At 41.9% G+C, this 60,948-nt stretch overlaps 2 protein-coding genes across 8 annotated transcripts; one reads left to right on the plus strand and one right to left on the minus strand.

Annotated features, from left to right (window-relative positions):
• The first annotated feature begins 2,156 nt into the window (after positions 1-2,156).
• Positions 2,157-12,711, plus strand: UCMA (upper zone of growth plate and cartilage matrix associated). 4 transcript variants are annotated; one of them, XM_037143563.2, is made up of 5 exons: positions 2,157-2,298; positions 2,611-2,676; positions 2,779-2,874; positions 7,082-7,180; positions 11,987-12,711. In XM_037143563.2, the coding sequence occupies exons 1-5, from the start codon at positions 2,238-2,240 to the stop codon at positions 12,082-12,084; spliced, it is 420 nt and encodes a 139-aa protein (XP_036999458.2). In that variant the 5' UTR covers positions 2,157-2,237; the 3' UTR covers positions 12,085-12,711. The 4 variants fall into 4 exon arrangements, with proteins under 4 accessions (XP_036999458.2, XP_053521797.1, XP_036999460.2 ...); XM_053665822.1 differs by having other exon boundaries at positions 2,611-2,874; XM_037143565.2 differs by lacking the exon at positions 2,779-2,874.
• Positions 12,712-24,187: 11,476 nt separating this feature from the next.
• MCM10 (minichromosome maintenance 10 replication initiation factor) lies at positions 24,188-60,570 on the minus strand. Of its 4 annotated transcripts, none has more exons than XM_037143535.2 (20): positions 60,484-60,570; positions 58,762-58,845; positions 53,448-53,789; positions 52,558-52,662; positions 52,281-52,418; positions 51,084-51,255; positions 49,131-49,296; positions 46,931-47,098; positions 45,621-45,737; positions 44,224-44,423; positions 40,637-40,737; positions 39,863-39,973; positions 39,659-39,776; positions 37,875-38,103; positions 36,645-36,789; positions 35,912-36,030; positions 33,895-34,008; positions 31,599-31,744; positions 29,032-29,074; positions 24,188-28,941 (listed from the first exon to the last, which is right to left on the minus strand). In XM_037143535.2, the coding sequence occupies exons 2-20, from the start codon at positions 58,766-58,768 to the stop codon at positions 28,858-28,860; spliced, it is 2,625 nt and encodes an 874-aa protein (XP_036999430.2). In that variant the 5' UTR covers positions 58,769-58,845; positions 60,484-60,570; the 3' UTR covers positions 24,188-28,857. The 4 variants fall into 4 exon arrangements, with proteins under 4 accessions (XP_036999430.2, XP_036999431.2, XP_036999432.2 ...); XM_037143536.2 differs by having other exon boundaries at positions 60,424-60,512; XM_037143537.2 differs by lacking the exon at positions 60,484-60,570 and adding an exon at positions 60,424-60,464 and having other exon boundaries at positions 58,762-58,841.
• Positions 60,571-60,948: the final 378 nt, after the last annotated feature.

The following is a 60,948-nucleotide window of genomic DNA, read 5'->3' on the forward strand; positions in this document are numbered from 1 at the left end:
CCAAATGATCTCATCCACTTACCAAACTAGAAACTCGGGAGCCAGCTGAAATTCATGCCTCCCACCCTCTCACTGGCCCTAGCTAATCAGTCATCAAGTCCCATTTATTCTATTTCTTCAATCTTGTTAAATGCTCTGTCCTCTCTATTCCTGCTCTTCCTGCCTTTCGCCGCCATCCTCTTTCATCTGGACTATTACAACAGCCTTCTCTCAGTCTCACCACTCGAGTCTAATCCCTCTCACCGCCTGTATCACTGGGAAGGTGGTGTTTGCACAAGAAACCTTACATCACTTCCTTCCTCAAAAGCATTCGATGCTTCATTACTGTGTCATGATAGCAAACACATATACAATGCTCTGTGCCTGACAGACACCGTTTCATGGAGTTTGGATGCATTAACTCTAACCTTCACATCAATCCAAGTGACAGAGGAAGGAAATGGGTGCAGAGGTAAAATGACTCACCCAAGGCTGTGCAGCTGCTTAAGTCTAGAGCTGGGACTGGACCCGGGAGCCTGGCCCGAGGGCTGTGCTCATAGTCATCACAAAGATGGAGGCCGAACTCTTTTCTGTGACCCAGGCCCTGCCTGCCTCAGCTTCTCCACGTCTCTTATGTGCTGGTATTACAAAACTACCTGCGGTTCCTCAACTGGGCCTCACTCCTCTGGACCTTTGGATAATGCCTTCCCTTCCAACTGGGCTCTGGAAACCCTTGTCCTTCAAGACTTGTCTTTGGAGGTACTGGATAGGTTTACCCAAAGCTGGTTGGCCAGTGATGAGCACAGGGGCCTGCCTTAAAATAGGTGTTCAGTAAATACATGTGATTGAAATAAATGGAACTGAAAGAGGCAGCAAGAGGAATTAGTGCAGCAAGGCTGTCACAGGTGTTTCACATGCCCACTTTCTCACCGAAGATTCCCATCCAAACCACCCTGTCCTGTGGTCCTTCCTTCTCCCACGTGACAGCTAGTTAATCTGACAGACACATGCTTCTTCTGTCCTCTTGCATGTTGCTCCTCCTGGGTCAATCATGCAGAGCCCACCCCTGTTAACTGGGGTCAGCCAGTGTGGAAGGGGAGCCCTGCGTGTGCTCCCAGCCACCAGGAGCAAGGCACTTTCCAGTGGCACTTTCCTCCACTGGAAACCAACTCATTTATTTTGTTTACTCGGCCTCAGTTATGTTCCTGCCATTAACATTCCTTTTCTGGCCGGTGGTCTAAGTACACGAGGATGATGCTGTGCAAACCTCAGGAAAGGGGAGCTCCAGGAGGGTGCGCAGGCTGTGCTCCAGGTCTGGGCATGATCGCCATTAGGGAGATTCTGAGTAATGTCCAAAGTCAACTCTGCAGCCGGTAACAAAGCATTGAAGATGGTTCGTAATAGATGATGGTACCGAGGCATCTCCAAAACACTGCTCTCTGATGACCCCGTGGAGCTCTGATGCTGTTGGTGCCCCCATTTCTGGGACCTATTTTCTCCCTTATGTGGGGTGCCTTTGTCTCTGTCTAGAGGAGTAAGCCTGGCTGGGCACTCTGACCCCAGTGCACACTCTGCCCCCACAGAGGAAGGCTGACTCTGCTCTCTTCCTCAACATCTTGAAGGGGCTCTGAGGCCACAGGCCGATGGATCCATGCTTTGCTTGACAGTGGGTGTCAGCTGGGGACAAAGTGTCAAGGCAAGGGGTACTTTGGTTACCTTCAGAATGTCCCACCTGTCTGTGCAAGCATCACCTTGATGGAGGTCTTCTTGCCTTTCTGGTCCCTCCTTGCTACACTTCTGAGTCGAAGTGCCCCTTGAGCCCCTCTCCCTCCCTCCTGCAGGCTGCAGCCTCTAGGAAGAGAGTCCCCACCTCCTCTGCAGCTGATGCCAGAAATCCTTTGAAACTTGCCCTTGGTCTCTGGAATCCTGACTCAGGCCGGCATTCCGACAGCAACTCCTCGGGTGCGGATCTTGGAAAGGTCACTTCAGAACTGTCTCGGCCCAGGCCCCAAGGACAGGCTCTGCTTCTGTGAGGTTTGCAAGGTGCCAAAAACATCTCTGGTGCTTCAGCAGGAGCAGCCAATGGAAGCCACGACCGGGACCCCTCCCACTCCACCCCTCAATAGCATCCCAGCTCCCTGAATCTCTCCTCCCTCTCTCCTGGCCTGACACTGAAGTGAGGACCCAGAGGCCTCAGGGTCTGCAGAACCCTCTCTGCCTGCCCTGTGGTTCCCAGACAGAGCTCATCCTCTCTAAGGATGGCCTGGAAACACCTGCTGCTTGTCTCCTGTTTCTCAGCTGCTGTGCTCCTCCTGTTCAGTGAGTACGGGGAGGCTCCAGGAGGGACAGGTGTTAGGTGAGGCTGCTCAGGTGGCTGGCCCAGAGACAAAGGGGGGTGTTTATCTGTAAGATGGCTGTGCTTGGGGTGTATGTGCAACATAATACAATGCAGAGAAAACAGCGTGCCTGGTGGCTTCCTGGGGAGGTCAGCTCTGGGCTGGTGTGTATGGGACCCAGGATGCCACACTGGGGCCTGGCAAGTCACAGAGCCTGGGAAGGACTGTCCTAGCCTAGCTGGGGTGAAGGTCCCTTGGGTGTGCTGCAGCCCTCACTCTGTGCTCTTGTTCACAGTGCTGCAGGAGGGGACAGGTGCATCCGTGGGCACCAGGCAGGTGGCTGGACAAGAGGCCCAGGAAGGTCAGTGCAGGGGCTACCCCATGGTGCAGGGTGGGTGGGCCAGCCCCTGTGGTGGCCCTGGTGGGCCTGTGCTGGTTATGGCTGGCCTCTTTCGGGTTTCAGGTGTGGAAGAGAAGATATTCATGCAGGAATCAGATGCCTCGAATTTCCTCAAGAAGCGTGGCAAGCGGTCCTCCAAATCCCGAGACGAGGTCAATGGTAAGGACACAGATGGCCCACCTTCTTCTGGTCCCTCTGGTTCCTTCTCTCTCCCAGTCAACTGGACTGTGGGGACCACTGCAAGGGACTGAGGGCTCAACCTAGGTCCTTAGGTATCAAAGTGGCTGCAGCTCTTAATTAGAAATGCCACATTTCCTTGATGGCAGGCCACAACCTTTTTGAATGACTGCGCCGTCGGGGTAAGGAACAAAAAGGGACAGTGCCACATACACTTCACAGTGATGAGATGCATCCAGGCTTCAGAACGTTAAAAACATGAAAGGGAGAATCTGTGTTCTAGGAGCATGTATGCCAGTGTGTGCTTTTTGGAGTATTATGAAGTGAGCCCGTATATGCAAGAGCAAGAGCATTGTGAGCAGGGAGGGGGGCACAATGAGGCTCGGAGCTGGGATTGTGGATTTGGTGACAGATTTACGGCTAAGTGGCCTGGCCACTTCCTCTCCTGGGGCCCAAGTTTCCTTATTTACAAGCACCTGAAAGTGTGATGTTCAGTCAGCAGTGTTCTTTAAAGTTTTTGTTTTCGATTCGTTTGGGAGGCCTTTGAACTCAGAGGCCTGACTCCTTCTCTGCCTGAAGGATTCCCGGTGTCACCTGCCTAGCAGGGGCCCTCGTTTCCATGACCTGCCAATTTTCAAAGGCTTTTGAGTTTTCCGCCCTTGAACTAGATTCTTCCAAGGACTCTGAGCACTGACTGTCTCCGAGTCTATGGCTTGATTCATTACTTGTGTGTGTGTCTGAATAAACCCTTTGTATCACTCAGCACACTCAGTAAGGTAACTTGTTCCATAAAAATAACAGGACTGTTTTCAAATAATAGGGAAGAAAAGAGTGGAAAATATCAGGAGATAAAATTCCTTTTAAAAAAATGGGTAAATATTAACCACACTGGGAAAATTTCCAGGCCTCACACAATTTGGGATTTAAAAGTTAGCAAATGTCAAGAAACACCGAAAAGACTGATGGAAGTTAGGCAGTTCTTGATAGAAATCTGAGAAGCAAGTTTCTGGCAGACTTTCAGTGGGAAACAGGCATGAATTTTAGAGGCAATTAGTTTCCATCCTTGGAAGCTGAGCCGAACAAAGAGGTGCATGAATAAACCAGAAGTTCCTCACCTTAAATAGAACCTCAGTGAGTCAGTTGGGGGGCGGCCAGGACAGCCTGGAGAATACCTAGGGTGCACCTCAGTGCATCTCTTGTCACCTGGTCAATTTTTATGGATGAGCAGGAGATCAACGCCCACTTATGTCTCAGGCTGAGTAAAAGGCAAGTGATAAACTTGAATTCGAAACCAGAAAACAGGCATCTGATATCCCTAAGCTTCTGAGTGAAGATGTAGGTCACTTTAGGGTGAAAGGAGGAACCAATCCAATGAAACACATGTTTCTGAGAAGAGTTGTGCACAATGCCTGCTGGAAGAATAGCATCTGGTCCCAAGGATTTAAGTTGTTTTTATTCATGGCTAAGTCAAAGGTTCAATTTGTGGCAGCTCCCAAAAGGCATTTAGGGAAGATAGTTGTTTTTCTGGAGTAATGCTTCTTTAGGAGTTGGCAGTGGCTCATGAAGCACCTGCTTAAAGTCTAAACCCCACACCCCCCTTACCCTACCTTCCCCCCACCGCCCGGGCAGCTTACTGGTACCTGGTGCATCACCGGGGCTTGTGGTGGGTTGTAAGAGTGCTCTGCTGTGCACAGTGTGGTCTATCCAGCATCAGAGTGTGAGTGCCTGGAGTTCTGGCCCCAGTCCCAGCTCTGTCTGGACCAGCTGCGTGACCTTGATTAGATCACTGCCCTTCTCTGCCTCTGAATCCCCTCTTAAGAAGTGGATAGTTGTGGAGCAAGAGGTGAGTCATGGGGAACGGCAGGTGTACCAGTCCCTTCTGCTGTACTGAGGATCACTGCAACTATGCAGGTGAAGGGACAAGTGTGGGAAAAGCATGGGATTTACCTAAGGAACCGGCACTGAGACCAATTCAAATAACTTGATTTTTATTTGAGTTAAGTTAAACAATATAAGCCTAATGTAAACAACTAATATTAAGTCAGTTTACTTACTCTTTACTTATTTAATCAACTTCCTCATTTCCAGAAGGATTTGAGATGGTTCACAGTATTATTGTTTCACAAAGAAATACCACTTGCTTCTCCCAGCACACTTATACTGTGCGGTGGGGCAGAAAACCAAAGGCTTTCCTCAGTTTTCTGCTTCCATCATAAACCGCCACTTCCTCTTGCACTTCCAAGCTGGCGGGGGCAATGGGACCTCAGTCTCCCCACTTTCAGGCGATGGGAATCATGCCTCCCGTCATGGGGGCTGGGTTGAGACATACTGAGGAACTGGTTCCCACTGCACCAGACATGACCTTCTTGCTGCCATGGATTTTTTTCAGTTGAAGCTCAGACAAAAGAAATATTTCAAAATAGCTGAGTGTGCTTTAAATGATTTCCACCGGACAACTATAGCTCTCACACTAAAGAGGTCAAGGTGAAGATTTGAGGGCAGAAATGGATGAACTTGGAAACTAATTTATTTTTACATCTAAAAATCTAAAATGTGGGAGGGATTTTTTCCACCAGGCTAAGTTAGAACAGGTGAGAAACAGTTGCACCTGTGATGAGGTGCGATGTGGTTGTTCAGGTGAGATTCTCTTTGGGGTTCAAGGTATTGTTGGTGAGCTTCACTGCTCAGCCACCAAAGAATAGCCACCACACTCAGGGACAGTTTCAGTTTTCACTGGGGGTATTTCTTCCAACCATAGAGGTGTATCTCCAATTTTATAACATGGAACTCAGATTCCTCATAAAAAGGTGGAAAGCCAACTCTACAGGAATAATTGCCTTACAGAGTAAGGCATACCTGTGGTTAGTATTGTTATCAGGAAGTTTGCCTGCCCACCTCAATGTCCTGCACTAGTTATCTGTTGCTGTATAACACCTGACTCCCAACCTGCCAGCTTAAACATATTACCCTCCAAATTTAGCAGCTTAAAACAACAAACATTTATTTTTTCACATTTTCTAGAGTCAGAAATTTAGATCTAATTAACTGGTAGCCTCTGGCTCAGGGTTTCTCAACAGGCTGCAGTCATCTCAAAGCCTGAATGCGAGAAGGTTGGTTTTCAAGCTCATTCACATTGGCTGTCGGCAAACCTCGGGTCCTTGCTATTGATCAAGGACACCAGTCCCTTGCCATGAGTGGACCTCTTCATAAGACATTGTACAACATGGCAGCTGGCATCTCCAAGTGAGGGCAAAACTGAGAGAGAGGCTGACCAACCCAAGGCAGAAGCCAGTCTTGTTTGTAAGCTATCTGGGAAGCCACATTCCATCACTTTTGCCATATTCTGTTCATTAGCAGCAAGTCACTACTAGGCCGGTGCCACATGAGGGGAGGGAATTACCATCCCTAGGGGGATGAGTATCAGGGGTCATCTTAGATCCCCTACCACAGGCCACTGCTGTATAGATTTCTATCACGGCAGCCACAATGCCTCTTAGTAGTGAGACAGAATCTCTCTTGCTTGCTTCTTTTATCCTAATGCATACCATACATTCTGGCCATGATAGGTGCTCAAGGATATTGAATGGACTTGAAGGCATTAATTAATGTCAAATGTACTTTAAGTTGGATGACTTCCTCTTATAATTCATTTCTGATCACTGGACTACTAGTTTCTTTTAATTTAATTTAATTTTATTTATTTATCTTTAGATAGGAAGGGGAGAGAAATATCAATGTATGGTTGCTTCTCCTCTGTCCCTCACTGGGAACTGGCCCGCAACCCAGGCATATGCCCCCGACTGTGAATCAAACCTCGACTTTTGGTTCGCAGGCCCGCGTTCAATCCACTGAGCTACACCAGCCAGGGCTGGACTACTAGTTTCTAAGTGGCCTCGTGTACCTGGACACACCACTAATCTTATGAGTGAAGCTAAATTGCTTCACCTTCTGGGGTTTCGGTCCTTTCATTTGCACAAAGCAATGTTGGCTGAGAAGACCTCCTAGGTCCTTCAAGTTTGAAAGCCTATGTAAGGAATAAACCATTTCGGTGAAGCCCCCTCTTCAGCCCTCTCAAACAACCCCTTCCCAACCAGATTAAGTTTTCTTAGGCAAAATGACTGGTGTTGCCCTAAATATCTGCAGATGCCCCTATTCTTGGGGGCAACTCTCACTTCTTGCCCTTTCACAGCGGAGGACAGACAGAAGCTGCGGGCTGATGAGCTACGAAGAGAATATCATGAGGAACAACGCAATGAGTTTGAAAACTTTGCGGAGGAGCAAAACGATGGTAAGAGCTCTTCAGCCAGCATCTCTGGGGAGTGGGGCTTTGTGGGGGAAATCATGAGGTGCCTCTACTTCTTCTTCCAAACTTTTAATTAGAGTAGAAAGAGAATCTCTACTCTCGTGTCTATAGGAATCTTGAAAATAAGGGGAAAGTCATAAAATGGCCACAGAACTGGAGAAGGGATGGAAGAGAATGGTAACCCCTTGGTTACCATGAGCTTAGAGACTGGGGGATGGGTGCTGACTGCATTTCCCCCACTTGGGTATCACTGTGGTGGCCGGTGTTCTCTGGCTTAGCACTAGTAGAGTGGGGTTGGGAGGATTTCAAATTCAGTTTCAAGTGTCTTGGATTCATATCAGTGTGATGGCTCTAGGAACTACTCATCCTGGAAAACCAAGGCCTTTCTGTACCTAGTCACTATAATCAGCATCTTATCTGACTGGTAGAAACAAACCAGGAAAACTCAGAAAGCACTGGTCACTGGTGTCCTGCCTTGAGCCCCTCCCCACCTTCAACACCAATGTCTACAGGTGATACGGGGGCTCCAACACACCCACAACATTGAGCACCTGCACGTTTCTACATGGCTTGCTTGTGCCCTTACCCCCTGCTGTTAGTGTCTTCCCTGCTAAGTGTCCTCTTTGTCTCAGTGTGTCCTGTCTCACCAGGCAATCGGCACAGCTCATTCCTGCCCTCAACCCTAAAGCAGACAGTGCTCCTGCCTCTTCCAGGAGTGCGGATTCCACTAAGGCCTCAGTGGAGGCAGTGGGGTGTGAGCGTGGGTGGGTGGAAAGGAAGGCTCCATCTTTGAACCACATAGCCTTCCATCAGGTTGAACTTAACTTTGGATCTACCAGGTACCCTCAAGTGTCACTCACAGCAAAAATCCACAGGGACATTTAACAGGGATTAGGCCAGAAAGCCTGTTTGTATGCGTGCATGTGTGTTCCTTCTCTTGATCTTTCTCTTTTTCAAAAAACAGTTTATTTACTTATTTTTAGAGAGAGGTGAAGGGAGGGAGAAAGAGATGGAAAGAAATATTGATGTGTGGGAGAAACATTGATCAGTTGCCTCTCTCACACCCCCTACTGGAGACCTGGTTCACAACCCAGGCATGTGCCCTGATGGGGAATCAAACCTGAAACCTTTCAGTTTACAGGCTGGTGCTCAGTCCACTGAGCCACACCAACCAGAGCCTTTTCTTGGTCTTTCAAGGCTGAAGTGCTCCTGGGTAAGTTCCTGGATGCATATGAGCTTAGACATAGGCCCTAGTTTAGCTAGCTTTTGTTAGAGGTCAGCAATTTCAGTCCTGAAGTTGTCACTTCCTGGCTTGTGTACTGTGCTGGATTTGGGAGGTAACACCCTCTCAGGGCATCTCATAATGAAAGGACATGATACCTGAGTGCTGTGGGCCATGCCCATTGTCTTGCAGTGGCACCTGGCTGAGCCCTGCAACAGTTGTTGGGCTTGAATCCTGGCAAAGCCAACTCTTCTGAGAACAACTCAGGCTGTTGTAGCTCAGAGGCAAACCCTTCTGTTGGAGATTTGCTTACCTTGGTGGACAGCTTGGGGAGAAGTATTTTAAAAATGAGAATGCAGCCTCCAAAATTCCTTCAGTATCTTATTTTTAACTCACAGTATTAATAACAGCATTTTATTTTGTGCCTTTTTAAGTATTTCAAATCCCAACTCGTAGCATCTGGTTGGAAAACAGTCACCGTTTTTCATTTCATGGTGAAATTAGGATGAGAGGTTAGGCACCGCGGAGACAGCAGGTACTACAACTCCAACAAAGCCAGAGAGGCTAAGATCAGGGTCCTCAGGCCTTGCCCACAAGGATGAAGAATGATCAAATGACAGAGGTCCTGGAAAGCCCGTGAGGATGAAGTAAGAAGGGTAAAGCTGAGGGTTCCAGAGGAGGGTCTTCCCACAGCTTCACAAAGGAGGCGGAGAGGTGGAACAGGCAGCAACCTGAGGGTAAATGTTGGCAAAGGGGAACCTCGATCTGATTTTTCTCCTTTTTGCCGGCCTCTGCCAGAGGACATTGCCTGGAGCCCCGCGGCCAGATTGCGGACTCCTGCGCCCCCTCGGGGGCAGTGTTCGTAGCTCTTCCCCAGGGTCCCCACTCCCCAGCCACCCATACCTACCCGTGGGACTCTGGTTTCAGTTAGCTATCTTTGTCTTGACATTGTAATCAATTCTCAGAATTGGGAGCAGTTGGATATTCGTCCTCTCCCCGAGATTCTTGCTTCAAAAAAGCAAATGCTGAGGGATTAGCATGGGTCACCAGAAGGTCTTATATTTCCGAGGAATTATAGGCAGGTAGTCTGGAGAGAGATTTCTGGTCAAAACTGGCCTTCCTGAGGACCTGCAAATCTCCCCGAAGGCTTCTGTATCAACCTACCCAGCACATGGTCCTGGTTTGGGGAAGGTGGGTGGGAAAGGTTAGAGCCTCGCTTGGCTCTGCCGTGGCTGCTCATTGCAACTCTACTCAAAACCACCAGCTTCACAGGGCAAAAATAACTGAGTTCTGCCTCCGAAAGCTTGGGGATAAACAGTGTGCTGAGCTCCCACTTCTAAAGCCTAAGTGGTAGCATACATCTGCTTCCTTCCACCTGCAAAGCCAAAAGCTTGAGTCAGGCCATCTGAGGTTGGCTGCATAACAAAGGATGCCTGGCCACAAGTGGTCCCCTACAGGAAAGCCACACGGTCAAGACCTTCTGGTCTTTACCAGGAGGGCCTTCCCTTTGTCTAATTTAAAATAGTCTAAGAAGAGTCTGGCATGGTCTGGGGATAGAATCACGCTCTCAAGATTGGCAAAGAGTAGCTGGTCTACCCAGCCTGAGGAAGGTCGGCACAGCCAATAGCTTCCCAAAATGCCAGTCTGAGCCCAACTCTGTGAACTCGATCTCTGGGGTATTAAGTCCCTAAGGGGATTGTCAGCCCCAGGAGTAGCACCAATACGAAGCTCCCATAGGAAGGAAACATTCCCAGCAGACACATGGCCTAAACCCCTACCATTAACGAGGGGCCCTTTCTGTTGAGGTCCTCTGGCTCTCACAGGCACTAAGGTGAATTTTCTCCGCATGCTGAAGCCACCAGGCCATGCTCTTAGTTCCATGCACAGAGGGCGCATGTCACTGGCACTAAAGTCAGCTTCACAGGCTTTTTGACCCTTGATCTTAACTTCTTTTATTAGGACTTCCCATCTTCCCAACAACATTTTTCAAACATACTTTAAAAAATTGTGCCAAAATACATAACATTTGCCACCTTAACTAATTTTATGTGTATAATTCAATGGCATTTAGTACATTCACAATGCTGTACAACTATCACTGTTTCCAAAATCCTGTCATCACCTCAGACAGAAACCCTGTACCCAATTATGCAATAACTCTCCATTCTACAGTCTCAGGTAACCTCTAATATATTTCCCATCTCTATGAATCTGCCTAATCTAGATATTTCATAGAAGTGGACTCACAATATGTCTTTTTGTGTCTGGCATATTAAACTTAGCAAGTTTCAAGGTTCATTCCTGTTGTAGTGTGTATCAGAAGGTAATCCCTTTTTATTGCTGAATAATACTTGCATACATATATGTATATATATCTCACTTAAAAATTATTTATTTATTTCTTAGGAAGGGGAAGGGAGGAAGAGAGGGAAACATTAGTGTGTGGTTGCCTGTCCTGCACCCCCTACTGGGGACTTGGCCCACAACCCAGGTATGTGCCCTGACTGGGAATAGAACTGGTGGCACTTTGGTTTGCAGAATGGCACTCAATCCACTGAGCTACACCAGCCAGGGCATATCTCACATTTTATTTATCCACTCATTGGATCTTGCTTTCTTTTAGGTATATTCCTAAGTATATACCTAGTTCTTTTAGGTATATTCTTAGGAGCAGAACTGCTGGTTCACATAGTAATTGTTTAACTTTTTGAGGAGCTACATGCATGGTTTTTAAACATGGAAGGCCTTGTGCTATCGAGCTTTAATGGTACCTAACAAGAGCAGGCAGACTTGAATTGGCTTCAGGAGCCTATTTCTACCATCAAACATAGGTGTTCTTCAGAAATAGGCCTTATAAAATACAGTAAAATCGGGACTTTCTTACTCATTAAAAACTCCCTTCTGATTTTTTTAACCCTTTCTTATAAAAAATGTCAAATATATGTAAAAGTACAAATAGTATAATAAACCTCCATCAAATAACACCCAGAATCAACAATTGTCAAGATTTCTCCACACTTGCTTCATCCTTCCCTTTATTCGATTAGTTTAAAAAACATTTTTAAAACTTAGAAAACAGAACAAGGTAGAGAAAAGTTACTCATAATCCCGTCATTTGAAGTTGACAACTGTTTCCTTCTGTGATTTTTTTCAATGGTATGGCTTACAGTCTATTTTTATTACTATTTTGTTACCTTGGTATTTTATGTCTTAGGTATCATAACTCTGGGCCAGTTTCTGCACAAGGCTCTTCCCCCTTTGCTGGTTGTATAAGGGAAGATCCCTGACCTGGGATGCCAGAGCCTGCTCTCTGCAACCTTGGTAGCTTGCGCTGTGACTATCCTGTCTGGGCCTGATTCTTACAGTACTACTTTTGGATTCTTAGTTCTCTTAGGTCCTGCCAGCTCCAACATTTGATGTTCATCACTGACGCACACAGGAGCAGTTGGTTCATGGCACCATGGCACCATGGCATGGGCAGTTGGGTTGACACGTGCCAAGACAGCTTGGCGACCCTCTTCAGGTCAGAGTGCTTTCCATACTAACACAATGTTCTCTCTCCTCCCCAGAACAGGAAGAGAGAAGCCGAGAGGCTATCGAGCAATGGCGCCAGTGGCATTATGATGGCCTATACCCACCATACCTCTATAACCGCCACCACATCTGACCTCATGTCACAAACCCAGAAGACAGAGCTTGCAGATGCATGTACTCACCCCAGATGTTTCATCCCAGGTGTTTGAGCAACTCTCTCCCACACAGACAAGTCCCTTCAAAGGGTCTCAACTTGGGGTGTGCTGTAGTAAACACGTAAGGTCTTTCTTTCCAATGGATTAAAATGCCCTGGCTGTGGCTTCTTTACAGATGAATTCTGAGGTGAGCAAATGCCCATGGAGCCGCCTGGCACCAAACCTACAGTGGTTTTCCCTTGCTTAGCCATTGTTTCCAAAGTAAGAGTCCCATTTGGTAGAACAATGAAAAGGATCACAGTAAAGAGAGAAGATTCCATATTTGCTTATAGCTTATAAATAAAAATCTTGAGTCAATAATGCATTATCTTCTCCAATCTCAAACTAAAGGGTGCCAACCTACCTCCTCTGAGGTACAATGTCTCTCACACTGACTTGGCCATTTGAAAGCTTGAACTCAGGAGTACTGTTCACTATTTTCTCAGTATGTCTTAGTGATCACATGAAAGAACAACACTAAAAAAATTGTTTTGGTAAAAGCATTCTCTGAGGTGGTTACAGAGCCCAGGTGCTTCTCTAAAGAGGGTTAAGGTTCAACTGTGGTGTTGTGGTTTTTGTGTGTCTGTGTGAAGTCACTTTTTTATTTGATGCAGATGTTATTTTTTTTAAGGTTCTTATTTTTTTATTGTTGTTCAAGTGCAGTTTTCTGCCTTATCCCCCCAGCCCTCCCCACCTCCTTCCTCTGTTTCCACCCCCATCCCTTGCTTTTGTCCATGTGTCCTTTATAATTATTCTTGCAAACTCTTCACCCTTTTCCGCCATTATCTCCTTCCCTCTCACCTCTGGTCACTGTCAGCCTGTTCTCAATTTCAATGTCTTTGGTTATATTTTGCTTGCTTGTTCGTTTTGTTCATTAGGTTCCAGTTAAAGGTAAGATCATATGGTATTTGTCTTTCACCGCCTGGCTTATTTCACTCAGCATAATGCTCTCCAGTTCCATTCATGCTGTTACAAAGGGTAGGAATCCTTTCTTTCTGCTGCATAGAATTCCATTGTGTAAATGTACCATAGTTTTTTGATCCATTCATTCACTGGTGGGCACTTAAGTTGCTTCCAGCACTTGGCTATTATAAGTTGTGCTGCTGTTAACACTGGGGTTCAAAGGTTATTTTGGATTAGTGTTTCCAGGTTCTTAGGATATAATTCTAGCAGTGGAATTGCTGGGTCAAAAGGCAGTTCCATTTTTAGTTTTCTGAGGAAATTCCATGCTGTTTTCCATAGTGGTTGTACCAGTCTGCAATCCCACCAACAGTGAACTAAGGTCCCCTTTTCTCCACAACCTCTCTAACACTTGTTATTTGTTGCTTTGTTTATGATGGCCATTCTCACTGGGGTGAAGCGGTATCTCATTGTGGTTTTAATCTGCATCTCTCTGATGGCTAGCAATACTGAATATCTTTTCATATGTCTCTGGACCCTCTGTATGTCCTCCTTGGAGAAGTGTCTGTTCAATGCCTTTGCCCATTTTTTAATTGGATTGTCTTCTTAGAGTGAAGTCATGTGAATTCTTTATATATTTTGGAGATCAAATCCTTGTCTGAGGTATCATTGGCAAATATGTTTTCCCATGTGGTTGGTTCTCTTTTCATTTTAATGCTGTTTTCTTTAGCTGTGCAGAAGCTTTCTATTTTGATGAGATCCCATTTGTTTATTCTTTCCTTTATGTACCTTGTTCTAGGGGACATATCAGTGAAAATATTGCTCAGTGGAATATTTGAGATTTTGCTGCCTATGTTGTCCTCTAGGACTTTATGGTGTCACAATTTATATTAAACTCCTTTATTCACCTTGAACTTATTTTTGTGTATGGTGGAAGTTGGTGGTCAAGTTTTATTTTTTTGCATGTAGCTGCCCAGCTCTGCCAACACCATTTGTTGAAGAGGCTATTTTTGCTTCAATTTATGATGCTGTCCCCTTTGTCAAATATTAATTGATCATACAGATATGGGTTTATTTCTAGGCTCTCTATTCTGTTCCATTGGCCTATGTGTCTGTTTTTGTGCCAGTACCAGGCTGTTTTGATCACAGTGGCCTTGTAATATAGTTTGGTATCAGGTATTGCGATCCTTCCTACTTTGGTCTTTTTTCTCAAAATTGCTATAGCTATTTGGGCTCATTTATGGTTCCATATAAATTTTTGAAGTGTTTGTTCTTTATCTGTGAAATATGCCACTGGTACTTTAATAGGTATTGCATTGAATCTATAAATTGCTTTGGGTAGTATGGACATTTTGATAATGTTAATTATTCTGATCCATGAACACAGTATATATTTCCATTTGTTTGTGTCTTCCTTGATTTTTCTTCAGTGTTTTGTAGTTTTCTGAGTACAAGTCTTTGATCTAGTTGGTTAGGTTTATTCCTAGGTATTTTATTTTTCTTGTAGCTATGTCAAATGGCATTTTTCCCTGATTTCTGTTTCTGATATTTTATTATTGGTGTACAAAAATCCCTTCAATTTCTGAATATTGACTTTGTATCCTGCTGTTTTGCCAAATTCACTTATTAGGTCAAGCAGTTTTTTTGGTGGAATGTATAGGACTTTCTATGTATACTATCATGTTATCTGCAAATAATGACAGTTTTGTTCCCTCTTTTCCAATTTGGATGTCTTTTATTTCCTTTTATTGTCTGATTGCTGTGGCTAGAACTTCCAATACTATGTTGAATAAAAGTGGTGAAAGTGGACAACCTTATCTTGTTCCTGATCTTAGTGGGAAAGCTTTTATTTTTTGCCCATTGAGTATGATGTTGGCTGTAGGCCTCTTGTATATGGCCTATATTATGTTGAGGAATGCTCCCTCTATTCCCACTTTGCTGAGTGATTTTATTATAAGTGGGTGCTGTATCTTATCAAATGCTTTTTCTGCATCTAGTGATATGATCATGTGATTTTTGTTTTTCCTTTTGTTTAGGTGATGTATTATGTTTATTGATTTGCGAATATTGTACCATCCTTCATCCCTGGGATGAATCCCACTTGGTCATGGTGTATGATCTTTTTAATGTATTGCTGGATGCAGTTTGCCAATATTTTGTTGAGGATTGTAGCATCTATGTTCATCAGTAATATTGGCCTCAGGTTTTCTTTCTTTGTTGTGTCTTTATCTGGTTTTGGAATTAGGATGATGCTGGATTCATAAAAAAAATTTGGGAATCTTCATTCTGGATTTTTTGGAACAGTCTGTGAAGACAGGGGTTAGCTCTTCCTTAAATGCTTTGTAGAGTTCTGTGAAACTGTCCATTCTAGGGCTTTTGTGTGTTGTGGATTTTTTATTACTGTTTCAATTTGATCTGCTGTTATTGGTCTGTTTAGGCTTTCTGCTTCTTCTTGATTCAGTTTTGGAAGATTATATTTTTCTAGAAATTTGTCCATTTCACCTAGGTTTTCATATTTCTTGACATATAGTTCTTTGTAGCAATTTCTTACAATCCTTTGTATTTCTGTGGTGTCAGTTGTAATCTCTCCTCTTTCATTTCTGATTGTTTGTGTCTTCTCTTTTTCGTGATGAATCTGCTTAAAGCCTTGTCTATTTATTTTGTTTATCTTTTCAAAGAACCAGCTCCTGGATTCATTGGTCCTTAGAATTGTGCTTTTAGTCTCTATGTCATTTAATTCCTCTCTGATCTTGGTTATTTCCTTCCTTCTACTTGCTCTGGGCTGCTTTGTTGTTCTTCTTTGAGTTCTTGTAGATGTAGGGTTAGGTTGTTTATTTGAAATGTTTCTTTTTTAGGTAGGCCTGTATGACTATGAACTTCCCTCTCAGGACTGCCTTCACTATGTCCCATAACTTTTGGGTTGTTGTGAGTTCATTTTCATTTTCAACTGTGGTTTTTTAAATTGCATTAATCAGAAGTCAAGGTTACAGCAAGGCCAGTTTTAACCCAAACTAAAAAACAGATAAAATTAATTTTTCATTCCATCTCCTTTTTTATTGTGCTTGTATTATTTTGTTAGGACTGCCATAACAAAATACCACAAACTGGTGGCTTAAAACAATAAAACTTCATTCTCTCAAAAAGTTCCAGAGGCTACAGGTCTGAAATCAACGTGTTGTCAGAGCCACACTCCGTTCTAGGAGAGAATCCTTCCTGGCTCTTCCAGCTTCTGGTGGCCCAGGCTTCCTTGGCTTCTGGCAGCATCACTCCATTGCTGTGTGGCCTTCTCTGCCCATCTTCACATCACCGTCTGTCTTTCTATGTTTCTTCTCTTCTTCTTATATGTACATCAGTCATATTGAATTAAGAGACCACCCCACTAACTTCATCTTCACCTGATTATATCTGCAAGGCCCCTATTTCCAAACAAGGTCTCATACACAGGTACCAGAGATTAGAACTTCAGCCTCTCCTTTGAGGGGACACAATTCAATGCTAGCAGTGCCCTTTCTTCTCTCCCAACAACCCTGCCTTCCTGCCTCGGACTCAGTAGCTCTCCTTCAATCCTTGCTTTCAACTGCCATCAGGAATTCCACACTAAGAATGCAGAAAACTCTAGAACAGCTTATACAGGCACCTCTGTGGGGTCACAGCACTCTGGAGGATAGATAACTCTAGATGAAAAATTAGCATCCACTCTGGGCCACCACCTTGCCCTCACCCCCATACCCTGTGTTTCTTCCATGGCCTGGGTCCGTGGCCTGCTAGTCCAGCCTGCTTTTGAGGTTGCCTTCCAGGGCACTACAGAGCTGCTCCCCTTCAAGGCAAAGCTGCTCAACCGTGGTAAATACTCCACCAGGAGTATTTATTATTGATTTGCGAATATTGTACCATCCTTCATCCCTGGGATGAATCCCACTTGGTCATGGTGTATGATCTTTTTAATGTATTGCTGGATGCAGTTTGCCAATATTTTGTTGAGGATTGTAGCGTCTATGTTCATCAGTAATATTGGCCTCAGGTTTTCTTTCTTTGTTGTGTCTTTATCTGGTTTTGGAATTAGGATGATGCTGGATTCATAAAAAAAGTTTGGGAGTCTTCATTCTGGATTTTTTGGAACAGTCTGTGAAGACAGGGGTTAGCTCTTCCTTAAATGCTTTGTAAGATTGCTTCCTGGCCACCAGAAGCTGGAAAAGCCAGGAAGGATTCTCTCCTAGAACGGAGTGTGGCTCTGACAACACGTTGATTTCAGACCTGTAGCCTCTGGAACTTTTTGAGAGAATGAAGTTTTATTGTTTTAAGCCACCAATTTGTGGTATTTTGTTATGGCAGTCCTAACAAAATAATACAAGCACAATAAAAAAGGAGTCCACCAGGGGTGGGCTATTTACTTGTTGGATCAAGATACTTTGCAATGAACACATGTTTTTTAAAGCAATTTTTAAAAGGCTGATAGAAATTTAAAAAACATTCTAGGGATGTAACGGTTAAGCATTTTCCTCATTCACCTCATCTATAGTCAGCACTTTATTTTCTCACACAAACTCCAAGCAGGAGCTGAACTGGCCCTGGGAAGGTAGGAAGGGCATAGGATTAACCCCACCATTGTTTCCAGGGCACGTAGGGCAGAGGGGCCATTCTCTTCCCAGCAGGCTGGGATTCATAATCTGGAAACTCAGGCTTGGGCATAAGCCAAGTCTAGGCACAAGTCAAACTGTCACAAGTCAAAGCAGTGCCCAATTTTCCAGTGACATGACACACTTGTGTTAAATGTGCTCTAAGTGACAAGATCAGGAGCCAAGACCACTGAATAGTTTGATTATATTCTTTTGGGGATCACTGAGGTATTTGCTCTAAAATTATATTGCTAATACATATTTTAGGTATCTGTGGGTGTATAAATTGTATCAAGTCCTGGCTGGGTGGCTCAGTTGGTTGGAGTGTCGTCCCATACACCAAAGGGTCATGGATTCCATCCCCGGTCAGGGCACATGCCTAGGTTGCAGGTTCAATGCCTGGTTGAGGCATGTACAGGAGGCAACCGAACGATGTTTCACTTTCACATCAATGTCTGTCTCTCTTTCATCAATAAACTTATCCTCAGGTTTGAATTAAAGAAAACAAAAAAGAGAAAGAATTCATGGATACAGACAACAATGTGGTGATTTGTGGAGGAGGGAGGTGGGTGCAGGTATAAGAAGGTCTGGGGGGATAAATTGTGATACAAGACATTTTGTTAATGGCACTTAACCCCAGATGTAGGTTAGACACTCTTGCTAACAGGTAGTAGGAAAACCACATGCCTAACCTTAGCTTGTTACCAAGTAGAGCAAGACAGGGAGCCAACACGGGGCAGCAGTGAAAGTTTTGCCCACTGTGAGCTCAAACCTGAATCAGGACTCTAGGCTGTTGGGCCATGGACACAAGTGAGCTTGCACTCTACACATGAAACTGCCCTCCAGGTTGGCCAGAGGCCAGATGCCAAGCCAGGCCCAGAGGGCCAGACCCAGTCCCTGACCCTTTAGGTGCGTAACCCCAACTTACAAGGGGTATCTGTGTTTTCACACACCCTCTTGAACAGTAGAGAAAAGATGACACGTTGCTCTCTCCCCTCAGCCAGGAAATAGGAGCCACAACCTGGTCTGCTACAGGTAATGAGAACACATCCAAAAGCCTTCTCCCAAGAAGGCCAGCCACGAGGTAGACAGTGGCTAAAGCATTCTGACTCTGTCCACTCCCTGCAGGCACCATCTCAAAGGCTTGCCCTGTCCACTGGGGCCATACAGACATCAACAACCAAGAATGGTCTGGGTGTGTGGCCAGCTTAAAAGAACAAAACAGTCTGTCCTTGCCTCTTCAATGACCACTTTCGGAGCATTGGCTCCAGATAAACAACTCTGGCAGAAATAAGAATTGTATTACCTTGTTTTACCCCTGTCCTTAACAAGGACTGCATTATACTTCAGGGTTTTCAAATTCCACCCAGAATTCCTTCACTAAAAGCCAATCACAGTCATTTCCTGGGCTGGGGGAGGCAAGCCAAAGGTAACAGGACTGGGAATCTGGGCAGCCACGTTTCATAGGAAATTAGTAATGGAGCAATTTGTATTTTTAGAGACTGGCCTTGTCAAGTGTCGTCTCTGGGACATCCTTTTAACTCTTCTCTGTTTTTACATTGCTGTCCCCTAGTCCTTTAGGGGTTGCAGGTAAGTGGCCAAAAACAAAGTGGTTAAAAGATGGACTGGTGAAAACTCATTATTTTTTATTCACTTTTTTTTTTTTGAGTGTGTGTACTCCTGGGGGGATATTGCCAACTGATTATCACATGCCTTTGTTTATTTAGATTTTGGGGGAGGTGCTAATTTTTATGAGCCTGAGAATTATTTTTAAGCATTAAAAAAACTTGTTAGATACTTTTTTAAAAAGATTTTTAAAATTTATTTATCTTTAGAGGGGGAAGGGAAGGAGAGAGGAAGAGAAATATCACTGTACAGTTGCCTTTTCTGCAATCCCTGCGGGGACCTGGCCTGCAACCCAGGCATGTGCCCTGACTGGGATCAAACCATGATTCTTTGGTTCGCAAGCCTGTACTCAATCCACTGAGGTACACCAGCCAGGGTTTGTTACATACTTTTTATCAGTTTTATTCGGTTGGGTTATTTTACTTCTAATTCATTTTCAACCAATTTTATTCTAATTCCTTTTTTAAAAAAATATTTTATTTCTTTATTTTTAGATAGAAAGAAGGAAAGGGGAAGAGAGGGAAAGAAACATGAATATGTGGTTGCCTTTTGCATGCCCCCAACTGGGGACCTGGCCCACAACCCAGGCATGTACCCTGACTGGGAATCGAACTGGCAACCCTTTGGTTCCTAGGCCAGCACTCAATCTATTGAGCTACACCAGCCAGAGCCAATTATGTTCTAATTATTTGGCAAGTTTTTTACCATTTGAAAGTTTGTAAGGGATTTGTCCAAAAGCAAGTTGGTTAAATATGGAAGATCTAGTTCACAACTGATAACTCCGATGTACTCTATGATCTTAAAAAGGTTTGTCCACTTTCCATATTGTGTTGACTTTTTAAATTAAAAACATTTTAAATGTATACACAAAGTTAACAAATTCTAAACAACAAAAAAGAAGTGTCCCTCCCATCTCCCAAAGGAAAGTCATTCCCGAGATTTGAGTACCCTCCAAGTGATCTGTGCATATCTAAGTATCTAGCTATCATTTTTCCATTTATTTATAATCCTCACCTGAGTACATATTTATTGATTTTAGAGAGGGAGGTGAGAAACATCAATCAGCTGCCTCCCACATGAGCCCCCAGAGGGAGTCAAACTGTCAACCTGGGGTTGTACCTACTATCTTTTAGCACAAGGGATGACATCCCAACCAACTGAGCCAGGGCCATTTCTATTTTTTAAACTTCAAAATTCATTTTTGACCAATGGTGCTTACTTTACCTATTAAACACATTTTACACCATTTTAAAAAATCTGTATAATTCATTTATAGTTAAGCAGTTTTCATAAAGCTTCCTTGAATAAAAAGCCTTCTGCAGGAATGGCAATGTTTAAGGGGACATACCTAAAAAGAACCCTAATTTAATATGTAAAACAAAGTTGAAAATATTTATCTAGATAATTTCTCACTAATTTAGATACTAATAATCAGTATCAAGTAGCACACTGATGTGTCTGAATCATTTAGTGTGTAGACTCCCAGATTAAAAACTTTCCCCAAAATGGCAACCTCATTAGGAAGCAGCGAGGTCGGGGAGCAAGAGCTTGTGATTGTATTAGCTCATGTTTGGTTGGTTATCATGCACCCAGTGCAGAACTGTGGTACTGCGGGCCAATATATTCTACATTTTGTAAGTAGATTTGGATGATAAACAAGTCAAATATACTATTAGATTGGTATTCTGATATCATGACTGGCAAAAAAGAACAGTACATTCCTTTAGTAAATCACTGAAGGCCATTTGTACCCTCAGTACACAAGTGACACACAACTGGACCACCTACTACTGTTTAGGCATAATTAATAATTATGTAAAAATAAAGTCAGCACAACACCCTGAAGATGTTCTCAACCCAGGACTTGAACAGGCTGCCCCATCAAGGTCAAGCCCACCAATGCTCAGTTGATAACATCACTCCAGGAAATGTATGAGAAGACAGAAAAAACCCACACTATTATTTATAGATCTTCTTGTCCAACCCTCCTCAGATCACTTCCTTGATATAAATGGTGAAAGAAAATGCTTTCCTCCTCAGATTTGGAACAAGAATAAAATAATCATATAGACAGAAACAACAGGCAACATCCCAAGAAGTCTCTAAAAAAGCTGTTAAACTTCTCTGTAAGAAGAGCATGAACCCTGGGACACAGGTCAATAGATAACACTACCTGATTCCAAAACTTACTATGATAGAGCCACATAATAAGGCGGTGTGGCACTAGCGTGAGGACTGACATACACATTAATTTAACAGTACTGAGTGTAGCCCTGGCTGGTTTAGCTCAGTAGATTGAGCGTGGGCCTGCGAACCAAAGGGTCGCTTGTTCAATCCTAGTCAGGGCACATGACTGGGTTGCAGGCCAGGTCCCCAGTGGAGGCCATATGAGAGGCAACCACTCATTAGCATTTCTCTCTTCTTTCTCCTTCCTTTTCCCTCTCTCCAGAAACAAATAAATAAAATCTTAAAAAAAAATAGTACTAAGTGTAGAAGTAGACCTCAAAATGTATGGTCACCTGACTTCTGATAAAGAAACCAAATAATCCAGTGGGGGAAATGATCATCTTTTCACTGAGTGGTGCTGTCACAGTTGACCACCCATTGAACCTTAACTCTTACACCTTACATAAAAATTAACTTGAGACTTCCGCCAAGATGGAGGCATAGGTGGAAACACTTTGCCTCCTCGCACAACCAAATCTAAAAACAACAAAGTTTTAACAACAATAAACACAGCCAAGCCACAGAAAATCGAACAATATGGTCTGAAAACAACGAACCGCTCAGCTAAACCAGTGAGAGGGGCAAAGCCAGCAGCAGAGTGGGCCAGGCAAAAAAGATCTCCCGACCCTGGCAGTGTGCAGGCAGCCGAGGGCATGATCCCAGGTGCGGGGTAGCTACAGGCAAACCCAGGGAAGGCGCAGGGAAGGCTGCAATCTCGCATTTGTGCGCAGATAAACCAGTGAAAAGATGAGCATTGAGACAGACCGAGCAGGCCCTGGCGCAGGGCGGCGGGTTGACTGCAGTCACACATTTGCGTGCAGATAAACAGGCAGGGGGCGAGCAGTGAGGCGGACAGGACAGGAGGGAGTAGAGAAGACCGCCACTGCTCCCTCTCTGACCCCGCCCCCACATACAGCATCACAAACCAGTGACCTGGGTGGCCCCGCCCTGTTAAACACCTAAGGTGCCTCTCCTCAAATGTAACAGGTGCGAACAGATCAAAACATGGCTCAAGAACAACTCAGAGCCCCAGAGCCGATAAATCTAAGTGATGAGAAATAGCCAAACTTTCAGATGCACAGTTCAAAACACTGGTGATCAGGATGCTCACAGAACTGGTTGATTTTAGCCACAAAATAGAGGAACATATGAAGGCTAAACTAATTGAAATGAAGGGAAATGCACAGGAAACCAATAGTGATGGGAAGGAAACTGGGAATCAAATCAAGGGAGTGGACCAGAAGGAAGGAAAAATTGACCAAACAAAAACATGAAGAAACAAGAATTAAAAAAACTGAGGAGAGGCTTAGGAACCTCCAGGACATCTTTAAATGCTCCAACATCCGAATTATAGGGGTACCAGACAGGGAAGAGGAACAGTCACGAGCGGAAACCTTATTCGAACAAATAATAAAGGAGAACTTCCCCATTCTGGCAAAGGAAATAGACTTCCAGGAAATCCAGGAAACTCAGAGGGTCCCAAAGAAGTTGGACCCAAGAAGGAATACACCAAGGCACATCATCATTATATTAGCCAAGATTAAAATGAAGGAGAGAATCCTAGAAGCAGCAAGAGATAAGGGGACAGTCACTTACAAAGGAGTTCCCATAAGACTGTCAGCTGATTTCTCAAAAGAGACCTTACAGGCAAGAAGGGGCTGGAAAGAAGTATTCCAAGTCATGAAAACCAAAGATCTACATCCAAGATTGCTCTATCCAGAAAAGGTTTCATTTAGAATGGAAGGACAGATAAAGTGCTTCTCAAATAAGATCAAATTCAAGGAGTTCATCATCACCAAGCCCTTATTATATGAAATGTTAAAGGAGATAACAAAAAAGAAGATAAAAAAAACTGTAGATAGAAAATAGATAGGGGGGAGGGCAAGAATAGTAGGGGAAATATAGAATCTAAAGAACTTGAGACACATGGTCATGAACTAAAGGGGGAGAGTGGTGGGGGAGGGGTGTTCAGGGTGGAGGGGAATGAAGGGGGGGGAATAGAACAAATGTAATGGCATAATCAATAAAATGAAAAAATATTTAAAAAAAAGAAAGAAGTAAATAAAAAACAATAAAAAAATTAACTAGAAATGGATTACAGACCACGAAGAGAAAGCTACAACTATACTAAAATTCTATAAGAAAATCTTTGTGACCTTCAGGCAGATAAAGATTTCTTTGAATACAAAATGAATGAGCCAAAAGAGAAGAAAGTGATAAAATGGACTTCAACAAAATGAAAACTGTTCTTTGAAAGACACTTTTTAAAAAACAAAACAAAACAAAACAAAACAAAACAAAACAAAACAAAACAAAAGGCAAGCCAGGAACTGGGAGCAAATATTCACCGTTCACATGATTGTGAAAACACTTGTATCCCAGACACAGAAAGAATTCTTACTCACCCCAGTAAGTAAACAGGTATTTACCAAAGAGGACATATGAATGGCCAATAGCACATAAAAAGATGCCCAATGTCTATAGTCATGAGGGAAAAGCAAATTAAACTACAATGTCATACCATCTCACACCTATCAGAATGGTTAAATGAAAATGACTGACAACATCAAACACTAGTGATGAAGTAGAGAAATGGAACTCTCATATATTACCAGTCGGTGTGTAAAATGGGACAACCACTTTGGAAAATCGTTCAGTAGTTTTTAAAGCCAGGTATACAGGTATATTTTGTATGATTCCATGTCTATGAAACTAGAATGGCAGGCCTAAATCAGTGACAGGAAACAGGCCAGTGAGGACCAGGCTGTGGAGTGTGGGCTGACTGGGCAGTGGCTCAGGGAAACATTTTGGGATGATAGGAATGTCCTCTATCTTGCTTATGGTGGTGGTTCCATGGATATACACATTTGTCAACATTTATTGAACTGTACACTTAAGATGTATGCTTTTTACTGTGTGAAATTTAGACCTTAATAAAGTTGATTTTTAAAAAGTTTCATTAGAGAAGTCTTTGCTAGAGCAACATTACTATAGACTTGGTTCCGATCTTAGTTTCAACCCATAATTTTCAAATCACTTAACCAATTTCCCAATCTGCTAAATGGGGACACTCCCAGTCTGGCCGTTTTGGGAACCACTATACAGTTGCTCCTAATTATTGTCGATCTCCCTAATTGCTAATACTTATTCATAATTCCAAAATTGGTACTTGTGGTGCTTTTGTGGTCGATGGACATGTGCCTAACACACGTGCTGGATGAGGTCAAGGCATCACTCTTGCTCAGCTCTGAAGCTGACACCTTAAACAAATACCATTTTCGTGCCATATTTCTCACATTTTTGTGGGGTTTTTTTTGGCAATTTTGCTGTTTAAAAGACCCTCAAGCATGGTGCTAAAGTGCTGTGGAGTGCTCCTGAGCACAAGAAGGCAGTGGTGTGCCACAGGGAGAAAGCACATCTATTAAGACAAGCTTCATTCAGTCATGACTTAGTGCTGTGGCCGCGAGTTCCATGTTAATGAATCAACAATACAAACAAGGCGCATTGAAACAGAAAAACACATGACCAAAGTTTTGTACTGATCCGTTGACAAAAATACCTAATCCTGTATCTCCCTAGGGAGCACTGATTGAGTGCTGATTTAGTGGTGATTTTACAAAAAATAATGACTACAGCCCTGGTTGCTATGACTCAGTGGATTGAGTGCCAGCCTGGTGAACCAAAGGGTTGCCAGTTCAATTCCCAGTCAGGGCACATGCCTGGGTTACTAGCCAGGTCTCCAGTAGTGGGTGAATGAGCGGCAACCACACATTGATGTTTCTCTCCCTCTCCTCCCCTCTCTAAAAATAAATAAAATCTTAAAAAAAATGTACTACCACGAGTAACAAAAATAAAGTATATATATATATACTTCTAATTCCTTCTGTCCTTTCTTGGGTGAAATGGCTTTGAGTTTTCACCATCTTGATTACCAATGTCCTGCTTTTCTCCAAAATGTAAGTCAGTATTGCAGAGATGGCCTGGCCGACGCAGGCCACTGGGGGACTCTCGTCCACTTGATCTGCAGAGCTTGGCAATGTGGCTGTACTCTGGCCCCTTGTATTCACAAACTCCACAGCTTTTACATAAACTTCTGTCACAACTTGAGCCAAATGATTTCTTCCATCTTTTGTATCTCTGTATTGTTGCCTTAAGGTACATTACTCCCTTTCCTCATTATTGGCAAACCGAGAATTTCATTTTCTGAGCTACCCGTCCTTCGTGAGAGCCGCATTGTTTCCAAGTCTCTGCTCATGCACTCAGAGTTGTCTCTATTACTCATAGAAGCTCTCTGGTGGGCTGCTGTGATATAATTAGACAGATTTACTCTTCTCATTTAAAAAAATTAATGTTATCGGGCACATTTAATCTGTTTTAAACATCAAGCTGTACTTCCATCATCATCTATTTCTACACAAAAGCTTAATTTATGCAAAAACTTTGCAGTGCACATCAGTCAACTTGAAATAATTTTAACAGTTGAAAACTTGAAATTTTGTCTTAGAGATTTTATTTATTTATTTTTAGATGGGGCGGGAGAGGGAGAGAGGGGAACATTAATATGTGGTTGCCTTTCTCTCACCCACTACTGGGGACTTAGCCTGCAACCCAGGCATGTGCCCTGACTGGGAATTGGAAGAGTGACCCTTTGGTTTACAGGCCAGTGCTCAATCCACTGTGCCACACCAACCAGGGCTAAAACTTGAAAATTTTTACAAGTTGTTTTAAGTTCCCTTTGGGACAGATCGCACATCAATAATTCTGAAGTTACTTATTTAGTATTCTGGATCATTGTTAACTAAATCACTAGCTTTCCTTTTGTGGTTCAGAAGAGAAAATATATTTCATTCATATCAAGAAGACTCAAGAGAAAGTCACTTATTTTCTGCAGAGAAAAAGGAAAAAAGGGAGGGAGGGAGGAAATGGGGGAGGGAGGGAGGACCTATTTGTGAAGATCAGAACAGAATATTCTCAGGCAGGACACAGCCAGTTTTTGCTCTGTGTACTTCACCTGTTCGGAAGGTCTGTGACTACACAGTAAGTCCTACACTGCCAACAAGGCAAGAAAAATTAAACACACATTTTGGTTTTATATGATAACATTCAATACACACTGATAGGCAGTGGGATTAAAAGATCTCATCGATGAATCCTACTTTCAATGCAAACAAGTCACCCTTCTAGCCTACCCACCCCTTCTCATCCATGAATATTTTAAGCAGGCGTGCAGACACCCAGCACCTCAAATGAAAACAGTCCAATATCTAGAGTAACTGAGTAGTCATTAAATTATATTTTTAAACTACTTTAAAATTCAAAATCAAATTTTATTTTTTACTTTTAAAAAAGATTCTATCTATTTTTAGAGGGGAAGGGAGGGAGAGAGGGAGAAAAACACTGATGTGAGAGATACATCGATCCAGTTGCCTCTCACATGCCCCCAACTGGGGACCTGGCCCGCAACCCAGGAATGTGCCTTGACTGGGAATCAAACTGGCAACCCTTCCATTGGAAGGCTGGCACTCAACACACTGAGCCACACCAGCCAGGGCTAAAGTCATTTTTTAAAAAGGCATCTAGGTTCAGCTCACCATCCATCTTTACAAGAATATTACACTACTTACATATAATATACAAGTGAATATGGACTCGGAAGCTCTTGGTTCAAACAAAAACATGTTCTCACTACTCAGAGCAACCTGGAGTTCAATTTCTAGGCAGCTGCTCAGTCGGGACCTACTTCAAATACATACCTATTCTAAGTTCATGGGACAAATAATGTACTCTATGTGAACCATTAATATCATAGTTTCTTTTTTTAAAATTATTTATTTATTTATCTTTAGAAGGGAAGGGAAGGAGAGAAGGAGAGGAATATCAATGTATGGTTGCTTCTGGTGCATCCCCTGCTGGGAACTGGCCTACAACCCAGGCATGTGCCCTGACGGGGAATGGAACCGTGATCTTTTGGTTCACAGGCCTGTGCTCAATCCACTGAGCTATACTAGCCAGGGCTATATCATAGTTTCAAGTATTTTTGGTTCTTATTAAGTATTAAACACTTACCAGCACCTTCTACCACACAGAGAATTTGACAAGATCTAAGGCACTCGAATTTTATTTCTGGCTCTTATACACCTAAATATCTCCCACGACCACCTCCCAGAATTGTGCTGTTCTTACCATGACGCCATCTTGGGGAAACCTAATCTATCTCTAGCCAGAGTTTCAATCCCAGTATAATAATCCTACCAATTTACCCAGCCTTTAGGTGACACCAGCATTCACTTGGGCCAAATGGGATTTGGAAAGGCAGGTTGTACAGGAAGAGGAATGTTCCAAAGGGGACTTTTTGATGGTAATGTGACTGGGGCTTGAACTGTAATTCTTGATGTTTATAATAAAGCATATGTGCAAATCCCAAACTCCATTCTTTATGGAACGTTTCTGTTTTTTCAGCCATGCTCCATAGTTTCTCAAATGTTGCATTCATTTTGGTTAGAGATTTCAGTTTCTTTAAATCATATTTTAAAATGATGAGGTTTTTAGGTATTTCCAGTCAAAGCTCCACAATATTATATGGGCACTGAGAGCCATTCTGATATGAATTAAAATGACAGCGGTTTGGTGACCTTATCAATTGTTTTAAAAAACAAAACAAAACAACCCCAACCCCCCCAAACAAAACAGAAAATGGAACAGAAAAAAAAAAACCTGGCTCATAATACCAACATATTGAAATTATGTGAAGGGCAGCCCGGCTGGTGTGGCTCAGTGGATGGAGTGCCTGCCTGCCAACTCACACCTCTAACAGAGCAATGACCATAACGATCTAGATAAAAAAGTTACGTATTTGTAGAATTTGAGTGTTAAAAGACACATTTCAGGATCATTGTTCCACCCTTCCTCATTTTACAGATAAGGAAACTGAATCCTACAAGTTAAACAATTAATCTGGGGTGAGCTAAATTAATTCTTTTGCCTCTGAGTCTACGTAAACACTAGACTAGCGCCTCACCGTGATAAAGAAGCGGCAATGCACGCCCTATGATCCAAGAGATACAGAAACACAGCTCTCAATTTACCTTCCAGTTTGGGGGCAAAAAAATCTGTGTGAATAAAACGATAGTAAAAACAATAGCATGTTGACTTTCCACTTAAAGGTCCATGTTAAATTCAGTGTCAAATCAACACAGTGGAGGGAAGTCCATATGCAAAGCTTGTGGGCTTTACAAGTATTTGTTTTCACTGTGCCAATCAGGAATACGGGCCACATAGAACCAATCCCTGCTTTCCAGAATCACAAGAAGCAATGCAGGTTATGCGTATCTTGGTAAGTTGGGGCTATTTAAGGCTATTCAGGAATTTGGCATGTTCTTCTCCTCTTGGTAACAGGGTTTCTCCTCCTATCTTTGGACCCATCTTTTCCTAGAAAAATGAAAATAGTTTAATAAGAAATGGGTCAACATTATTTGCCTGGGTCACTGAATAAAATGAGTCACCTTGCAAAGGCCATACCTTCAGCATTCCGTCCCGTTCCCACCTGAAGAGGCCACAGTTCCTGAAACACAGAGGATGAGATTCACTCAGCAGTGAGATGCGGGCCCAGCCCATAGAGACACTAGAAGAGTGTCCCCCATTCAAGCAGAAGGTGATCAAGGTGACACTCAGATTGCAGGCTATGCTTGAATGCTACTGAAAATACACACTCCAGTGACCTGAGGAATGGTCTTCAACTCTGCAGTAAGCCAGATACATCGGGGATGGAATTTCTAATGACAGTGTGACAGAGCTGTGCACTTGGTAGGTAACGGATGCAACCTGATTCTTAATGCAAGACACTGGGACGACACTCAGGTTTAGAAAGCAAGCCCTCTGACACCATGTAGCCTTAGTCTTGCACCCTTCCTTTTTCTGGAACTAAAAGGTTGCAATAAAAAAGGATTAATCTTTTTTCTGGTCTGAATAATCTTTCCTCCTTTTTCATAACCCAAATACATTTACTGTCTTACTATTCACTTTTCAAAGGGCCTAGAGATGTTTGTTCTCCTTCTTTAACTTGGTGGGTGAGTCCTCGACCTAAGAAGGGATGTGGCTACTACGAGGAAAGCTTATCTTCTACTATGTTTCCTCTGGGCGAGAAAGAGAAACAGAAAAGAAACGCAGGGAAGACACTGAAATATGTCTAACCCTTGGATCTGACAGGGCCTGGGGCATAGGGACCGCCCTATCTGCCTCATTCTTCTTCCCTATCCAGTTTATAGTGTACCCCCTGATGGTTGTCTTTTTCTTTTTGTAATGCAAGTGCCAGACTTAAGCTTTGGTTGCTGAGTCATCCTCTTCAAATACACTGTCAGCCACAGGAGTAGACCCACATCCCCCAACCCTGCCCCTCTCATTAAGAGTCCTTTCTTTTAGAGATCTCTGTTAATTTCAACAACTGACCATTTGGACTACTTGTTTTCTCTTCATGTGATTCAAATTCCCCCTCTTAAGTTTTAAATTCCCCAGTAAAGAATGAGCCTTGGAAACCCTAGGCCCCACCCTCAACCCCAGTAAAAGCAGAAGCAGCCCAAGCCAGCACGCTCTGGCTCTCAGGCTCTCTACAGGGACTTCGCTGTACTGTGTGATCCCCAGGTCTCCTAAGTAATAAACCTGTATCTTTGCAGAGTTCCCTGATGGCTGCTGCTGAAGGGTGTCTTGCAGTCACAGTTAAGAACAACTAGGGCTGATCCAGCCACAACATTGGTTATTGATAGGCTAAGACCAATACAAAATAAAGGGAGACTCCCGCTGCCCTGAGAGTCAGCATGCCCGTGGCCTTAGCCTTGCGCCTCTCCATCACCTCCATCTACAGTCCCGTTCAATATCTACTGAGAGAACTTTTGCAGCCTACTAATAGATCAATGGTGGTGGTATTAAAAAAAAAATCAGTGTGCTAGGTGTTGGGGGTTGGCAAAAAAAGCAACCTGTGGGCCAAACCTGTGTGCAGCCTGTACTAGTTTTTGTAAATAAAGTTTTATTTGAAGACAGCCACATCTATTTGTTGTGTATTACCTACAAGAGCTTTCAAGCTACAACAACAAAGCTGAGTAGCTGTGAAACAGACTGTGGGCTTGAAAAACCTTGTATATTGACTATCTGGTCTTTTACAGAAAAAATATGGTTACTCATGCTCTAGATCAAGAATTGACAAACCAGAGAAAGCAGCTGTTCTTACAAATACAAGAGTGCCACCTGGAGGCCAATGAGGCACCGTGTTCTTCCATTTGTGAGCTGTACTTCACTGCTTATCCTTAATGAACAGATTTTCTCTGATACTCAGATGTTTTACAGAAGCTGTTTTCACAGTATTTTGGAGAAAAATCAAATGCCAATATACACATAGCCACTTGAAACTATTACCTAGATTGTGAAAAAGTCACAAATCGGCTCCCGACAAGGGGATGAAGACGGGAAGAGCGCCCTGCTTGACAACATGATGGCTGCAGCACTGCAACAGATGCCACCCCCAAGGGCTGTGCCATCACTAGGTAACAGGAATTTTTCGACTCCATTATAATCTCATGGGACCACCATGCTCTGTGTGGTCTGTCCATAAATGAGGAGAGCACAGGATGGACCTGTGGTGGTGTATAAGCGGCATGTGGCCGGCCACCCTGAACTTCACCGGGTGTCGTCTGCATTGTGTTCTACATGGATAACACTCAACACAGCAGCTCTGCCTCTATATCTGAAGCTACTCCCTCAAAAGTAAAAAGAAACTTAAGAGTGGAGGAAAAAAACACTAACTCCTAGCCCTCACAAATACATATATTCCCCAATCCACCTTATCCATACTTCATTTATTAACTCCACAAAACATTCTTGAGGACGTACTATGCGCCAGGTACTATATCAAGTATCAGGGACAAAGCAGTGAAGAGGGCAGGGTCCCTTCTCTCCAGGAGCTGGAAGAAGGCACAGAAATAAGGCTTGACTCTCACAGAGGACTGTCCATGTTTCACTGGGACAGCGTCATGCGGGAACTGAAAGAGGGTTCAAGAGGTCTAGATGGGACATGGAATCCCAGACAGTTCTCATACCTGCAATGCTTTCTGGGTAGCCTGTCAAGGGAGATACATCTGCTTCCACAGGGACACTTGAAAAACCTTTTCACGCCGTCGTGCCAGTGGTAGTCATGCTGCTCACTGATGCAGGTCTCCAAAGGCTTGAAGTGGGTGTAGGCACACTGCACAAACCAACAGAAGGACACACATGCGGTGAGGAGCTCTGGAGGAGGACCTAGTCAGCTACTGAGACAGCAATCTGTCCTCTCGTCATGACCCAGGTGCTCGCTAGTGGAGTGACCACCTTATCTTCTAGCTACATCGAGCCCTGGGATTTCGTGGACCCTTCATGCCGATACGACTCTTTCTCACATTTGCCTCAATTTCTGGTCAGGCATGAAGTAGGCAGTAATCTTCTGTGACATCAAGGCAATAGAAAGGGCGGAGGAAGAACAGTGGAAGCCTCTAAACAGCCTGGCGGGGCTGTCCTACATTCATGCAGTCCCCTGGTTACAGGACACTGCCGCGTGGGATCCACTTAGGAAGTTGTTCAGCACCTCGTTCACTTTCTCTTACTTCTACTTTCCCTTACAAAGCCTCTGAAAAGGATAAGCGTATTACTACTCCTATTTTTCTTCAGTAGGAAAACAAAGACAAAGGTATTAAGTAATTCACTTAATTTTGATTCTCAAAAGGACTGAAGAGAGTAAGAAATGGTGAGTGAAGCTTGAAAAAGGTGCCGAGAGAGTTCAATGTTAATTTCTGCTAATTACATTGAGTTTACATAAATAACTTCCAATTCTGGCAACCTCAAAAAGTGCAGGGCCGAGTGATATGCTGGCTGTGGCTGGCAGAACGCCTTCCTCCCCCGAAGATGTACACACCCTATTCCCCCCAGAACCTATGAGTATGTTAGGGGCAAAAGGGGATTCAGGTGGCTAATTAGTTGACTTTAAGATAGGGAGATTATCCTGTATTTTGTGGGTAGGCCCAATGGAATCACAAAATGTTCTTAAAAGTGGTTGTGGGACAAAGGGGAGGAGGTCAGAATGATGTTATGAGAAGGCTCGACCTGCTGGCTCTGAAGAGGGAGGAAGGGGTCCCAGGCCAAGGTATGTGGGGTGGGATCTAGAAGCCAGGAATGGCAAGGAAATTGTTCCCCTCCCAGAGTCTCCAGAAGGAACATGGCCCTTGAGGGCACATGATGTTAGCCCTGTTATAACCACACAAGACTCTGACCTACAGAACCGTAGGGTAATGCAGTTGTGTTGTTTTAAGTTTCCCATCACCGATCATTTATTAGAGCAGCAGCAGGAAAATACACCAGCTATGTCCTTAGGCTTGCCACTTTGTCAGAGTAAAAGTTGCCATCTGAGGTAAAACCTTTACTTATTCACCAAGGTCTGAACTTTCCTAAGGAAGCCCCTTTAGTTGTGGCTGGTTCAGGGCCGCTCCCTAAATGTAAAGGAGAATCTAAGGTTTTAGAAACAATAGAGAAAATTGTACTTGGTAAGCTAAGTCTCTTACCCCTCTTACATGCAAATACAAGGGTGGCCAGCCAGGCAGCTATAAAATGAGGGGGAATGGAAGGAATACTGCTCAGCAAAAGCTTTATGGGGGCCATTTAAAAATTAATGTTGAAGCCCTGGCTGGTGTAGCTCAGTGGATTGAGCGCGGGCCTGCAAACCAGACAATTGCGGTTCGATTCCCAGTCAGGGCACATACCGGGGCTGCGGGCCGGTTCCCTGCAGGCCAGTTCCCAGCAGGGGATGCATGAAAGGCAACCATACATTGATGTTTCTTTCCCTCCCTCCTTCCCTTCCCCTCTAAAGATAAATAAATAAAATCTTTAAAAAAAAAAATTAATGTTGAGGACCAGGAAACACTATTTTCTAACAGACTTAGGATAAAAATTCTGCAAACACAGGCAATAATACAATTCACACTCTGCCCTAGGATTCAATTTAGCAAGGTCCCAGGAGCTGTGAACTGAGGGTGTGCTAGAAACATCACAAAGACATAAGAATAACTTGGGTTCAGTGGACAAAGGGAAAGAAACGTTGGAGGTTCGTCTGCAGAACTGAGAGCTAAGGTCAAATGAGAGGAAAACCTCACTACAAATGCTCCACATCAGACTCCATTGGACAGGTCAGCACGGAGCCAAATCCTGGGCTATGGCAGGCAGTTTTGTTTCCAGTGTAAATAAATGACCCAAGCATGACTCTGGTCATTCATAAGATATGGCCTGCCACCCTATAGATTCTCCACATTTTGCTGAGTCACAACAGCACAAAAATAGGGCCCAGGGTCAGAGCTGTCTCCCTGAACTCACCGTCTTGCATGTCACCACTCGGCATTTCACTTCTTTGATGTTTCTCATCTTTTCTTCCATTTGTTCCTTCTTCACCAGTGGCTCAAAATAGAGTTCCTGCAGCTCAGCCTCAGCCTGGAATGACAAGGCATAGGGGAGGCTCGGACCAACCCCACACACTCTCAGACCACAGTTCAATACCGGAACTGAAGAGACAAGCTTCCTGCCAACGAGGACACTTGGTAATAGCTTGGTAAATGCAAACCAAAAGATGATAGTAAGTAGACACACGTCAACATGAAAAAAAAAGGCATAAAAGCACGTAATTTTTAAAACACTAAATACAGACTTAAAATGCTACTATTACTAACACGGTTACCATGTCAAGTGCGCACCCAAAGGGAACCTGTCCTTCTATCCCACTACAGACTCCAGCTGTGGAAGGACTTCAATGCCCCTCCAGCAACGGCAGCCCAATCTGTTCCATACTCTTCTTCAGACAGGAGCAATCCTGTCTGTGTGGAACACGGAGGAGACGAGGGCAGTAAGATATTTACAGCAGAATGTGCTTACAGGCCTGGCATTAGCACAGCTACACAAGACACAAGGGCCACTTTGGTGGCCACAAAGGAGAAGCAGCTCAGCTGTATAGTCTTTTGAGCATATCTCCTGATTTCAAGTTCAGTAAAAAGATATGATATATAATGTTCTCATTAGTCATTTGCTAATCAAAAGAAGAGCAGATCATTCAGAGTATTGGCACTAAAAGGGGCAATACTGTCCCTGAGAGGGCATTTTGAAACCCTGTGGGAGCACTGCCCTGACCTGTGTGGCACAGTGGGTTGGCCATCGGTCTGCAAAGTGAAAGGTCACAGGTCGATTCCCATTCAGGGCACATGCCTGGGCTGCCAGTTCAGTTCCCAGTCAGGGTGCAAGAGACAATGGATTGATGTTTTCTCTCACAATGTATTTCTCTCCCTCTGTCTCCCGCCTTTCTTCTCCCTCCTAAAAAGAATGTGTGGGAGTTTGTTATCTCAGTGATTTGCTAGCCTTGCTACTGCTAGCAGCCAAGGATGCTACGCTATCTGCAATGCACAGAACAGTCCCCACACAACAAAGGGTTTTTCTGAATGTTCTTTGGGACATGTGGATGAAAAACCCGATTATAACCCTTGAACCTAACCACTTTATATACAACCCTACAATATTTGGGCATGGTTCTAACATACACTAAATATTCTAAGAGTGCAACTAGGCAACTCCTGTATTTTGGTGTCTTCACAGTTTCCCAAGATTATTCACTGCTTTAAAAAAACACACACATTTTGAAATAAATAGGTCCATGGTATTTACGTTACCAAGAAAACAAACCTCTATGAATCTTCCTTTCTATCTGTCTCAAATATTTACAACACATATAAATCCAACACTCTGACTACTTCATTATTTCTTGTACGGTAGTTGTGCCCATGTACTTACATTATAAAATACATATTTTTAATATAAACATTTCCCTTTTTCTTCTTTATATTACAGTTAGGATATTACATTACCATTTTCAATAAAATTCAACTAGTTAGATGATTATATCATCATGAACTCTATTCATGGATAATAAGGGAACAATACAAAACATCTGTTATTAAAAGGGGGCATTTGGGAGTGTTGGATTGATAACTACTGATTTACAACATTTGAAATGCCAATATAAAAATATTTAAATGGAAAAACCCCTTTTCACATTGCAAGGCAGAACACAGTAGAGAGTGGCAAGCCATTTATCGTTAGGTTCACACCCATAATTACATGCAATCATTTTATAACCCTGAAGTCTATTTAAATAGTGTTAACTGATATTCTTCAGTGCAAGGGCAAGACTGCAATCTATTGGGACTATTCCTGTGCTACAAAGTAAACTCAAACCAGCTGACATATAGCTACATTCTAGTTGGGGTAAAAGAAACAAATTCTAGTCCTACAACAAAGCACTGCCAGTCTGAAGGGCAGTGCTACCATCTTTGATCTTTCAAGTTCTTACCTCTTTTAGGATCCCCGTGTGCTTTGATTTTGCTTTTAGAATTTTCTGAAATTCCTCAGATTCCAGGTAGGCAAGCTGTTCTCTCCTTTTTTTCCTGGCAGGCTCCAATTCATCCTCAGCTAGAGCAAAAGAAAAAGCACCAGCTGGTACAGCCCAACTACTATTGTCTCATCGACTCGGTTTCCCCCATTCTCTCTGTCTCTGCCCACCAGGCCCTTCTGACTGACCTCACCCCACTAGGCACCAGCCGAGGAAGGCTACTAAGAAGTGAGCTGAGAAATAGAAACTAGAATATGAAAGGCAGCACATTTGACCACTGCATTAGAATCTCTTTTTCACATTAAAACAGGAGCTGATTATGATAAAAGATAATAAATATCCTATTTACAAACTGATATTAAAATATTGCCAACTTTGAGTTTTAAAAATAAAAACAGGGCAATTCTAAACAAAGGAATTCTACTTCTTTTGAAGTACACCTTATACTAATATATAGGTACAAAGATCCAATGAATAAGCCTTTTTTCTCAAGTTTTCAAATTGTGCATAATTTCAATTTCATGTGATTATAAAAAACAAACAGTTCCTGTTGTGAAAATTTTATTTGGGGATTCCACATCAAGGTGCAGTGAAGTAAAATTGTGACCTGATGTCAGGGACACTGGCTGTGGCTTACATGTTTCCTTTATAAACAGTTTCTCTCTTCTACTGTGAACTTTGAAATCTGCAGTACCTTGAGGAGACAAAGTGGTATTCTTTTCCACACGTTTCTTCACTTCAAGGACATCCTGGGGGTCGTTTTGTTTCTTTTTAATGCTGTTTGGGTCTGTCTTTGAAAGAAGTTGGCCTTTTGCCTTTAATTTGGTTATAGCAGCTAACTAGAAAAAAGAGAAGAGAGGGAGATAAAAACCTAAAAATGACATAGCTCTGCCCCCTTTCCAGTTATTAACCACTGAATTCTGGCTGCTCTCAAATATAAACTGGCAAAATCTATCTTCATTGTACTCAGCACTATAACAATTATTAAAATTTAAAAGCACAGTAAAACAGGTCTATAGTTTAGTAAATAAAATCTCAGCTTACTTAAATATTGTTAAGTTTAACATCACCTAGTCTATAGGCCCCTAGATTCATAAAGGAACAACATAAACATTTCAAAGGTTGTTTTAGAATCACACAGATTTAGGGTAAAATTCCAGCTCTGCCACTTACTGGTTTATAACCTTAGTTACTTAATCATTCAGCCTCAGTTGCTACATTTATAAAATGGGACGACAGCACTTCCTTATATTTTAGGGTTGTTGTGAATGAAACGAGACAATGTAGGCAAAGCATGCACAGAAAACAGCATGTATACATCTATCACAGGTACAGAGTAATAGTGACAAGTATGTGCAATTATCATTACTATCATTACTACTGTAGATATGGCTCTGGCTTGTAGCTCGCCTTTGCTTTCCAGGCAGTTATAGTTGCTACTGGAACAAAGTGAAGACAGCTCAAGACCAGGCGACGCAGGGAGCAGTAGAACGTGCTGAGGAGTGGGGGCTCTGAGCAGCCCAGTCCCACTTCAATCAGAGCAACTCAGCTTCTATGCCTACAGACTGGGCTGCTGTGTAAGCTTTCTTTTAAATGAGTCCTTAAACCACTATTTTACAGTCTTGCCTCAACAATTCCAAGAATTTTTTCCCTAATGCCAGTGTCTCCAATTGTGAAACAATATTTTCTTCTAAGCTATCTCCTTCAGACTGATAAAAAAAAGTGTTGAGGTAATGGCTACTTTCCTTGGACTAAATTAATGGCATTATGATGACATTAAAATTCTACTCTAATCACTACAGTCCATGAATAACTATTAGGTACCTGTCCCGTAGTTCCTGATCATAGGTATATAAAGTATGAAACTCCAGCTATGTCTTACATAAAGGAAATTCAAAAGGTGAAGAAAACAAATACCAGTTACCTTTTTGGCTTCTGCTAAAGCACTCAGTTTGGGTTTTGGAGGTGGTGACGCATCAAAAAAAAGAACGTCATCTTCTGCTGAGATGCCTCGTCCCAGCTTGGGTGCCTGTATGGCTGGGGTTCCTTGTAGCCTGGGGAACTCAGCCCCTGTGGATGGAGACTGAGAAGAGGGTTGTCCAGAAGACAATGGCACAGTTGGGCTGGTGATCTCACTTGAGCTTTGCAAAAATCTTTAGAGAAATATGTAGTCACAAACTATGCAAGTACCAAATAACAGACTGGGGGAGTGCAGGGAGCCCACCAACTGATACGAAATTGTTAGTAAAAGAGTTTCTCCTCCTAGACTAATAATTCAGATTAGCATGCTATAAGAAGAATGCCAGTTCCACTAACTCTTCCGCTGATTGATTTTTTTCATTGAAAATGCTCTAATTGTTTTGCCAATTTAGAACTGATTATTATTTTTAGCAATTGGCTTTTCAGTGGGTGCTGTCTATGAAACACAGCTCCGAAGGTGAGCGATGACTACATTCCCAGCTCTCTGGTTAGTCTAGGACCTGTAAGAATTCCTGGAATCTCTCTGTATTCTAGTTTACTCTCTTGGGAACAGAGAACTCATGTGATAAATTTGGAAGCCTTTAACAGAAAGGTTATATAATTCACACACTGGCTATTTTACTTATGGTTTTCAAGGCTAATTTAAAAACAACAAACATCAGAAATCATCTAGTCCAAATGTCTTGCCTTAGTGATGAAGAAATTGAGTCCCAAGACCCAAATGTTCACAGCGACAGGAACGGGACTAGTACCAGTTAATCCCAGGCCAGCATTCTTTTCACTACCACACACCCACTCCTGCCAGCTCCAGGCCAAGTTTGTAAACTGCCTATCACATCCTGCCCACAGATATGTTTAACTTGTTCAGCAAGATTCTGAAAAACTATAAATTATAATCCCTTTAAACTGACAGATGCTCTCTTATTTCACACAAGATCCACAGCTTCCTATATATTTTTATACTTATATGTATATATATTCTTAAGTCATGTGTTGGCCCATGAATACCTCTATAGATATCCCATCAGCACCTCACAGATAGGTGTAAGGACCAAATGAGAAAATGTATTAATAAGTGTATAACACAGTGCTTGATAGTAGCTCTTATTACAATACTATTCAGATAACGAGCTCAAGAATCTTTGGCATAATCACTTAGTAAGTTACATAATGTCTAACCACTAGGTGGCACACCTAAAACTATTACAATATTTTATGCCAACTGTAATTTTGAAAGTAGTATATTAATATAAAAAAAGAACCTTTGATTTGTTTACCTTCCATATCCATTTCCACTTGATTTTGCCTCTAAAATGACTCTCCATTTTCAGTGCCTCATTTTTATCATTTACCCGAACTACAAAATCTACTCACTGGCTCAGCTCCTGATTAAAAACCTAATTTTGGCAAATGAAGAAATAGGCACCAAGCAGGTCAACACGTGCTTTCCTCTTTCCCCAAATCCTTTTCAGACTGCCTTGCTCTTCCAAGGCAACATTAATTACTGTAACCTGCACCACTCAGTCTCAGGATTCACACACCGTAAGTCAGAAATATATGACTTTAAATGCCATCTGTTTAGGTTATGTTAAATTATTTTCACACCTTCAAAGTTATAAAGTTAGCCAGCCACCTAAAATCTAAAGCTGCAGTTTTGAAATCTATGAAGACATTCTGGGGATTCCTGAGATGAGTTAACCAAGCAGGGATGTTAAATATTACTCTTACCGTTTAGTGATTTCTTCTGATTTCTTTTTCCTCATCTCCAACATATGCTGTTTCTGTTGCTTCAGCAGAGCTGATGCTGAGATAGACTGGAAAGCAGGTTTCGGGCACCCCGTGATCCCTAAAACACAAGCCACAGACTGAGGGGTTTCTGAGAGGCAGCAGCAACTCAGGTATGAACGCTAAACAGGTGCAAGCTGACTCTACCTGATGACTTGACTTTGGCTAAATGTTGTTTCAAGTTTCTGGCTCCAAACGTAGGCAAGTCCATCAATTCCCTGAATTCCTCAGAGCAAGACAAGCTCTTTTGGGCTATTCCTGGAATATACAAACATCAGTTTTACAGGATTAGAAATTTAGACTGTTTGATGTCATGTGACTTAACACTATTCAACTGTCTTCATAACTTAGTCATTTGTAAATGAAGTACATGAAACACCAAAAAAAAAAAAAAGGATCCTTAACCTCTTCCATGAGACTACTAGGAGTATAAGGCTATGACAAATAACTTATCTGAAGTAATGATTAGAATACTCCTATCTATGGGGTCGCTTCATACACTGCATTTGGAATATACGCTATGGATAAAGGTCCATTCTAGGCCCTGATCACTGTCATGAATAAAGCCCCTAGTACAGGGTGAAGGCAGCATTCTCTGACTTAGACCTGTTTTAACGAAAGACAAGGGATGGGTTTCACCTGCAATGTGATTCTACTACTTCTAATACAATAAGAGTTACATCCAGATACGTCAAGAAATTTTAAAAAGCATACTAAACTAAGTTACAGCCAAGATTAATATGCTGTTTTTTCTTAACATGCTGCCAACTAAGCTTGATTCTTTCAGCATCAGCCACATTACTAAGATAATGATGAGTGGATATTTATAATTCATTTAGAGTACAAACTATGACCATTTTCAATCCTAAGACTACACATTTATGCTGGAGAAAGAAATACAGTCTTGAGAAACAAAGTTACCGAGTTTTTGTTGAGTCTCCTGAATGATCAAATCTGTGCCCTTCACAACCAGATTAGTCAGAGTGGTTTGAATCTTCTTTTTAGGAGCGCCAGCTGCTGCACTGTAATGACAAGTCAGCCCAAGAAAGGAAAATCAATGAACTTGACTGCTCTGATGAAGTAAAAATGAAGCACTCATTCATTACAAATTATCAAAGTTTCTCAAAACAGCACTTAACTAGACTTTCTTACTACCATGGCCCTACAGCACAACTGTGGAAAGCAGGAAGTCACAGGTACAAGACAGCACAACCTGCACATCTGCCCAACGCCTGCTGGAAGAATAACTTGGCAAAAGAAAAAAATACGCCAACACTTGAATCAAGTAGTGTAGGAATTTATCTTAAAATAACTAAGGGGATGCTGGGAAGATGGCGACAGAGTAGGATGGAGCGGATTCTAGCTCCCATACTCTTGGGTAAAAATCCTGGCAGATCTATAGAGGAACAGCACGATAAACCATCAGTTACCCAGCATTTATGAAATTAAAAGACCAGAGATTGTGACCAACCCTGAAACACCAGACAGTGGCAGAGTCAGCTACTGGAGCTGGGACACAGGCGGCCCCTGTGCAGCCACCAGAGCAACAGGCCTGGGAGCCAGGGAGTCAGGTACGGGAGCCGGACACTCCAAGCCCCTGTGACGGTCCTGGGCGACAGAGGAGTCAGGAACTGGAGCGGGGACATTCTCGGCCCCTGTGCCGCTGCCATAGCTACGGGCCTGGGCAACAGAAGAGTCAGTTGCAGGAGCGGGGACACCGGAGGCCCCTGTGATGCCGCTATAGAGACAGGCCTGGGCGCTGCGGAGCCAGCTAAGGGAGCTGGACATTCTCAGCCCCTGTGCCGCTGCCATAGTGACGGGACTGGACACCGGGGAGTCAGGTACGGAAGCTGGGACACTCCAAACCCCTGTGACGGTCCTGGGCGGCGGCAGAGGAGTCAGGTACGGGAGCCAGGACATTCTTGGCCCCTGTGCTGCTGCCGTAGTAACGGGCCTGGGCGCTTGAGGAGGCGGCTACTATAGCTGGGACATTCAGCAGTGACAGGTGACCAACGCAGAGACCAGCATGAGGACCAGCGCGAGGACCAGTGTGAGAGTAGGTGGAGATGGAGAACATCAAGAAACTTCAAGGAGTCTGCACCACTGAACTTCACAAGGATCATTCCACAGAAAATTCACACCATAAACCCAGGGTTTCAGAACAGATCAATTTTAGAAGCAGAGACTAACAAGAAGAGTCTCAAACAATGGGAAGACAAAGAAACAATCCCCGCCCTGGCTGGTGTAGCTCAGTGGATTGAGTGCGGGCCTGAGAACCAGACAATTGAGGTTCGATTCCCAGTCAGGGCACATGCCTGGGTTGCAGACCAGTTCCCTGCAGGCCAGTTCCCAGCAGGGGACACACAAAAGGCAACCATACATTGATGTTTCTCTCCCTCTCTCCTTCCCTTCTCCTCTAAAGATGAAAGAAAGAAAGAAAGAAAGAAAGAAAGAAAGAAAGAAAGAAAGAAAGAAAGAAAGAAAGAAAGAAAGAAAGAAAGAAAAGAAAGAAGAAAGAAAGAAAGAAAGAAAGAAAGAAAGAAAGAAAGAAAGAAAGAAAGAAAGAAAGAAAGAAACAATCCCCAAATGAAAGAAAAAGCAGAAACTTCAGAAAGAATGTTAGATGAAATAGAGGCTAATCAACTATCAGATAGTGAATTCAAAGCACTGGTTATTACGAAGTTCGAAGAGCTCACAGTGAACTACCAGAAACTACAGGGGAACTACAATGATCTCTCTGCAAACTACATCAACATGAAAAAGGAAATGGAAACTATCAGCAAGGGACAAGAGGAAATGAAGAATACAATTTCCAAATTGAAGAACACAGTAGAAAATTTCAAAAGTAGGACAGATGAAGCGGAGGATAGGATTAGTGAGTTGGAGGACAAGGTAGAAAGCATCTCACAGAAAGAGCAAGAAAATGAAAAGAGGCTCAGAAAAAATGAAGAGGAATTAAGAGAAATGCAAGACAATATGAAACGTAATAATATCCAAATAATAGGAATACCAGAAGGAGAAGAAGAAGAACAAGGGATAGAAAACCTATTTGAACGAGTAATGAGAGAAAATTTCCCTAATTTGATAAGAGAAAAAGTCACACAAATCCAGGAATCACAGAGAGTCCTAATTAAGAGGAACCCAAGGAGGCCCACTTCAAGACACATCATCAACAAAATGGCAAAATTCCAAGACAAAGAGAGAATCTTAAAGGCAGCAAGGGAGAAAAAAGAAGTAACATACAAGGGAGTCCCAATAAGGTTAGCTACTGACTTCTCAATGGAAACACTCCAAGCAAGAAGAGAATGGCAAGAAATATTCCAAGTAATGAGAACCAGAGGCCTACAACCAAGGCTACTTTATCCAGCAAGGCTCTCAATCAAGATAGATGGCCAAATAAAGAGCTTCCAAGGCAAAAGAAGCCTAAAAGAATATACCTCCACCAAACCAGCTCTACAAGAAATACTAAAAGGACTGCTTTAAGGGAAGGAAGAATAAGAGGGAGACAGAGAGGAACACAGGTATAAAAATGGCAATGAATAAGTACCTATCAATAATAACCTTAAACGTAAATGGATTAAATGCTCCAATCAAAAGACACAGAATAGCTCAATGGATAAGAAAGCATGACCCACACATATGCTGCCTACGAGAGACCCACCTCAGGACTAAAGTATAGGCACAGTGTGATTTCATTTTAAAATACTAAAAATTTATACATGTGGAAAAATAAAAGCCACCTAGAAACACATATAACAAAGAACATATACATACATATATAGTTTTAAATAATATGTGTATTGCTTTTTATAGTTTGGGAAAACATAGGTATGATTTTAAATTTAAACATGTGCTCAATATTAGCAGACAGGCAACCAGTGAGAGTCCCTTGCCCAGTTTCTGTTGGACATGGGACAAAATCAATGCTTTGTCCTTGGACCAACTGTAGCTCCCTTGTGCCAGGTCCCTATCTGTCATGCCCTCAGATGTGCTTTTCACAATAAGGGACAAAGTCATCAATCACCTACGTCAGGGACTCTGTGGAAAGACTGAGATCACAAGAGGCCTGTGCCCCGCAACCCTTTCTGAAGCTGCACTGCATACTCATTCACTGCATTAAACACGGATTCCAAGAGGCCTGCAACCTCACTCTAACCACAGTGAGGGAAATGATTCAGAAGATGCTAACACAATGATCAAAACTCTTTTAATGGCCAACCAATTAGTCCCGACAAAGTTCCAATATTCACATTAGAACCCAAACAGGAAGCACCAGCTTGCTGTTAAAGACCATCATGACATGACTTAATTTCTCCCCACCCAGTAAGTTTTCCTCTCTAGCTGGGAATGAAAGAGGCCCTCATCTACCTTGTTCCAGGCAGTGAGTTATTAAAGATAAAACCTATACAAGTCTTCTTAAGACCATTTACGGAAATGTACGGTTACTAGGTTTATCCTTATAAGACAAGCAAGATCCTGCTCCCAGAAGCAGCCCAAGAATGTCTTACACCGAGGCTGCATATGATGCTGAAGAAACCCCTCCATAGTAAAAACCATCCTGACACAGCCGTTCTCTCAGGCCAATGCCTTTGCGGGCAAACTTCTTTGGAATTCGTCCTCCGGAGAAGGTGGACTGCAAGTCAGCTCGCTTGGCACTGAGCTTCTTATACTGGGCCTGGACGTGATACTGACAGTACTCGCAGTCCTTCTGCAAAAAAGAAGAGAGGCTGCGTCAGGATCAGGGTAACAGGCCGAGAAACAAAATAAATACACACGGTCCCTTTCTCCCAACTTCGTGGGACACCATTCTGTGTGCAGAGTTCTCCCTACTGACCTCCAAGGCCATTTGCAAGGTACACCCATGCAGTGACTAAGGGGAAAGAAGATCTTTCCTTAAATTCCCATTAAAGCACTAGTTGGGTGGAAGAAAAAGCGATGTAGTTCACTCCCTTTGCACTCTTTCTACACTCAAAATAAAAACCAGGTTCTAGCAGAAACCTCAAAAACATTACACTAAGTGAAATAAGTCAGACATTTTCAACTGGTATGCTGCAAGAATTTTTAAAACGTGCAATACCTGACTACTGACCTCTTTTCTCTTAGAGTGTCAAGTAAAAAAATTATAACAGGCAACAATAGCCTTTTGGCGTGAATGAATCAGATTTCTATGTGACTTTCTGTCAGGTTGGTAAAAATGCACCTTTTGAGTATGATGCAAAATTTCAGTAGTTTATCTGTGCCATGAGATGACAAAGGTTGAACATCACTGCTCTACAGGAAAGGACCGGAACAGGTAAATCCAGAGATAGAAGATTAGAGTTTACCAGGGGCTAGAGTAGAGGGAATGGGAAGTGACTGCTAATGGGTACTGGCTTTTTGGGGGAGAAGAGTGGATATTGAAAATGTTCTGAATTACAGTGGTGAAGGTTGTATGACTCTGTGACTATATTAAAAATTATTAAATTGTATACTTTTAAAAAGTGAATTGTGAATTATATCTAAATGAAGTTATTTTTTAAGCTCTAAGTTAAATATAATAAAGTTAAAGTAGAGACAAAAATAAGGTTTTCTGTGTATTTCATCATAGTGTTTGATCTCTGGTACTACAAAGAATGGATAAAAGAATGGTTGGTGAGTTTATAAATGGGGGTGAACTAAAATTATTTCTTATAGCTCCTAGTCAGCTGGCAATTAAAGATCACTTTCCTAAGAGGTTAACTCCTTCCCCTACTCTCAGCTTTTCAAACTGGCAATTATTGACTACGGATTTAATTTTATCACTCTGAAGCTTCCAATTATGTAGGAAACTCAGTTCCAAAGTGGTTGTTACCACTGAAGTACCTGCAATTTATTCCTATTAATTCCTTTCTTTAGCAGAAACCACCCTAATAAGGCTGAAACCAACCAAATTAACAGTCTGGGTACACGGCTCTCCATTCTTCTTTTTTGCTTTACAGGTTCCCAGGTCAAGAGCTTCACCCATAATTAAGACCTTTTGAGGATGATCAATAGATAAGCACACCTGTAGAAAAGAAGTGAATGGGAGTTAAAAGCAGAACAAGATATGATCTTTTATCAGCTACAGTGGATAAAAGCAGGGTTGGTGTGAGTTAAGAAGGCTTTATCAGTCTAAAGGAATTTGAAGCCAGTGCCCTATAAAACAGTATCAGGAATGGGAGGTGTAGAAGACATTTAATTCTCTACCCAATACCTATCCTCTCCTCTGTGTCTTTGCTCTAAGGATCTTGATTTTACTTAGATTGGCAAATGCTGAGCACTAGGTAAATGGATGGATCCTGTTCCCAGTTTTCCCAGCACTCTTATACTTAGCAATGGTCATGGTGACTAATATTCTGACCAATGAGACTAAAGCTGGGAAGCTTTTGCTTTACTGATAAAAGCAGATAGAGGAGGCTGGCTCACTTCCTTCCTGAATGGAGGGGTGATGGAGAGAGCTTCAAAGCCATCTCGTGACCAAGAAGAAAAGGCTGAGAGACTCACAGACACTGGTGCTGTTATCACTACATTGCCTATGTCTGGAATATTTTTTTAATGTGAGAAAAACAAACCCCACTGTTTACTGTTAAAAGGAAACTATAGTGAAGTTTTTTTTGTTACTTGCAGCCAAACACATTGGAACCAACACATGAAGATTTGTTGCCATTTTCTGGTAAAAACAAGGACAGAAAAAACTGTGTCTCTCACTTCTTCTGATATTAATAATAATCTGAATAATAACCTGTCTACCATAAAGTGTAGCTTCTTGCTGGGTCAGATGAAGAAATGGTATGTCCTATTCACACTGTATTTAGATTTACAATTTACTAGAGAATCAGTGAGTAGTACAAAAACTGCTGATGCTTAAGAAAAACTCACTTCGATTCTAAGCTGCAGCTATGGCTGTACTAATCAATGCAGAAAGGTCCCCTCAACTATAAAACTATAAAACTTTGCCTTCTGGATGCACCATGCAAATTTATGGAGAGCTAAGGATACATGAACATTAGAGTTCAAAAACTCCAGGAACCTTGGAACTAATTTGAAAAGATACAATGAAAGATGATGATACAAAACATGGGATGAACAAGCAAAAAACCAGATTAATGGCAGTATAATAATATAAAAGCATGATTTACCTGGACGTAAACTAATACAAATATTTTTGACTAAGTTGCAAAGGCCCTCCCACCAATAATCATGGAAACAGATTCTCACCTCCTCTGAACCATCCTTGGGCTTCATGGGGTTAGCATTGAGCAGCCCTATGACAGTACCCTGCTCAGTCTTCCAGAGTTCTTTGTGAACTTCTCCAAACAAGAACAACGACACATACTGTGTCAGGTCACGAAGATCATTCAGTCGCCAGATGCTAAATGTTTTCCCCTGGAACAAATATTTATTAATTTTAATGATTTTTTAAATGATGTGTTACACTGTCTCCATTTACAGTTTGTAGAAAAATATATACACAATCCACCCTGAATATATAATCACCAGAATGTCTATAAATGAATCCTTTCTCTAGGCTTTAGTACTATCCTTCTCATTTTAGAGATGCAGGTGAAGTTAAGGCAAGCCAGAGCAGACTTGTCAGTGGAGTCTTTAATTCTCAGGTCTAAGTAGCAAAGGGATAGCACTGCCTCTCCAATCTCTCTCACTCACACACACACACTCATGTGTGAACAACAGTTAAAAGGACAGGAGGAAGCTGTAGCACTACCACTAATATAAATTTATTATTTATCACTGATTAATGATAGTATTAATATTAATAAGTTTACAGCTTGATGCTTCTAAGTCTTTGCTTAGCTTAGAAAAAAAAGCATCACTAAAGAAAACTAGTTGCATTTAACTGTAAAATTTCATAAGTATTACTAAATATCTGAAGAAATGCAACTCAACTATGAAAACTCTCCATGCTTACAGATTAAAAAAAATAGACCAATAATATTATTTCTAAAAGATTTTATGTATTTATTTTTTTAGAGAGAGGGGAAGGGAGGGACAAAGAGAGGGAGAGAAACATCAATGTGTGGTTGCCTCTCACGTGCCTCCTACTGGGGACCTGGCCCACAACCCAGGCACGTGCCCTGACTGGGAATGAAACCAGTGACCCTTTGGTTTGCAGGCCAGCACTCAATGCACTGAGTCACACCAGCCAGGGCAGATGAATAATATTAAATCAAGCTATTTCTCAGAAAATCCCAGAGTAGGTATAATGATAGTTTATGGTGAGCTATTGCCTGGACTCAGGTATAATTATTCTTCCATGGATTTGTACAATTCCTTTCTTGGAAGAGTTCATATAAAATCCCACACCTATTATATCAAATGTCATTATACCCAGTTGTGATGCAATTAAAAACTTAAATAAAAACCAGACTTAATCACATTTACCTACACAGAACAGGGCTAGAATCTAAAACTCAACTTCTGGTGTCAGAACTCACTAAAAAAAACCCCTAAAGTTGGCAATATCTAAATTAGAGAATAAAATTAGTATTAAGCACGACTAATCATTGTAATTAGGCAATAGGAGGGACTTTGCACATAATTAAAAGCCATTTCCTTCATTTTACAGATAAGGAAATGGAGGTGCTTAAAGAAAGATTAAGGGTCACCCTCAGGCTACATAGCTAGTTAAAGGAAGAATGAGGGTTAGAACCCAGGTTTTCTGACTTGACAGGACACAAAATAATTTTGTTATGCCTCAGCCAACTGCAATTTTAAAATTTGTTAGATCTTTTATAATATCCATCGTATTAAATGTGCCACACTGTGGGGGCAGAGATCAGCAATGTGAGAACTTCTGCAATTGACACTTTACATCTAGTAAGTTCTCAAAGGATCTGAAAAGTCAGCCTCTTTGATTACCCGCTCCTGTCCTCCACAAAAGGGAGTATAGTATCGCAAGGACAACTACATGTCAACAAAACAATGACAAATGAAACCCAGTTAAGAATTATGTGGGAGCCCTGGCTGGTGTTGCTCAGTGTATTGAGTGACTGCCTGTGAACTGAAAGTTTGCTGGTTCAATTCCCAGTCTAGGGCATGTGCCTGGGTTGTAGGCCAGGTCCCCAGTGGGGGGACACATGAGAGGCAACCACACATTGATGTTTCTCGCCCTCTCTTCCCTACTCTCTAAAAGTAAACAAATCAAATCTTATTTTTAAAAAAAGGAATTATATGGGCAATGAGAAACCCAAGTAATATATACACCCAGATCTTCTTTAAGTGGAGCATTCTTTACACATAAACCCTAGGATACCAACTCAATAATGGTGTGGCAACTTGAGAACCTACTAACAATTATTTCAAAATGAAATGCTGATGGGCACTGGTTAACAAATCAAGAGCATGAGTCCCCACTGCCAGTTTGTGAAGAAGCAGCTAAGAAAGCAATAAAATGGCTCACACTGTTAAAGCTCTGCGGAGTGACTTTCTTCAATATAACCCCAAATGTCACCCAGTCTATTTCTTCCAGCTTCTCGCTTGCCATCTTTTCCTTGAGCTGAGACAGTCTAATCAGTTTTCGACCGGTCATTTTCTTGTTCATTTCTGTGGAGGACACTCGAGGCCGTCTGGGTCAAGAAACCAGCAATTGCAATTAGGGGACTATTAGTCTAAAAAAAGATTACTTGGCACTGTAATGAGATGGTTAAGAGTTGTTATAGGCAGAAATCTCTAACGAAACTGTTTTCAGGAAGGTTTAGTTACATAGTATGGGCTAGGTGGACATTTTTACAGCAGATTAAAAAATAATGTAATTTTTAAGGTTAAATTTGTGCTTTCTTGAATATAAATTGGGGCTTATATAGAAAGCAAAAAGATTATAAACTCTCTGAGTTCTTATCAATTGTATAAGTTATAATATCATTTTAAAAGAACATCTTTTGACTTTAATACAATACCATGAATGGATATAAATAAATATTTAAATCTCATCAGTTCTACAAGAATTGTATTGGTTCCATTTCTAATTAGATTTTGTTAAGCCAACATTTTCACATACTAAACAAAGGCCTTGACTCTAGCTTCAATTAACGTAACCTTGTTCCTAATGACTGGCCAAAACCTGGTAGATTTGCAAATCGTTTTTCTCTAATAGAATATTAACATCTGTTCCATGTCTGATACACATTAAAGGACAAGATAAAGTACAAATAAACATGACTTTGATGCTTTCAGAAGTCTTCTGGAATACAAAGTCCTAGAGCTAACTCTGAACAATGAAAAACGTTAACAGGTTATCATCTGATCATTAGTCTTCAGAATGTTTTTAGGCTGAGGTTCAGGTACTCAAACAATTCTGCAATTCCCAAAATTTGTAGGCCGCTACTGGGAAGCTTTGACTGAGTAGTTTCAACTTGGTCTACGTCCATTCAATTCACACGTGGTACACTTGCATCAGCAATATCTTTCATTATCCAAGGGGAGTGCCAACTGGGAGCTGGTTAGGAGCAGGCAGTATCCCCTCAGGAAGGACATGCTCACCTTGAAAAAGAATACTGGAGCTCCTCAGAGAGCTTTTATCGCATTCTACCCCTCAGACTCTGTCTCAAACATAATTAAGACACTGAATTTTTTTTATTTTGGAGTACTGAATCTTCACAATGCATGTTGATTGCATTAGTCTATGTACAGTACCATACTGTAGAATGGCGGCTACTTGTTTTCCCCCTGCTTAGTAATATATAATTCAAGAGCTTGGCGGTTTTAGTTTAGATTGACAAGGTTTAAGTGTTCTAGAGGGCATGCACTTGGCTACTCACGTGGACTGTACTACAAGCAATTTGGTCTCAGAGTAAAGATTACGGATCTGCCCTGGGCTTCAAGAGAAGTAATGGCGGAGACGCAGTGGAGAATTTTTAAAAGTATAGGCTTTTCACTGAACTGATCCTGGAATTTATTCCTATGTTAACTGAGTATCTTATTTTTTCCACATAACAGATGCAAAGAATATAAATTTGCCTTAAAAGTTATTAAGAAAAAAAGAATACAGTTATTTTTCTTAACATCAATTACAAGATACTATTATCCTGGTTACATTGTATATAGCCTTATGTATTTAAAAAGTCTCTATTACTGTTTCTATCTGTCAGTTTCTGATTAAATATACTATCTGCCAATTTCATATGTCTATATAAATGTGTGTGCATGTATATACACACATGCACACATACATAAACAAACAAAAGTCTTCCTTAAATATTTCAGATGCAAATGTACTGAGTCACACCCCGTGCTCAATGCCAAGTTTCGTCAAGTTCCACAGCTACTGGTGTTGTGTGGATCTGCTGTACTATATCTGAAAGGCTCACCCTTAGGAAGGAGGAAAAGGCTTCTGGAGGGGCTGTCAATTACTGACCTGAGCCTCAGGCCGGAGAAAGCTTCCATGGAGACCGGCTCTGTTGTCTCCCCAGAACTCTTGGGGGTCCCTGCACAGGAATCTCTAGTCATCCCACTAGGTTTGTTACCAGGAGTCATTTGGAGTGGTTGAGAGGGTGCACTTGTCATCCATGAAAGTGAGCTTTTGGGTTCTAGAAAATTAAAATAAAAATTAAGTGGGGAAAAATACCACACTGATAACTATAACACTGTTCATGGAATTGTTGCTTTTTTCATCAACACATGCAATAACCAAATCTTGAGAGAACAAAGGAAGCCCACGAGATCATTTCTGTATTACACAAAGTCTCTGCAGTATAGTCTCAAAGTTTTCTGTAGTGATGAAAATGTTTTATACCAGTGCTGTCCAGTATGGTAGCCACTAATCACTTATAACTGACTATTGCTTCTAATGAAATGAATGTCTTATTTAATGTAATCTAACTTAAATAGCCACTATTCTCTATTATTGTGCCGTATGCCAATGCTACTCAAAATGGCCTTTTGAATACACATAGTAAAAAAAAAATGCTACTTACTCTAAGCTATGTTATCTACAGACAATTTTCCATCTTTTAAAGGATAATCACTTTGGGCAAATTGGTGCAAATACGACAAAATCAATAGAGCTTACAAATTTTTTCCATTTCATTTTGTTACATGTGTGTGCTGAAATAGGCTTTTATTTGAGTACTATTCTAGACTACTGAAAGAGAAACCTTTTCTAAAGAATAGACCTGGTTTAATACAAGCTAACTTCAAAAAAAAAAAAACCAGACCACTTTATAAGGGACTCTGTGCCACAGTCTCACAAGCCAGAAGATTAAACTTCTATATTCCTAGCATGAGAATGCAATCCAGTGTTTATATTTACTACAGTTCAAATCAACCAGACTAGAATTTTAAAAATTTCAACCCATTAAGTATTTAGTAAATACCTTCTAAATAATAAATTTCTAAGCACTGTGAGATGTAGAGAAATTTCCAGTACACAATATAGTATATGGTTTCCATTCCCAAGAAAGTTACTTTTCTTAGCGGGCAGACCAGCATTCTCTCTCTCTCACACACATGCACATTCACACACACACACGCGCGCGCGCGCACGCGACAGTTCCAAAATATATTTTCAACAGCGTCAGAGAAGTGAGAAACCAGGCAGCCTTGACTACTACACCTGCAGGTGAAACTTTCGGTGTCCGAGCCACCCGCTTGGTCTTTGGTAGAGTAGGGACATCAAGTTCTGCAGAAAAGCATGTTGACTCCTGAATTCTCTGAACTTTCTTCTCCTTAAGAGGGGGACGAGGAGACTTATCTAAGGATTAAAAGTAAAAAAAAAATTAGTCAAGAAAGTTTAGAAAGGGGTTCAAAAGCTGTTTTACAAGGAATTGGATGCAGAAATAATTTCTTAGTAACAGAAATGCATACTATTTCTAGAATTACAGTCTGATTACCAGGGGGTTTATGTGGACGGGCTGGACTTGCAGGCTGTTTAATTGTAGCCATTTTTAGCTGTTCTTGTAAGGATTTCATTTGCTCTTGCAACTTCTTTAATTCATCTATGGAGAAAAAATATTGATTTAAGAACCAAACCAGAAGAAATATAATGCATGATTAAAGTGCTAGAATTATATTTGGTGTCCACCCATCTTCACCCAAAACCTCCAGACACACAATATAGTCACATATGGAGAACTCACAATTAAATTTTGCACTTCAAAGGGGTTCCTTTAGAGAAATAAACTTATTTCTGGTAATCAATCCTCCAGTACCAAGGCTAATTATGAATCTGTACTGCTGACAGATATATTTATCTACAGCAAGTTTTTAGGAATCAAGACATAACTACACTTAATTCACAAACTGAGTATCATAATCAATAAAAAAAAGGCTTGATTCTATAACAGAAGAAATTGCCAACCACTGTATTTTATTATAATTTAAAAATATAAGATGCCAGAAATAAGAAAAAGGCCCTCCTCAAAGCTTCCCTTCAGAATGGTGTCCAGTTCAAACAATGTGCAGTAGCTTTTATAGTCTTGAGTCTAGCTCCATATGCATATAAATTCCAGAGTTACATATACGTTTTTTGTAATAAGGATGAAAAGTATTAGCGTCACCCTGTGAAGGATCAGTTACAACAGGCTGCCTCTGATACATATATATGTCACCGGATGTCTGTCACTTTGCATGCTGAAATGCTGGTCTTAAATGTTTGATGTACTAACCCAGACAACTTTTTTTAAACAAAGTCATTTATCTCCAGCCTTGACTGAAGAGCTATCTTAACGAAAACATCAGACTCATCTTGATCTAGTCCAGAGAAAGCAAGTGGTGAGGGCACCTTGCAACTCTTGATTAGTTTTCCCTTGAGTGGAAGCAGGAGCAGGGAGGGGTCTGTTTTTAGCTGGATGCAATGTAGGAGCTTCTTCTTCGTCGGATAAGTCCCCCATATCTCCAAAGAGAGTAGCCAAATTTTCCTTTTGGTCTTGAGTCTTTTCCACTTCATCATCATCAACCTCCTCTGTGTAAGATTCACCATCACCATCAGCATCAAAGAGCTCATCAAATGCGTCAGGTTTACCATCATCCTGGGTCACGTAGTGGCTCTCTTGTAAATCACAATCCAAGGCTGACTCGTTCTCCTCTAGCAATGCGGTCAGCAGAGACAATTCATCTTCCTCCGCTAGGGGAAAGAGAGAAAATAAGCCTACCTGAGAAAAACTGCTAATGACAAGCATAGTTAATTAAAACATTCATTATTAGCCCTGGCTGGTGTGGCTCTGTGGATTGAGTGCTGGCCTGTAAACCGAAAGGTCACTGGTTCAGTTCACAGCCAGGGCACATGCCTGGGTTGAGGACTATGTTCCTAGTTGGGGGCATGGAAGACAAAGATATTTTTCTCATACATCAACGTTTCCCTCCCTCCCCTCCCCTCTCCCTAAAAATAAATAAATAAAATCTTTAAAAAATTCAACATTAATATAGCAATTAAAGTAACTCTACCAATTCACTAATTTGCCTGGTATAATTATTGGTCTTATCTCTACCTTCTCTTTCCAAGTCTTCTGAAGGGCTCTGGGCTAAGAAGGGGCCAATATCTGCTTAATAACTATACTGGGCCAGTCACTGGGCTGGATCTTTTTCCCTACGCCATATCAGCTAAAGAGATAACTTCCTGCATACTGACTTCAACCCACAAAGAATAACTGGAAAACACACTAAACATATATTTAGGACCTAGATGTATATATTCCCCCAGTTTTAATTGTCTGAGCAATTTTTTAAAAATATAGAAAGGTAAAGGCAATTACATTAGCATTTACCTCATATAGCATAAAAAGTACTCATATCCTATCACCCAGAATTAGCCACCACTAACATTTTGTCAGGTCTGTTTTTGGCCATTACATTAGTTTTTTAAAAAACGTAAAAAAAACCTTACCATGCCAAATGTTTCTTTGTTTGGTTGGTTTAAAGAGAGGGGAAAGGAGGGAGAAAACAAGGAAAGAAACATCGATATGCAAGAGAAACATCAATTGGTTGCCTCTGGTACATCCCCATCTGGGGTCCTGGCCCACAACTGAGGCATGTGCCCTGCCCAGGAATCAAACCAGTGACCTTTCAGTTCACAGGCCAACGCTCAGTCCACTGAGCCACACCAGCCATGGCTATCACACCACATCTTACCCCAAACTCCTTACACTACCTTCAGGCCCCACTGCAATGGCTATCATAATTTTGGTATATCATTCTAGTCCATTTTTCATGCTTTTAGCATAAATATATAGGTATGCATAATTAATACACAGTGTTTGGCTGTTTCAAAACTATTTACATAGATTATTTCACACTGTATGTATTACTCAGTATTCTGTTTTTATTCAACATTACATGTAAGTAAGATTGTCCAAATCAAAACATATACTTCAGTTTAGTATTGCTGTTCAGCTTTCAATTGCTGTTTAGTAGTTCATGGTAAGACTGTATCACATTTTATTAACCCACTTTCCAATAAAGAACATATAGACTATTTCCAATTTTTTTACACTATAAACTATACCATGATCATGTATACACCTTCTTGTACATGTGTGAAAGTTTCTTGGAAACACGTATCAGAAGTGAAATCCCTGGACTGTTGTCAGGTACGCACCTTCTTCAGCTTCACTAGATACTGCCAAGTTGTTCCCACAGTGGTTGTACTCTTACCAGCACTGTATTCGAGTACCATTTCTCTCTACGACCTCACCAGTACTTGATAGGTCACCTAAGATGTTTCGCCAATCTGCTGGATGATTCAGAAAGGCAGCTCATGGTGTTGACCTGTGTTCCCAGGCTTACTAGTGAGATAAAGAATTGCTATGTATATTGGCCAATGGATTTCTTCTGTTTTGATTTGTCTATTTTCTTTGCTCACTTTCCCCCCTTTCGGGCATTATTCCTTCATGAAATCAGAGGCATTTAAAACAAAAATGTTAAAGATAGGTGATCCATCCCCACTGGAAAGACAGGAGCCGAAGTCCAGACAGGGTAGAGGCCTGTCCAGGGTCACATGATTAAACAGGGCAGCATGGGAGCCTGGGTTAGGATGGAGAGCTTAGATCAGGAAACCAGTGTCCTTTCCATTACTCTTCACTGCCATACTAGATGGGAAAGAGCCAACAGCCAAACGTAAGGTCTAGCAACTGATGATGGGTCTAAGGCTTAAAGTCAGAAGTTGCATATCAATTAGTTTTGAATGCTTAGTCCACAAAGACTGTAAGACTGCAGGGTACAGCAAGAGAAAAGAGACAATCTGGCTCCCCATGCTCCAGGTGAGATGGCCACGTGCTGGCAAGGGGGCCAAGAGGCCCTCCTCTCTCATTCCCAGCTGCTACAGAGAACATCCCCCCAAGAAGAGGCCTTAGCCCACACCACTGGGAGTCTCATGTGAAAAATGTTACCTTGTGGCTCCATACTCTTGGCCTTGTCCATCTTCTTTCATGAAAGCAGTTGGGTTAATCCATGATGCCTAGCATTCCAGCTTCTGTCGGTCACCACCCAAAATCATCTGCTTTCCCATGGATATCCTTACAAACTCATGGGAATTCTATCTGGATTCTATCTGGAACTAGAATCTACTACCATCAAGTTTTCCCATATCCTCAGTGGCTGTTACAACAGAAATATGGCTGCCCCTTGAGTGGAATTTGTTTAATTGCTCATATCTCGTATTCTAAGTGCTAGACTAGTGGTCAGGACGCACCAGGCATGCAATCAACATTTGGTAATCAACTCGAGAGCCCTGATTATCTTCTTGCTTATCACTGTCACTCTGGAGCTATTAACCTTTCTTCAAGAACACAGAACATGACAACAGATTTTTTTCATCAAGAACCCCTCCTGGTTGCTGTCATCTACTGAAGTCCTTTGGGATGCCTTCCTCTTTCCCCTCCATCTTTCTTAAGAATTCCAATCCACTGACCCTCCTATGACATTTTCACCATCCCTCATTCCCCATTCCTCCACTTCACTTTGGATCCATGTTCTATCATTATAATCACTGCCTTCTAACAACTCTTCACTCCCTTGTTTTTCTCTCGTGACCTCAGGTTCCTTGACAAAATCATTTCTTTTTTATAGTGGCATGTGTTATTAAATAAATACAAAATAAAATTTAAAATATATACAAAGTGATACAAAAAGTACACCTCATGTCTAATTCAGTTCTAAAGGTCTGTGGCAACCTAATAATAAAAGTGTCATATTCCAAGAGATTTTTTCTATATTCATCTTATAGCCCATTTTATCATTCAGAATTCACTGTGAATATTTTCTATTAATTTGTCTTTATAAAAATTTAAAAATTTTATGAATGTTGACCTTGACCAAAAACATTGACCCTGATTAAATGCAACACACTTCCACCTCCATGCCTGCACCCCAACTGGTGAACTCTCCCTGGAGAAAGACCACCATGCTGATCGGTGTAACTTTAAATATATACCAGCCAAGAACAAGCAGGCATTCAACAGTGCTCAAAAATTTTACACTTCCCTAAGACGTTTGTTTTCCTATTCTATAACCACTTCAGTCTCTTCTCAAACCTGATAACTCTCCTCCCTTTTTACTCTTAGCTGATGATCTTGTTCCACGTTTAAAAAAGGGAAAGAATCAGATTTCATCATCTTTTACTACTAAACCTGAATATAGAGTCTCTGTTTTTCCTCCTATGACAATGGATAAAGTGTCTAGTCCTATTTATGGCCAGCTGGTTCTTCCATTTATTAACTGGATGCATGCCTCTCAGTTCCCTAAGGATGTCAGCTGATAATCACCAGCTCTCTCTTCCCCACATCACCAATTCTGCCATATTCTGGAGCATTTCTCTCAGCATACAAACTCAACCCAGTGTCTCCTATCCTACTATCCACCAGATATTTTCCTACTTATTTATCTTGCTCTCCTTACTAGAAGGTAAGCAGGAATGTTGTTCAACACTAACCAGCACCAGGAAACATTTGATTTCATCTATACTGGATCAAATTGTGAGGCCATACCAACCAATGAGATTTTATTAGGTACAACGATTTTTTAGAGAACACATACTCATTCACCACATATTTTCATAGCAAAAAGTTAAATTTTCAATTACATAAAGTGCACTGTAGGTAATTTGATGACTTTAGGAGATAGGAAACTATCATTATACTAAAGGTGCAATCAATTTCACATAATATCACAGTGTGATGAATTTCAACATTTAATTCTATTCTTTAAGGCAATGTATAATAATCTTGGATTTTTAAAAATACAGTTTCAGGAAATGAACTCAATTACACAACCAGAAAAATAATTTGTTAGTATCTCTTCCACAGTCAGCACAATAAATTTTATGCTTCTCCCTGGCTAAGCTCTGCTAATTATAGCATATTTCTTTAAAAAGTAAATGCTTTGCACTCATTCCTGCAAAATGAACAAAACTACAAAAATTTAAGCCCTGGTTGGTGTGGCTCAGGGGTTGAGTGTCAGCCTGCAAATCAAAGGGTTGACTGTTCAATTCCCAGTCAGGGCACATGCCTGGGTTGTGGGCCAGGTCCCCAGTAGGGGGTGAACGAAAGGCAACCACAGATTGATGCTTCTTTCCCTCTCTTCCTCCCTTCCTCTCTGTAAAAAAATAAATAAAGTCTTTTTTAAAAATAAAAAAAATTTAAGACAGAGTTAGACTAAAACGTCTTTAACAGATGTCAATATAAAAAGTAAAGTCTGAAGTCAGACTGCCTGGGTTCAAATCCCTGCTCTGAGTTACACCTATGACAAGTTTCTAAACATTGTTTTTTCTGTCTATAAAATACAGAAATGGGTTAAGGACACATGGGTTAAGGCTCAATGGGTTAAGTTAGTTTGTATAATTAAGGACCTTAGAGCAGTGTTCAGCACATTGTAAGTACATGTCAGCTATCATTATTATGAAAGAAAATTAGTGTTGCCAGGAGGAGAAAACCCACCTGATTAGTAAGAAATAATGTTCCGTGACTAAAGTGAACTGCTCATACAATACTTGAGGATAGGGCAGCTATTTTCACTATTTTGTAAGTAGGGCAGACAATAAATCCATAGACAAAAGGATAATTTTTTAAAAGCAAAAGAAAACTGAGAATGCTGCCAGGACTTACCATCCATGATGTCTAGAGAACAGGTAACAGTGACTTCGAAGAAGGATCAGGTGTCCAGGAGACAGCAGCAATGCAGAATCCTAGCTGTGTGAAATTATGATTCGAGAAGTCACCCTCAATTCTCTTGCTCACACTGTATAACCCAAAACCCAGAATCCTACAAATCCTAGGGGATCTAACCATAGCCTTTATCCAGATGCCAACCATTTCTCACTCCTACCACCAATACCACCTTCCTCCTAGGATGGAAGCAGTCTACTTTTTATGTTTTGCAAACTTTGGTTATAGAAACACAGGTAAGGTATAGAGGAGTTAATATGATACTAGGTTACATGAATGAGACAAACTGTAAACAGTATTACTTTTGCATCTATTGGGGAAATCTGCTGGATTATAGGTTCTTTGAGGGTCTAGAGGGAGAAAACTGTCTTGTTCATTTCTATAAGCAACCATCCTTTGGGCCCAAACCCATGCCCTTTCCTCACCCTCATACCTAGGGCCATCTGACAAGTGCTATGGGTTCTATCCCACACTATTGATCAAAACTTTCACTTCTCCCCAACTTTACCACCAAAAGCCTAGTCCAAGCCACTGCCAATCTTTTGCCCTGACTACTGGCTACATTAGCTTCCTGTATTGGTTTCCTCTGTCTATTCTCTGTACAACAGCTATAGTAATCTTTTCTTTCCTTAGTAATCTTTTAGGAACACAAATCCAATAGCAGTAGTCCTTTAATTAAAAATTCTTTAATGATCTTCCATTGTCTTTAGAACAAAATTTACAAAGCCTATGACGCAATGGATACTCTGTCTCTTGCCTACTTCTATTTTTTTTTATTTTTTCTGTGAGTCCACTCCACCTACCTCTACTCACCCCCCAAACACCTTCCAGTAAGACTAGATTGCATTCTGCCCTGGATGGTGTGACTTAGTTGGTTGGGAATCGGCCTGCAAACTGAAAGTTCTCTGGTCCAATTTCGGTCAGGGCACATGCCTGGGTTCAGAGTTTGGTCCAGGGCTGGGGTGAGTATGGGAGGAAACCGATCGAAGTGTTCTCTCTCAAATTGATGTTTCTCTCCCTCCCTTTCCCCTCTAAAATAAAAAAAGTTTAAAAGGAGAAAAGACTAGACTGCATTCAACTTCTTGAACACACTGAGTGTTTTCAAGCATCAGGCTATTTGGAAAGTTCTCCCCCAGCTCCTTCTCACGTTTCAGTCTCCGCTTAACTATCATTTTTCTAAGACTTTCCAGACCAACCTCTCAATTCATCCTTTTCATTACAATACTGCACTATTGTGCACTTGTCTGTCATCCTCTTTAGACTGTTAAGAGTCACAGATCCTAAGTAGTGAGTGTGTGGAGCCCCGTACATGGTGCGTAGTCATTATTATCAATCAAACCATGACTTCTAAAAAATGAGTAAGAGAAGTCCAAAAGGCATGAACCTGGTAAGCGTTTTCAAGGTATTTTTAAAAAGAAAAAACTGGTCCTTTAAATAAAGTAAATGGCACATGACGATACATTTCCTAAGTGCCCCGCAACCTCGCAGCCGCCAAACCTCCCAGGAGCGCCCGCCCGGCGCTCCACAAGGCCGCCCCGCTTCCCTTCTGGCCCACTCGATTGCCCCCAAACTCCGCGCCTCTCGCTCCCAGAGCTCTCTAACCTCTCCCGCAGACGCGCGTGACGGATCGTCTTTCCCGCCGCCCGAGGACCATTCACATACCCAGCCACCACCAGCCTCTTACGCAGCGGCGCTCCCTTTCCTTTCCACTGCCAGACCCGCCAAAATTCCAACTTGACTCCACCCCCCCGTTTCTGACGTTTGACGCACGCCGGCTTTGAATCGCGCTGATTGGCTGTATCAAAGCTCTGGGGGGAAGAGACCTGAGGAGGTGAAAAAAAAAAAAAAGGGATCCTTGCGTAAGCAAGCTGATTGGCTCTCGTGACCAGACGCCCTCTTTATTGGGGGCAAGGGGACTTCCGGTAGGTTAAATCCTAGGCACCTTTAAGGTAAAGAAAAGTGTTCTGGTGCCCTCCAGCGCCACGAAAGTTAAGTATTATTAACACATGGTATTTTTACATGAGATCAAAACTCAATTCCTAACACTCTCCGGGACTATCATCCATTCCTGAGCCTCAGGTATAAAGGGTGTTGGACAAGGATGTAATCCATATTCCAGAAATTTAC

Source organism: Artibeus jamaicensis, unplaced genomic scaffold (genome assembly GCF_021234435.1).
Source record: "Artibeus jamaicensis isolate MK-2021 breed Jamaican fruit bat unplaced genomic scaffold, CSHL_Jam_final contig_426, whole genome shotgun sequence".
Lineage (NCBI taxonomy): Eukaryota > Metazoa > Chordata > Mammalia > Chiroptera > Phyllostomidae > Artibeus > Artibeus jamaicensis.

What these genes read in the sequence shown, in the direction of transcription:
- UCMA (XM_053665822.1), top strand. Translation starts at nt 2,238, where the DNA reads ATGGCCTGGAAACACCTGCTGCTTGTCTCCTGTTTCTCAGCTGCTGTG. An exon ending in TGCTGTGCTCCTCCTGTTCA is followed by an intron (nt 2,299 to 2,610) that starts GTGAGTACGGGG and finishes TCTTGTTCACAG; the next exon opens with TGCTGCAGGAGGGGACAGGT. An exon ending in ATCCCGAGACGAGGTCAATG is followed by an intron (nt 2,875 to 7,081) that starts GTAAGGACACAG and finishes GCCCTTTCACAG; the next exon opens with CGGAGGACAGACAGAAGCTG.
- MCM10 (XM_037143535.2), bottom strand. An exon ending in AACTAATCAAGAGTTGCAAG is followed by an intron (nt 52,663 to 53,447) that starts GTGCCCTCACCA and finishes TTTTCTCCATAG; the next exon opens with ATGAATTAAAGAAGTTGCAA. An exon ending in ACACGGGGATCCTAAAAGAG is followed by an intron (nt 34,009 to 35,911) that starts GTAAGAACTTGA and finishes TTGTCATTCCAG; the next exon opens with GCTGAGGCTGAGCTGCAGGA.